Source organism: Phyllobates terribilis, unplaced genomic scaffold (genome assembly GCF_046119375.1).
Source record: "Phyllobates terribilis strain yellow unplaced genomic scaffold, ASM4611937v1 Scaffold_42__1_contigs__length_11168841, whole genome shotgun sequence".
Taxonomy (NCBI): Eukaryota; Metazoa; Chordata; class Amphibia; order Anura; family Dendrobatidae; genus Phyllobates; species Phyllobates terribilis.
Genome location: NW_027362802.1, coordinates 7474234 through 7546322, shown reverse-complemented (window position 1 = coordinate 7546322; position 72089 = coordinate 7474234).

Below are 72089 nucleotides of genomic sequence, written 5' to 3'. Positions count from 1 at the left end.
GGTAAAATTGAAAAAAGTTGAAAAAAAATTTTTTTTGGACTTAGTCATTTTTCTGGCGTTTATCAGACTTTCAGATAGGGGAAATGTCAGTGAGCGTTCCGATTTCAATTCCAGAGCGATTCGCCCAATGAGTCCTTGATATTTATTCGTTTTCAGACAATATTTTGGATTTTTGAAAATGTCACTTTTTTGTGAAAATATCCACTAAATGAGGGAATAATATCTGTGAGGGTACCCCAGGAAATTTGCAAATGTGTGTGGGAAGATTATATATCCCACGAGGTAAAATTGAAAAAAGTTGAAAAAATTTTTATTTTGGAATTAGTCATTTTTCCGGCGTTTATCAGATTTTCAGATAGGGCAAATGTCAGTCAGCGTTCCGATTTCAGTTCCAGAGCGATTCGCCCAATGAGTCCTTGATATTTAGTCGTTTTCAGACAATATTTTGGATTTTTGAAAATTTCACTTTTTTGTGAAAATATCCACTAAATGAGGGAATAATATGTGTGAGGGTACCCCAGGAGAGTTCCAAATGTGTGTGGGTAGAATATATATCTCACGGGGCTAAAATTGAAAAAAGTTGAAAAAAATATTTTTTTTGGACTTAGTCATTTTTCCGGCATTTATCAGACTTTCAGATAGGGTAAATGTCAGTGAGCGTTCAGATTTCAGTTCCAGAGCGATTCGCCCAATGAGTCCTTGATATTTAGTCGTTTTAAGCCAATTTTATGGATTTTTGAAAATTTCACTTTTTTGTGAAAATATCCACTAATTGAGGGAATAATATGTGTGAGGGTACGCAAGGAGAGTTCCAAATGTGTGTGGGTAGAATATATATCCCACGAGGTAAAATTGAAAAAAGTTGAACAAATGGTTTTTTTTGGACTTAGTCATTTTTCTGGCGTTTATCAGACTTTCAGATAGGGGAAATGTCAGTGAGCGTTCCGATTTCAGTTCCAGAGCGATTCGCAAAATGAGTCCTTGATATTTAGTCGTTTTCAGCCAATTTTTTGGATTTTTGAAAATTTCACTTTTTTGTGAAAATATCCACTAAATGAGGGAATAATATGTGTGAGGGTACCCCAGGAGAGTTCCAAATGTGTGTGGGTAAAATATATATCCCACGGGGGTAAAATTGAAAAAAGTTGAACACATTTTTTTTTTTGGACTTAGTAATTTTTCCGGCGTTTATCAGACTTTCAGATAGGGAAAATGTCAGTGAGCATTCCGATTTCAGTTCCAGAGTGATTCGCCCAATAAGTCCTTGATATTTAGTCGTTTTCAGCCAATATTTTGGATTTTTGAAAATTTCACTTTTTTGTGAAAATATCCACTAAATGAGAGAATAATATGTGCGAGGGTACCCCAGGAGAGTTCCAAATGTGTGTGGGTAGAATATATATCCCATTGGGGTAAAATTGAAAAAAGTTGAAAAAAATTTTTTTTTGGACTTAGTCATTTTTCCAGCGTTTATCAGACTTTCAGATAGGGGAAATGTCAGTGAGCGTTCCGATTTCAGTTCCAGAGCGATACGCCCAATGAGTCCTTGATATTTAGTCATTTTCAGCCAATATTTTGGAATTTTGAAAATTTCACTTTTTTGTGAAAATATCCACTAAATGAGAGAATGTGTGAGGGTACCCCAGGAGAGTTCCAAATGTGTGTGGGTAGAATATATATCGCACGGGGGTAAAATTGAAAAAAGTTGAACAAATTTTTTTTTTTGGACTTAGTAATTTTTCCGGCGTTTATCAGACTTTCAGATAGGGAAAATGTCAGTGAGCGTTCCGATTTCAGTTCCAGAGCGATTCGCCCAATGAGTCCTTGATATTTAGTCGTTTTCAGCCAATATTTTGGATTTTTGAAAATTTCACTTTTTTGTGAAAATATCCACTAAATGAGGGAATAATATGTGTGAGGGTACCCCAGGAGAGTTCCAATTGTGTGTGGGTAGAATATTTATCCCACGGGGGTAAAATTGAAAAAAGTTGAAAAAATATTTTTTTTGGACTTAGTCATTTTTCTGGCGTTTATCACACTTTCAGATAGGGGAAATGTCAGTGAGCGTTCCGATTTCAATTCCAGAGCGATTCGCCCAATGAGTCCTTGATATTTAGTCGTTTTCAGTCAATATTTTTGATTTTTGAAAATTTCACTTTTTTGTGAAAATATCCACTAAATGAGGGAATAATATGTGTGAGGGTACCACAGGAGAGTTCCAAATGTGTGTGGGTAGAATATATATCCCATTGGGGTAAAATAGAAAAAAGTTGAAAAAAAATTTTTTTTGGACTTAGTCATTTTTCCGGCGTTTATCAGACTTTCAGATAGGGGAAATGTCAGTGAGCGTTTCGATTTCAGTTCCACAGCGATTCGCCCAATGAGTCCTTGATATTTAGTAGTTTTCAGCCAATTTTCTGGATTTTTGAAAATTTCACTTTTTTTGTGAAAATATCCACTAAATGACGGAATAATATGTGTGAGGGTACCCCAGTAGAGTTCCAAATGTGTGTGGGTAGAATATATATCCCACGGGGGTAAAATTGAAAAAAGTTGAAAAAAATATTTTTTTTGGACTTAGTCATTTTTCCGGCATTTATCAGTCTTTCAGATAGGGCAAATGTCAGTCAGCGTTCCGATTTCAGTTCCAGAGCTATTCGCCTAATGAGTCCTTGATATTTAGTCGTTTTCAGCCAATTTTCTGGATATTTGAAAATTTCACTTTTTTGTGAAAATATCCACTAAATGAGGGAATAATATGTGTGAGGGTACCCCAGGAGAGTTCCAAATGTGTGTGGGTAGAATATATATCCCACGGGGGTAAAATTGAAAAAAGTTGAACAAATTTATTTTTTTGGACTTAGTAATTTTTCCGGCGTTTATCACACTTTCAGATAGGGTAAATGTCAGTGAGCGTTCCGATTTCAATTCCAGAGCGATTCGCCCAATGAGTCCTTGATATTTAGTCGTTTTCAGTCAATATTTTGGATTTTTGAAAATTTCACTTTTTTGTGAAAATATCCACTAAATGAGGGAATAATATGTGTGAGGGTACCCCAGGAGAGTTCCAAATGTGTGTGGGTAGAATATATATCCCATTGGGGTAAAATAGAAAAAAGTTGAAAAAAATTTTTTTTTGGACTTAGTCATTTTTCCGGCGTTTATCAGACTTTCAGATAGGGGAAATGTCAGTGAGCGTTTCGATTTCAGTTCCACAGCGATTCGCCCAATGAGTCCTTGATATTTAGTAGTTTTCAGCCAATTTTCTGGATTTTTGAAAATTTCACTTTTTTTGTGAAAATATCCACTAAATGACGGAATAATATGTGTGAGGGTACCCCAGTAGAGTTCCAATTGTGTGTGGGTAGAATATTTATCCCACGGGGGTAAAATTGAAAAAAGTTGAAAAAAAATTTTTTTTGGACTTAGTCATTTTTCTGGCGTTTATCAGACTTTCAGATAGGGGAAATGTCAGTGAGCGTTCCGATTTCAATTCCAGAGCGATTCGCCCAATGAGTCCTTGATATTTATTCGTTTTCAGACAATATTTTGGATTTTTGAAAATGTCACTTTTTTGTGAAAATATCCACTAAATGAGGGAATAATATGTGTGAGGGTACCCCAGGAAATTTGCAAATGTGTGTGGGAAGATTATATATCCCACGAGGTAAAATTGAAAAAAGTTGAAAAAATTTTTATTTTGGAATTAGTCATTTTTCCGGCGTTTATCAGATTTTCAGATAGGGCAAATGTCAGTCAGCGTTCCGATTACAGTTCCAGAGCGATTCGCCCAATGAGTCCTTGATATTTAGTCGTTTTCAGACAATATTTTGGATTTTTGAAAATTTCACTTTTTTGTGAAAATATCCACTAAATGAGGGAATAATATGTGTGAGGGTACCCCAGGAGAGTTCCAAATGTGTGTGGGTAGAATATATATCTCACGGGGCTAAAATTGAAAAAAGTTGAAAAAAATATTTTTTTTGGACTTAGTCATTTTTCCGGCATTTATCAGACTTTCAGATAGGGTAAATGTCAGTGAGCGTTCAGATTTCAGTTCCAGAGCGATTCGCCCAATGAGTCCTTGATATTTAGTCGTTTTAAGCCAATTTTATGGATTTTTGAAAATTTCACTTTTTTGTGAAAATATCCACTAATTGAGGGAATAATATGTGTGAGGGTACGCAAGGAGAGTTCCAAATGTGTGTGGGTAGAATATATATCCCACGAGGTAAAATTGAAAAAAGTTGAACAAATGTTTTTTTTTGGACTTAGTCATTTTTCTGGCGTTTATCAGACTTTCAGATAGGGGAAATGTCAGTGAGCGTTCCGATTTCAGTTCCAGAGCGATTCGCAAAATGAGTCCTTGATATTTAGTCGTTTTCAGCCAATTTTTTGGATTTTTGAAAATTTCACTTTTTTGTGAAAATATCCACTAAATGAGGGAATAATATGTGTGAGGGTACCCCAGGAGAGTCCCAAATCTGTGTGGGTAAAATATATATCCCACGGGGGTAAAATTGAAAAAAATTGAACAATTTTTTTTTTTTGGACTTAGTCATTTTTCCGGCGTTTATCAGACTTTCAGATAGGGCAAATGTCAGTGAGCGTTCCGATTTCAGTTCCAGAGCGATTCGTCCAATGAGTCCTTGATATTTAGTCGTTTTCAGCCAATATTTTGGATTTTTGAAAATTTCACTTTTTTGTGAAAATATCCACTAAATGAGGGAATAATATGTGTGAGGGTACCCCAGGAGAGTTCCAAATGTGTGTGGGTAGAATATATATCCCATGGGGGTAAAATTGAAAAAAGTTGAAAAAAACTTTTTTTTGGACTTAGTCATTTTTCCGGCGTTTATCAGACTTTCAGATAGGGCAAATGTCAGTGAGCATTCCGATTTCAGTTCCAGAGCGATTCGTCCAATGAGTCCTTGATATTTAGTCGTTTTCAGCCAATATTTTGGATTTTTCAAAATTTCACTTTTTTGTGAAAATATCCACTAAATGAGGGAATAATATGTGTGAGGGTACCCCAGGAGAGTTCCAAATGTGTGTGGGTAAAATATATATCCCATGGGGGTAAAATTGAAAAAAGTTGAACACATTTTTTTTTTGGACTTAGTAATTTTTCCGGCGTTTATCAGACTTTCAGATAGGGAAAATGTCAGTGAGCATTCCGATTTCAGTTCCAGAGTGATTCGCCCAATAAGTCCTTGATATTTAGTCGTTTTCAGCCAATATTTTGGATTTTTGAAAATTTCACTTTTTTGTGAAAATATCCACTAAATGAGGGAATAATATGTGCGAGGGTACCCCAGGAGAGTTCCAAATGTGTGTGGGTAGAATATATATCCCATTGGGGTAAAATTGAAAAAAGTTGAAAAAAATTTTTTTTTGGACTTAGTCATTTTTCCGGCGTTTATCAGACTTTCAGATAGGGGAAATGTCAGTGAGCGTTCCGATTTTAGTTCCAGAGCGATTCGCCCAATGAGTCCTTGATATTTAGTCATTTTCAGCCAATATTTTGGAATTTTGAAAATTTCACTTTTTTGTGAAAATATCCACTAAATGAGAGAATGTGTGAGGGTACCCCAGGAGAGTTCCAAATGTGTGTGGGTAGAATATATATCGCACGGGGGTAAAATTGAAAAAAGTTGAACAAATTTTTTTTTTTGGACTTAGTAATTTTTCCGGCGTTTATCAGACTTTCAGATAGGGAAAATGTCAGTGAGCGTTCTGATTTCAGTTCCAGAGCGATTCGCCCAATGAGTCCTTGATATTTAGTCGTTTTCAGCCAATATTTTGGATTTTTGAAAATTTCCCTTTTTTGTGAAAATATCCACTAAATGAGGGAATAATATGTGTGAGGGTACCCCAGGAGAGTTCCAATTGTGTGTGGGTAGAATATTTATCCCACGGGGGTAAAATTGAAAAAAGTTGAACAAATTTATTTTTTTGGACTTAGTAATTTTTCCGGCGTTTATCACACTTTCAGATAGGGTAAATGTCAGTGAGCGTTCCGATTTCAATTCCAGAGCGATTCGCCCAATGAGTCCTTGATATTTAGTCGTTTTCAGTCAATATTTTGGATTTTTGAAAATTTCACTTTTTTGTGAAAATATCCACTAAATGAGGGAATAATATGTGTGAGGGTACCCCAGGAGAGTTCCAAATGTGTGTGGGTAGAATATATATCCCATTGGGGTAAAATAGAAAAAAGTTGAAAAAAATTTTTTTTTGGACTTAGTCATTTTTCCGGCGTTTATCAGACTTTCAGATAGGGGAAATGTCAGTGAGCGTTTCGATTTCAGTTCCACAGCGATTCGCCCAATGAGTCCTTGATATTTAGTAGTTTTCAGCCAATTTTCTGGATTTTTGAAAATTTCACTTTTTTTGTGAAAATATCCACTAAATGACGGAATAATATGTGTGAGGGTACCCCAGTAGAGTTCCAATTGTGTGTGGGTAGAATATTTATCCCACGGGGGTAAAATTGAAAAAAGTTGAAAAAAAATTTTTTTTGGACTTAGTCATTTTTCTGGCGTTTATCAGACTTTCAGATAGGGGAAATGTCAGTGAGCGTTCCGATTTCAATTCCAGAGCGATTCGCCCAATGAGTCCTTGATATTTATTCGTTTTCAGACAATATTTTGGATTTTTGAAAATGTCACTTTTTTGTGAAAATATCCACTAAATGAGGGAATAATATGTGTGAGGGTACCCCAGGAAATTTGCAAATGTGTGTGGGAAGATTATATATCCCACGAGGTAAAATTGAAAAAAGTTGAAAAAATTTTTATTTTGGAATTAGTCATTTTTCCGGCGTTTATCAGATTTTCAGATAGGGCAAATGTCAGTCAGCGTTCCGATTACAGTTCCAGAGCGATTCGCCCAATGAGTCCTTGATATTTAGTCGTTTTCAGACAATATTTTGGATTTTTGAAAATTTCACTTTTTTGTGAAAATATCCACTAAATGAGGGAATAATATGTGTGAGGGTACCCCAGGAGAGTTCCAAATGTGTGTGGGTAGAATATATATCTCACGGGGCTAAAATTGAAAAAAGTTGAAAAAAATATTTTTTTTGGACTTAGTCATTTTTCCGGCATTTATCAGACTTTCAGATAGGGTAAATGTCAGTGAGCGTTCAGATTTCAGTTCCAGAGCGATTCGCCCAATGAGTCCTTGATATTTAGTCGTTTTAAGCCAATTTTATGGATTTTTGAAAATTTCACTTTTTTGTGAAAATATCCACTAATTGAGGGAATAATATGTGTGAGGGTATGCAAGGAGAGTTCCAAATGTGTGTGGGTAGAATATATATCCCACGAGGTAAAATTGAAAAAAGTTGAACAAATGTTTTTTTTTGGACTTAGTCATTTTTCTGGCGTTTATCAGACTTTCAGATAGGGGAAATGTCAGTGAGCGTTCCGATTTCAGTTCCAGAGCGATTCGCAAAATGAGTCCTTGATATTTAGTCGTTTTCAGCCAATTTTTTGGATTTTTGAAAATTTCACTTTTTTGTGAAAATATCCACTAAATGAGGGAATAATATGTGTGAGGGTACCCCAGGAGAGTCCCAAATCTGTGTGGGTAAAATATATATCCCACGGGGGTAAAATTGAAAAAAATTGAACAATTTTTTTTTTTTGGACTTAGTCATTTTTCCGGCGTTTATCAGACTTTCAGATAGGGCAAATGTCAGTGAGCGTTCCGATTTCAGTTCCAGAGCGATTCGTCCAATGAGTCCTTGATATTTAGTCGTTTTCAGCCAATATTTTGGATTTTTGAAAATTTCACTTTTTTGTGAAAATATCCACTAAATGAGGGAATAATATGTGTGAGGGTACCCCAGGAGAGTTCCAAATGTGTGTGGGTAGAATATATATCCCATGGGGGTAAAATTGAAAAAAGTTGAAAAAAACTTTTTTTTGGACTTAGTCATTTTTCCGGCGTTTATCAGACTTTCAGATAGGGCAAATGTCAGTGAGCATTCCGATTTCAGTTCCAGAGCGATTCGTCCAATGAGTCCTTGATATTTAGTCGTTTTCAGCCAATATTTTGGATTTTTCAAAATTTCACTTTTTTGTGAAAATATCCACTAAATGAGGGAATAATATGTGTGAGGGTACCCCAGGAGAGTTCCAAATGTGTGTGGGTAAAATATATATCCCATGGGGGTAAAATTGAAAAAAGTTGAACACATTTTTTTTTTGGACTTAGTAATTTTTCCGGCGTTTATCAGACTTTCAGATAGGGAAAATGTCAGTGAGCATTCCGATTTCAGTTCCAGAGTGATTCGCCCAATAAGTCCTTGATATTTAGTCGTTTTCAGCCAATATTTTGGATTTTTGAAAATTTCACTTTTTTGTGAAAATATCCACTAAATGAGGGAATAATATGTGCGAGGGTACCCCAGGAGAGTTCCAAATGTGTGTGGGTAGAATATATATCCCATTGGGGTAAAATTGAAAAAAGTTGAAAAAAATTTTTTTTTGGACTTAGTCATTTTTCCGGCGTTTATCAGACTTTCAGATAGGGGAAATGTCAGTGAGCGTTCCGATTTTAGTTCCAGAGCGATTCGCCCAATGAGTCCTTGATATTTAGTCATTTTCAGCCAATATTTTGGAATTTTGAAAATTTCACTTTTTTGTGAAAATATCCACTAAATGAGAGAATGTGTGAGGGTACCCCAGGAGAGTTCCAAATGTGTGTGGGTAGAATATATATCGCACGGGGGTAAAATTGAAAAAAGTTGAACAAATTTTTTTTTTTGGACTTAGTAATTTTTCCGGCGTTTATCAGACTTTCAGATAGGGAAAATGTCAGTGAGCGTTCTGATTTCAGTTCCAGAGCGATTCGCCCAATGAGTCCTTGATATTTAGTCGTTTTCAGCCAATATTTTGGATTTTTGAAAATTTCCCTTTTTTGTGAAAATATCCACTAAATGAGGGAATAATATGTGTGAGGGTACCCCAGGAGAGTTCCAATTGTGTGTGGGTAGAATATTTATCCCACGGGGGTAAAATTGAAAAAAGTTGAAAAAATATTTTTTTTGGACTTAGTCATTTTTCTGGCATTTATCACACTTTCAGATAGGGGAAATGTCAGTGAGCGTTCCGATTTCAATTCCAGAGCGATTCGCCCAATGAGTCCTTGATATTTAGTCGTTTTCAGTCAATATTTTTGATTTTTGAAAATTTCACTTTTTTGTGAAAATATCCACTAAATGAGGGAATAATATGTGTGAGGGTACCACAGGAGAGTTCCAAATGTGTGTGGGTAGAATATATATCCCATTGGGGTAAAATAGAAAAAAGTTGAAAAAAAATTTTTTTTGGACTTAGTCATTTTTCCGGCGTTTATCAGACTTTCAGATAGGGGAAATGTCAGTGAGCGTTTCGATTTCAGTTCCACAGCGATTCGCCCAATGAGTCTTTGATATTTAGTAGTTTTCAGCCAATTTTCTGGATTTTTGAAAATTTCACTTTTTTTGTGAAAATATCCACTAAATGACGGAATAATATGTGTGAGGGTACCTCAGTAGAGTACCAAATGTGTGTGGGTAGAATATATATCCCACGGGGGTAAAATTGAAAAAAGTTGAAAAAAATATTTTTTTTGGACTTAGTCATTTTTCCGGCATTTATCAGTCTTTCACATAGGGCAAATGTCAGTCAGCGTTCCGATTTCAGTTCCAGAGCTATTCGCCTAATGAGTCCTTGATATTTAGTCGTTTTCAGCCAATTTTCTGGATATTTGAAAATTTCACTTTTTTGTGAAAATATCCACTAAATGAGGGAATAATATGTGTGAGGGTACCCCAGGAGAGTTCCAAATGTGTGTGGGTAGAATATATATCCCACGGGGGTAAAATTGAAAAAAGTTGAACAAAATTTTTTTTTGACTTAGTCATTTTTCCAGCGTTTATCAGACTTTCAGATAGGGCAAATGTCAGTGAGCGTTCCGTTTTCAGTTCCAGAGCGATTCTCAGAATGAGTCCTTGATATTTATTCGTTTTCAGACAATATTTTGGATTTTTGAAAATGTCACTTTTTTGTGAAAATATCCACTAAATGAGGGAATAATATGTGTGAGGGTACCCCAGGAAATTTGCAAATGTGTGTGGGAAGAATATATATCCCACGGGGGTACAATTGAAAAAAGTTGGAAACATTTTTTTTTTGGAATTAGTTATTTTTCCGGCGCTTATCATACTTTCAGATAGGGGAAATGTCAGTGAGCGTTTCGATTTCAGTTCCAGAGCATTTTCCCAATGAGTCCTTGATATTTAGTCATTTTCAGAAAATAATTTGGATTTTTGAAAATTTCACTTTTTTGTGAAAATATCCACTAAATGAGGGAATAATATGTGTGAGGGTACCCCAGGAGAGTTCCAAATGTGTGTGGGAAGAATATATATCCCACGGGGGTACAATTGAAAAAGGTTGAAAATTTATTTTTTTTTGACTTAGTCATTTTTCCGGCGCTTATCATACTTTCAGAAAGGGGAAATGTCAGTCAGCGTTCCGATTTCAGTTCCAGAGCTATTCGCCTAATGAGTCCTTGATATTTAGTCGTTTTCAGCCAATTTTCTGGATATTTGAAAATTTCACTTTTTTGTGAAAATATCCACTAAATGAGGGAATAATATGTGTGAGGGTACCCCAGGAGAGTTCCAAATGTGTGTGGGTAGAATATATATCCCACGGGGGTAAAATTGAAAAAAGTTGAACAAATTTATTTTTTTGGACTTAGTCATTTTTCCGGCGTTTATCAGACTTTCAGATAGGGGAAATGTCAGTGAGCGTTTCGATTTCAGTTCCACAGCGATTCGCCCAATGAGTCCTTGATATTTAGTAGTTTTCAGCCAATTTTCTGGATTTTTGAAAATTTCACTTTTTTTGTGAAAATATCCACTAAATGACGGAATAATATGTGTGAGGGTACCCCAGTAGAGTTCCAATTGTGTGTGGGTAGAATATTTATCCCACGGGGGTAAAATTGAAAAAAGTTGAAAAAAAATTTTTTTTGGACTTAGTCATTTTTCTGGCGTTTATCAGACTTTCAGATAGGGGAAATGTCAGTGAGCGTTCCGATTTCAATTCCAGAGCGATTCGCCCAATGAGTCCTTGATATTTATTCGTTTTCAGACAATATTTTGGATTTTTGAAAATGTCACTTTTTTGTGAAAATATCCACTAAATGAGGGAATAATATGTGTGAGGGTACCCCAGGAAATTTGCAAATGTGTGTGGGAAGATTATATATCCCACGAGGTAAAATTGAAAAAAGTTGAAAAAATTTTTATTTTGGAATTAGTCATTTTTCCGGCGTTTATCAGATTTTCAGATAGGGCAAATGTCAGTCAGCGTTCCGATTTCAGTTCCAGAGCGATTCGCCCAATGAGTCCTTGATATTTAGTCGTTTTAAGCCAATTTTATGGATTTTTGAAAATTTCACTTTTTTGTGAAAATATCCACTAATTGAGGGAATAATATGTGTGAGGGTACGCAAGGAGAGTTCCAAATGTGTGTGGGTAGAATATATATCCCACGAGGTAAAATTGAAAAAAGTTGAACAAATGTTTTTTTTTGGACTTAGTCATTTTTCTGGCGTTTATCAGACTTTCAGATAGGGGAAATGTCAGTGAGCGTTCCGATTTCAGTTCCAGAGCGATTCGCAAAATGAGTCCTTGATATTTAGTCGTTTTCAGCCAATTTTTTGGATTTTTGAAAATTTCACTTTTTTGTGAAAATATCCACTAAATGAGGGAATAATATGTGTGAGGGTACCCCAGGAGAGTCCCAAATCTGTGTGGGTAAAATATATATCCCACGGGGGTAAAATTGAAAAAAATTGAACAATTTTTTTTTTTTGGACTTAGTCATTTTTCCGGCGTTTATCAGACTTTCAGATAGGGCAAATGTCAGTGAGCGTTCCGATTTCAGTTCCAGAGCGATTCGTCCAATGAGTCCTTGATATTTAGTCGTTTTCAGCCAATATTTTGGATTTTTGAAAATTTCACTTTTTTGTGAAAATATCCACTAAATGAGGGAATAATATGTGTGAGGGTACCCCAGGAGAGTTCCAAATGTGTGTGGGTAGAATATATATCCCATGGGGGTAAAATTGAAAAAAGTTGAAAAAAACTTTTTTTTGGACTTAGTCATTTTTCCGGCGTTTATCAGACTTTCAGATAGGGCAAATGTCAGTGAGCATTCCGATTTCAGTTCCAGAGCGATTCGTCCAATGAGTCCTTGATATTTAGTCGTTTTCAGCCAATATTTTGGATTTTTCAAAATTTCACTTTTTTTGTGAAAATATCCACTAAATGAGGGAATAATATGTGTGAGGGTACCCCAGGAAATTTGCAAATGTGTGTGGGAAGATTATATATCCCACGAGGTAAAATTGAAAAAAGTTGAAAAAATTTTTATTTTGGAATTAGTCATTTTTCCGGCGTTTATCAGATTTTCAGATAGGGCAAATGTCAGTCAGCGTTCCGATTTCAGTTCCAGAGCGATTCGCCCAATGAGTCCTTGATATTTAGTCGTTTTCAGACAATATTTTGGATTTTTGAAAATTTCACTTTTTTGTGAAAATATCCACTAAATGAGGGAATAATATGTGTGAGGGTACCCCAGGAGAGTTCCAAATGTGTGTGGGTAGAATATATATCTCACGGGGCTAAAATTGAAAAAAGTTGAAAAAAATATTTTTTTTGGACTTAGTCATTTTTCCGGCATTTATCAGACTTTCAGATAGGGTAAATGTCAGTGAGCGTTCAGATTTCAGTTCCAGAGCGATTCGCCCAATGAGTCCTTGATATTTAGTCGTTTTAAGCCAATTTTATGGATTTTTGAAAATTTCACTTTTTTGTGAAAATATCCACTAATTGAGGGAATAATATGTGTGAGGGTACGCAAGGAGAGTTCCAAATGTGTGTGGGTAGAATATATATCCCACGAGGTAAAATTGAAAAAAGTTGAACACATTTTTTTTTTTGACTTAGTAATTTTTCCGGCGTTTATCAGACTTTCAGATAGGGAAAATGTCAGTGAGCATTCCGATTTCAGTTCCAGAGTGATTCGCCCAATAAGTCCTTGATATTTAGTCGTTTTCAGCCAATATTTTGGATTTTTGAAAATGTCACTTTTTTGTGAATATATCCACTAAATGAGGGAATAATATGTGCGAGGGTACCCCAGGAGAGTTCCAAATGTGTGTGGGTAGAATATATATCCCATTGGGGTAAAATTGAAAAAAGTTGAAAAAAATTTTTTTTTGGACTTAGTCATTTTTCCGGCGTTTATCAGACTTTCAGATAGGGGAAATGTCAGTGAGCGTTCCGATTTCAGTTCCAGAGCGATTCGCCCAATGAGTCCTTGATATTTAGTCATTTTCAGCCAATATTTTTGAATTTTGAAAATTTCACTTTTTTGTGAAAATATCCACTAAATGAGAGAATGTGTGAGGGTACCCCAGGAGAGTTCCAAATGTGTGTGGGTAGAATATATATCGCACGGGGGTAAAATTGAAAAAAGTTGAACAAATTTTTTTTTTTGGACTTAGTAATTTTTCCGGCGTTTATCAGACTTTCAGATAGGGAAAATGTCAGTGAGCGTTCCGATTTCAGTTCCAGAGCGATTCGCCCAATGAGTCCTTGATATTTAGTCGTTTTCAGCCAATATTTTGGATTTTTGAAAATTTCACTTTTTTGTGAAAATATCCACTAAATGAGGGAATAATATGTGTGAGGGTACCCCAGGAGAGATCCAATTGTGTGTGGGTAGAATATTTATCCCACGGGGGTAAAATTGAAAAAAGTTGAAAAAATATTTTTTTTGGACTTAGTCATTTTTCTGGCGTTTATCACACTTTCAGATAGGGGAAATGTCAGTGAGCGTTCCGATTTCAATTCCAGAGCGATTCGCCCAATGAGTCCTTGATATTTAGTCGTTTTCAGTCAATATTTTTGATTTTTGAAAATTTCACTTTTTTGTGAAAATATCCACTAAATGAGGGAATAATATGTGTGAGGGTACCACAGGAGAGTTCCAAATGTGTGTGGGTAGAATATATATCCCATTGGGGTAAAATAGAAAAAAGTTGAAAAAAAATTTTTTTTGGACTTAGTCATTTTTCCGGCGTTTATCAGACTTTCAGATAGGGGAAATGTCAGTGAGCGTTTCGATTTCAGTTCCACAGCGATTCGCCCTATGAGTCCTTGATATTTAGTAGTTTTCAGCCAATTTTCTGGATTTTTGAAAATTTCACTTTTTTTGTGAAAATATCCACTAAATGACGGAATAATATGTGTGAGGGTACCCCAGTAGAGTTCCAAATGTGTGTGGGTAGAATATATATCCCACGGGGGTAAAATTGAAAAAAGTTGAAAAAAATATTTTTTTTGGACTTAGTCATTTTTCCGGCATTTATCAGTCTTTCAGATAGGGCAAATGTCAGTCAGCGTTCCGATTTCAGTTCCAGAGCTATTCGCCTAATGAGTCCTTGATATTTAGTCGTTTTCAGCCAATTTTCTGGATATTTGAAAATTTCACTTTTTTGTGAAAATATCCACTAAATGAGGGAATAATATGTGTGAGGGTACCCCAGGAGAGTTCCAAATGTGTGTGGGTAGAATATATATCCCACGGGGGTAAAATTGAAAAAAGTTGAACAAAATTTTTTTTTGACTTAGTCATTTTTCCAGCATTTATCAGACTTTCAGATAGGGCAAATGTCAGTGAGCGTTCCGTTTTCAGTTCCAGAGCGATTCTCAGAATGAGTCCTTGATATTTATTCGTTTTCAGACAATATTTTGGATTTTTGAAAATGTCACTTTTTTGTGAAAATATCCACTAAATGAGGGAATAATATGTGTGAGGGTACCCCAGGAAATTTGCAAATGTGTGTGGGAAGAATATATATCCCACGGGGGTACAATTGAAAAAAGTTGGAAACATTTTTTTTTGGAATTAGTTATTTTTCCGGCGCTTATCATACTTTCAGATAGGGGAAATGTCAGTGAGCGTTTCGATTTCAGTTCCAGAGCATTTTCCCAATGAGTCCTTGATATTTAGTCATTTTCAGAAAATAATTTGGATTTTTGAAAATTTCACTTTTTTGTGAAAATATCCACTAAATGAGGGAATAATATGTGTGAGGGTACCCCAGGAGAGTTCCAAATGTGTGTGGGAAGAATATATATCCCACGGGGGTACAATTGAAAAAGGTTGAAAAATTTTTTTTTTTTGACTTAGTCATTTTTCCGGCGCTTATCATACTTTCAGAAAGGGGAAATGTCAGTGAGCGTTCCGATTTCAGTTCCAGAGCGATTCGCCCAATGAGTGCTTGATATTTAGTAGTTTTCAGCCAATTTTCTGGATTTTTGAAAATTTCACTTTTTTGTGAAAATATCCACTAAATGACGGAATAATATGTGTGAGGGTACCCCAGGAGAGTTCCAAATCTGTGTGGGTAGAATATATATCTCACGGGGCTAAAATTGAAAAAAGTTGAAAAAAATATTTTTTTTGGACTTAGTCATTTTTCCGGCATTTATCAGTCTTTCAGATAGGGCAAATGTCAGTCAGCGTTCCGATATCAGTTCCAGAGCGATTCGCCCAATGAGTCCTTGATATTTAGTCGTTTTCAGCCAATTTTCTGGATTTTTGAAAATTTCACTTTTTTGTGAAAATATGCACTAATTGAGGGAATAATATGTGTGAGGGTACACCAGGAGAGTTGCAAATGTGTGTGGGAAGAATATATATCCCACGGGGGTACAATTGAAAAAAGTTGCAAAAATTTTTTTTTTGGACTTAGTCATTTTTCCGGCGTTTATAAGACATTCAGATAGGGGAAATGTCAGTGAGCGTTCCGTTTTCAGTTCCAGAGCGATTCTCCCAATGAGTCCTTGATATTTAGTCGTTTTCAGACAATATTTTGGATTTTTGAAAATTTCACTTTTTTGTGAAAATATCCACTAAATGAGGGAATAATATGTGTGAGGGTACCCCAGGAGAGTTCCAAATGTGTGTGGGTAGAATATATATCTCACGGGGCTAAAATTGAAAAAAGTTGAAAAAAATATTTTTTTTGGACTTAGTCATTTTTCCGGCATTTATCAGACTTTCAGATAGGGCAAATGTCAGTGAGCTTTCCGATTTCAGTTCCAGAGCGATTCGCCCAATGAGTCCTTGATATTTAGTCGTTTTCAGCCAATTTTCTGGATTTTTGAAAATTTCACTTTTTTGTGAAAATATGCACTAATTGAGGGAATAATATGTGTGAGGGTACCCCAGGAGAGTTACAAATGTGTGTGGGTAGAATATATATCCCACAGGGGTACAATTGAAAAAAGTTGAAAAATATTTTTTTTTGGACTTAGTCATTTTTCTGGCCTTTATCAGACTTTCAGATAGGGGAAATGTCAGTGAGCGTTCCAATTTCAGTTCCAGAGCGATTTGCCCAATGAGTCCTTGATAGTTAGTAGTTTTCAGCCAATATTTTCGAGTTTTGAAAATGTTACTTTTTAGTGAAAATATCCACTAAATGAGGGAATAATATGTGTGAGGGTACCCCAGGAGAGTTCCAAATGTGTGTGGGTAGAATATATATCCCACGGGGGTAAAATTGAAAAAAGTTGAACAAATGTTTTTTTCTGGACTTAGTCATTTTTCCGGCGTTTATCAGACTTTCAGATAGGGGAAATGTGAGTGAGCGTTCCGATTTCAGTACCAGAGCGATTCGCCCAATGAGTCCTTGATATTTTGTCGTTTTCAGCCAATTTTCTGGATTTTTGAAAATTTCACTTTTTTGTGAAAATATCCACTAAATAAGGGAATAATATGTGTGAGGGTACCCCAGGAGAGTTCCAAATGTGTGTGGGTAGAATATATATACCACGGGGGTAAAATTGAAAAAAGTTGAACAAATTTTTTTTTTGGACTTAGTCATTTTTCCGGCATTTATCAGACTTTCAGATAAGGCAAATGTCAGTGAGCTTTCCGATTTCAGTTCCAGAGCGATTCGCCCAATGCGTCCATGATATTTAGTTCTTTTCAGCCAATTTTCTGGATTTTTGAAAATTTCACTTTTTTGTGAAAATATGCACTAATTGAGGGAATAATATGTGTGAGGGTACCCAAGGAGAGTTCCAAATCTGTGTGGGTAGAATATATATCCCACGGGGTTAAAATTGAAAAAAGTTGAAAAAATTTTTTGGGGGGACTTAGTCATTTTTCCGGCATTTATCAGACTTTCAGATAAGGCAAATGTCAGTGAGCTTTCCGATTTCAGTTCCAGAGCGATTCGCCCAATGAGTCCTTGATATTTAGTTCTTTTCAGCCAATTTTCTGGATTTTTGAAAATTTCACTTTTTTGTGAAAATATGCACTAATTGAGGGAATAATATGTGTGAGGGTACCCCAGGAGAGTTCCAATTGTGTGTGGGTAGAATATTTATCCCACGGGAGTAAAATTGAAAAAAGTTGAAAAAATATTTTTTTTTGACTTAGTCATTTTTCTGGCGTTTATCACACTTTCAGATAGGGGAAATGTCAGTGAGCGTTCCGATTTCAATTCCAGAGCGATTCGCCCAATGAGTCCTTGATATTTAGTCGTTTTCAGTCAATATTTTTGATTTTTGAAAATTTCACTTTTTTGTGAAAATATCCACTAAATGAGGGAATAATATGTGTGAGGGTACCACAGGAGAGTTCCAAATGTGTGTGGGTAGAATATATATCCCATTGGGGTAAAATAGAAAAAAGTTGAAAAAAAATTTTTTTTGGACTTAGTCATTTTTCCGGCGTTTATCAGACTTTCAGATAGGGGAAATGTCAGTGAGCGTTTCGATTTCAGTTCCAGAGCGATTCGCCCAATGAGTCCTTGATATTTAGCTCTTTTCAGCCAATTTTCTGGATTTTTGAAAATTTCACTTTTTTGTGAAAATATGCACTAATTGAGGGAAAAATATGTGTGAGGGTACCCCAGGAGAGTTCCAAATGTGAGTGGGTAGAATATATATCCTTCGGGGGTAAAATTGAAAAAAGTTGAACGAATGTTTTTTTTTGGACTTGGTCATTTTTCTGGCATTTATCAGACTTTCAGATAGGGGAAATGTCAGTGAGCGTTCCGATTTCAGTTCCAGAGCGATTTGCCCAATGAGTAGTGTTGAGCGATACCTTCCGATATCAGGAAATATCGTATCAGATTGGATCGGGCCGATACCCAAAAAGTATCGGATATCGCCGATTCCGATACCGGAAACCAATGCAAGTCAATGGGACACAAATATCGGAATGAAAATAAACCCTTTCTTTCCTTGTAGGTTAATTCTACATGAAGTAAAACAACTAAGAATAATGTAGAATGACATGAAAAGCCGGCAATTCATCAGCGGCATACACCGGTACCCGACAATTTACAACAGAAAGAATAGAGCTTCACACATAGATTAGATAGATAGAAACATGTCAGTCACATATATAAGAAGTACAGTGACAGTGTTGCTTACTGTACTTGTCATTTAGTGTAAAGGATTTATAAAAAAAAATATTAGTGTTTTCGTGCACCGTCTCTTTAAAAAAGCCGGCCGGCAATTCAGCAGCGGTACCCGACAATTTATAACAGACAGAATAGAGCTTCACACATAGATTAGATAGATAGAAACATGTCAGTCACATATATAAGAAGTACAGTGACAGTGTTGCTTACAGAACTTGTCATTTAGTGTAAAGGATTTATTAAAAAAAATATTAGTGTTTTCGTGCACCGTCTCTTTAAAAAAGCCGGCCGGCAATTCAGCAGCGGTACCCGACAATTTATAACAGACAGAATAGAGCTTCACACATAGATTAGATAGATAGAAACATGTCAGTCACATATATAAGAAGTACAGTGACAGTGTTGCTTACAGAACTTGTCATTTAGTGTAAAGGATTTATTAAAAAAAATATTAGTGTTTTCATGCACCGTCTCTTTAAAAAAGCCGGCCGGCAATTCAGCATCTGTACCCGACAATTTATAACAGACAGAATAGAGCTTCACACATAGATTAGATAGATAGAAACATGTCAGTCACATATATATGAAGTACAGTGATAGTGTTGCTTACTGTACTTGTCATTTAGTGTAAAGGATTTATTTAAAAAAATAATAGTGTTTTCATGCACCGTCTCTTTAAGAAAGCCGGCCGGCAATTCAGCATCTGTACCCGACAATTTAGAATAGAAGGAATAGAGAATCACACATAGATTAGATAGATAGAAACATGTCAGTCACATATATATGAAGTACAGTGACAGTGTTGATTACTGTACTTGTCATTTAGTGTTAAAATAAAGGATTTATTTAAAAAAAAATTGGTGTGGGGTTCCCCTTAATTTTAGGCTCTAGCGGAGGTTAAGCAGACAGCTGGGGCAAATGTTTGAAGCCTGGGAAGGGGGTAATACCCACGGAGCTTCCCAGGCTACTAATATCAGCCCCCAGCTGAATACCTAGCCTTTACTAGCTATTAAAATGGGGGAACCCCCCCAAAAAAATGACGTGGGGTCCCCCCTAATTTAATAGCTAGCACAGGCTAGGCAGACAGCTGGGGACTGATATTAATAGCCCAGGAAGGGTGCCATGAATATTGGCCCCCTCCCAGGCTAGAAACACCAGCCGTCAGCCGCCCCAGAAATGGCGCATCCATAGGATGCGCCAATTCTGGCACTTAGCCTCGCTCTTCCACGCTGCCCTGGTGCGGTGGCAGGGGGTAATGGGGTTGGGGTTGATGTCAGCTTATAATGCCAGCTGACATCAAGCCCAGGTTAGTAATGGAGAGGCGTCTATAAGACACCCCCATTACTAACCCCATAGTCAAAGTTAAAAGAAAACACAAACACCCAGAGTAAAGTCCTTTAATTGAAATAAAGACACAATTCTTTATTGTTCTAAATTAAACCATACTTACCATCACACCCATTCCAGCTGAAGCCAACGATCTCCTGCAATAAAAGAAAAATAATAAAGCAACCTCATCCTTACCTTTCGATGGTTCCCAGGACAGCTCCAGCTCTGCTACATCGAGATGACAGGCTGGACCGCAGCAGAACGCTGCCATCCATCCTGTCATCCCGCAGACACTGAGAAGCGCAGGCATGCTTGCGCTCCTCAGTGTCTCTCTGTGACGTCATCCAGATGAGCCGAGTTCATGTCCAATGAACTCAGCTCACCTCATGCACGTCACTGACAGCGTGGGAAAATTCTCCTGCACTCAGCGCTTCAGCGTGAGAATTCTCCCACGCTGTCAGTGACATACATGAGGTGAGGTCATGTCCAATGAACTCAGCTCACCTCATGCACGTCACTGACAGCGTGGGAAAATTCTCACGCTGAAGTGCTGAGTGCAGGAGAATTTTCCCACGCTGTCAGTGACGTGCATGAGGTGAGCTGAGTTCATTGGACATGACCTCGGCTCATCTGGATGCCGTCACAGAGAGACACTGAGGAGTGGAAGTATGCCTGCGCTTCTCAGTGTCTGCGGGATGACAGGATGGATGGCAGCGTTCTGCTGCGGTCCAGCCTGTCATCTCGATGTAGCAGAGCTGAAGCTGTCGTGGGAGCCATGGAAAGGTAAGGATGAGGTTGCTTTATTATTTTACTTTTATTGCAGGAGATCGTTGGCTTCAGCTGGAATGGGCGTGGTGGTAAGTATGGTTTAATTTAGAACAATAAAGAATTGTGTGTTTATTTCAATTAAAGGACTTTTTTCTGGGTGTTGTGTTTTTTTAAATACTTTACTAGAAATTCATGGTGGTCATGTCTAATATTGGCGTGACCCCATGAATTTTGGGCTTAGGGCCAGCTGATAATGCCAAGCTGGCCTTAACCCCTTTATTACCCAGTGAGCCACCGCACCAGGGCCCTGGATGAGTTGGGTACAGCGCCAGAAGATGGCGCTTCTATGAACGCGCCATTTTCTGGGGCGGCTGCGGACTGCAATTTGCAGCGGGGGTGGCCCAGAAAGCTTGGGTCTCCCTGCGCTGCGGATTCCAGCCCCCAGCTGCCTAGTTGTATCTGGCTGGGCACAAAAATAGGGCGAAGCCCCACGCATTTTTTTTTTTAATTATTTCATGAAATTCATGGAATAATTAAGAAAAAAAGGGCTTCCCTATATTGTTGTGTCCAACCAGGTACAAATAGGCAGCTGGTGGTTGGGGGCAGCCCGTTCCTGCCTGCTGTACCTGGCTGGACACAAATATAGGGCGAAGCCCCACATAATTTTTTTTTAATTATTTCATGAATTTCCTGAAATAATTAAAAAAAAATTGACGTGGGGCTTCACACTATATTTGTGTCCAGCCAGGTACAGCAGGCAGGAACGGGCTGCCCCCAACCACCAGCTGCCTATTTGTACCTGGCCAGACTCAACAATATAGGGAAACCCTTTTTTTCTTAATTATTCCATGAATTTCATGAAATAATTAAAAAAAAAAAAACGTGGAGCTTCTCCGTATTTTTGTGTCCAGCCAGGTACAACTAGGCAGCTGGGGGATGGAATCTGCAGCGCAGGGAGGCCCAAGCTTTCTGCCCCCCCCCCCCGCTGAAAATTGCAGTCCGCGGCCGCCCCGGAAAATGGCGCGTTCATAGAAGCTGGATGCTGTACCTGGCTGGCATACAAAAATATGGCGAAGCCCACGTCAAAAGTTTTGGGAAAAATTTATTAAAAAATAAATAATAATTTAGGGACTGCATCTTTATTAAGTCCTCAAATGTCATTTAGTGTTAAAATAAAGGATTTATTTAAAAAAAAAATGGCGTGGGATCCCCCATAATTTTAGTCTCTAGCGGAGGTTAAGCAGACGGCTGGGGCAGATGTTTGAAGCCTGGGAAGGGGGTAAAACCCACGGAGCTTCCCAGGCTACTAATATCAGCCCCCAGCTGAATACCTAGCCTTTACTAGCTATTAAAATGGGGGACCCCCCCAAAAAAAATGATGTGGGGTCCCCCCTATTTTAATAGCTAGCAAAGGCTAGGCAGACAGCTGGGGGCTGATATTAATAGCTCAGGAAGGGTGCCATGAATATTGGCCCCCTCCCAGGCTAGAAACACCAGCCGTCAGCCGCCCCAGAAATGGCGCATCCATAGGATGCGCCAATTCTGGCACTTAGCCTCGCTCTTCCACGCTGCCCTGGTGCGGTGGCAGGGGGTAATAGTGGTGGGGTTCATGTCAGCGCCAGCTGCCATGAAGCCCAGGTTAGTAATGATGGCCGTCTATATGACACCCCCATTACTAACCTACAAAGTGTTAAAAAGAAAAAAAACACTACACCCAGAAAAAAATAATTTATTTGAAATAAAACACCATTTTATTTAATTCTTAGTTTACTAAAAAAAAAATAGTTACCTGTCCACGTTCCTGCGCTGATCTCCCATGCACAGCTGTCACATCTGGAGATGGTGACAGCTGTGCATGGCTGCTGTAAGCTCACGCTGCCGGGAACACGTCCGCTCCCGGCAGCGGGAGCCACTGACTGAGGTCACCGGAGTGCATTCAGGCAGCGCAGCTCCGGAGACCTCCTTTACGGCAGTGCTGTACCGTGGGAATTTCTCACGATACAGCAGTGCCGTAAAGGAGCTAACCGGAGCAGCGCTGCCTGAACTCCGGTGAACCCTTACGGCCCCGTCATTCTAGCGGCGGCAGCGGTTCAGAGCGGTCACATTCTATGTGGCTGCTCTGAACTGGAGATCTTCGTGGGACACTCGTGGACTGCTACGGAGGGGTAAGGATAAGGTTGTGGTTTATTATTTTATATTTTATTACAGGAGATCGATGGCTTCGGGGAATTAGGTGTCTTGGTGAGTATAGGTGTAGTTTTTTATTTTTTACTTTATTTTAGGTGGCGATCGGCGGGGACAGGTAATGTATGAACTAATTTCTTTTAGGTAACCACTGGCCACCAATGACATGTATTTAAAATTTATTGGGGCACAGTAGGGCAATTTATATAGCAGGATCAGGCTGATGGGAACTACTCCTCCCATCGAGCTGATCCTGCTGGCACGAGTGGACGGAGGACAGACATAGGCCGATGGGAGTAGTAGTGTCACATCGGCCTATGTCTGCCTGCACGCACACACCCGCACACATCGCACACACACCCCGCACACACACCCGCACACACACACCCCGCACACACACACACACCGCACACACACACACACCCCGCACACACACACACACCCCGCACACACACCCCGCACACACTAATCATGACGGGTTTGGGAGGAGTGGCTGATCTGTGCGGCCGTGGGAAAGTTCATGTGAGTTCATGCAGTCAAGCATGAACTCACATGAACCCTCTGAGGGCACCGCGGCGACTTCAAATGAACAGCTGATCGGCATCACCTGATACCTCAGCTGTTCATTTGAAATAACCGGCGGGAAAGCGCAGCACAGAACGGGAAAGCCGGCGGTGAAGTCTTTTCACTGCCGGCTTCCCCGCCCGGGTCCTTCACTCCTTGGTGCTGCGCTCCCCGCCCGGTCCTAATTTACGATTGGGATTGGAGGTGGCGAGGGGAGCGGAGGATCGGGGTGGGAGGCTGCGGGGAAGCAGTATGGGGCTGCGTGATTGTTTAAAAGCCGGCGGCTTTTTACCGCGCGCCGGCTTTTAAACAATCAGGAGAATTCTCCCACGCTGGGATGGCATTCTGATGACAAGCTGGATCGCAGCTGAGCGCTGCCATCCAGCTTGTCATCCTTCACAGACACTGCAGAGCGCAGGCATTATGGGAACTTCCGATTCCGGTATTCGATATTATAAAAGTATCGGAATTAAGTATCGGAATTCCGATACAGTGAATATCGGCCGATACCCGATATTTCAGTATCGGAATGCTCAACACTACCAATGAGTCCTTGATATTTAGTCGTTTTCAGACAATTTTCTGGATTTTTGAAAATTTCACTTTTTTGTGAAAATACCCACTAAATGAGGGAATAATATGTGTGAGGGTACCCCAGGAGAGTTCCAAATGTGTGTGGGTAGAATATATATCCCACGGGGGTAAAATTGAAAAAAGTTGAAAATATTTTTTTTTTTGGACTTAGTCATTTTTCCGGCATTTATCAGACTTTCAGATAGGGGAAATGTCATTGAGCATTCCAATTTCAGTTCCAGAGCGATTCGCCCAATGAGTCCTTGATATTTAGTCGTTTTCAGACAATTTTCTGGATTTTTGAAAATTTCACTTTTTTGTGAAAATATCCACTAAATGAGGGAATAATATGTGTGAGGGTACCCCAGGAGAGTTCCAAATGTGTGTGGGTAGAATATATATCCCACGGGGTAAAATTGAAAAAAGTTGAACAAATTAATTTTTTTGGACTTAGTCATTTTTCTGGCGTTTATCAGACTTTCAGATAGGGGAAATGTCAGTGAGCGTTCCAATTTCAGTTCCAGAGCGATTCGACCAATGAGTCCTTGATATTTAGTCGTTATCAGACAATTTTCTGGATTTTTGAAAATTTCACTTTTTTGTGATAATATCCACTAAATGAGGGAATAATATGTGTGAGGGTACCCCAGGAGAGTTCCAAATGTGTGTGGTTAGAATATATATCTCACGGGGGTAAAATTGAAAAAAGTGGAAAAAATTTTTTTTTTTGGACTTAGTCATTTTTCCGGCATTTATCAGACTTTCAGATAGGGCAAATTTCAGTGAGCTTTCCGATTTCAGTTCCAGAGCGATTCGCCCAATGAGTCCTTGATATTTAGTCGTTTTCAGCCAATTTTCTGGATTTTTGAAAATTTCACTTTTTTGTGAAAATATGCACTAATTGAGGGAATAATATGTGTGAGGGTACCCCAGGAGAGTTACAAATGTGTGTGGGTAGAATATATATCCCACAGGGGTACAATTGAAAAAAGTTGAAAAATATTTTTTTTTGGACTTAGTCATTTTTCTGGCCTTGATCAGACTTTCAGATAGGGGAAATGTCAGTGAGCGTTCCAATTTCAGTTCCAGAGCGATTTGCCCAATGAGTCCTTGATAGTTAGTAGTTTTCAGCCAATATTTTCGAGTTTTGAAAATGTTACTTTTTAGTGAAAATATCCACTAAATGAGGGAATAATATGTGTGAGGGTACCCCAGGAGAGTTCCAAATGTGTGTGGGTAGAATATATATCCCACGGGGGTAAAATTGAAAAAAGTTGAACAAATGTTTTTTTTTGGACTTAGTCATTTTTCCGGCATTTATCAGACTTTCAGATAGGGCAAATTTCAGTGAGCTTTCCGATTTCAGTTCCAGAGCGATTCGCCCAATGAGTCCTTGATATTTAGTCGTTTTCAGCCAATTTTCTGGATTTTTGAAAATTTCACTTTTTTGTGAAAATATGCACTAATTGAGGGAATAATATGTGTGAGGGTACCCCAGGAGAGTTACAAATGTGTGTGGGTAGAATATATATCCCACAGGGGTACAATTGAAAAAAGTTGAAAAATATTTTTTTTTGGACTTAGTCATTTTTCTGGCCTTGATCAGACTTTCAGATAGGGGAAATGTCAGTGAGCGTTCCAATTTCAGTTCCAGAGCGATTTGCCCAATGAGTCCTTGATAGTTAGTAGTTTTCAGCCAATATTTTCGAGTTTTGAAAATGTTACTTTTTAGTGAAAATATCCACTAAATGAGGGAATAATATGTGTGAGGGTACCCCAGGAGAGTTCCAAATGTGTGTGGGTAGAATATATATCCCACGGGGGTAAAATTGAAAAAAGTTGAACAAATGTTTTTTTTTGGACTTAGTCATTTTTCCGGCGTTTATCAGACTTTCGGATAGGGGAAATGTGAGTGAGCGTTCCGATTTCAGTACCAGAGCGATTCGCCCAATGAGTCCTTGATATTTTGTCGTTTTCAGCCAATTTTCTGGATTTTTGAAAATTTCACTTTTTTGTGAAAATATCCACTAAATGAGGGAATAATATGTGTGAGGGTACCCCAGGAGAGTTCCAAATGTGTGTGGGTAGAATATATATACCACGGGGGTAAAATTGAAAAAAGTTGAACAAATTTTTTTTTTTGGACTTAGTCATTTTTCCGGCATTTATCAGACTTTCAGATAAGGCAAATGTCAGTGAGCTTTCCGATTTCAGTTCCAGAGCGATTCGCCCAATGAGTCCATGATATTTAGTTCTTTTCAGCCAATTTTCTGGATTTTTGAAAATTTCACTTTTTTGTGAAAATATGCACTAATTGAGGGAATAATATGTGTGAGGGTACCCCAGGAGAGTTCCAAATCTGTGTGGGTAGAATATATATCCCACGGGGTTAAAATTGAAAAAAGTTGAAAAAATTTTTTGGGGGGACTTAGTCATTTTTCCGGCATTTATCAGACTTTCAGATAAGGCAAATGTCAGTGAGCTTTCCGATTTCAGTTCCAGAGCGATTCGCCCAATGAGTCCTTGATATTTAGCTCTTTTCAGCCAATTTTCTGGATTTTTGAAAATTTCACTTTTTTGTGAAAATATGCACTAATTGAGGGAAAAATATGTGTGAGGGTACCCCAGGAGAGTTCCAAATGTGAGTGGGTAGAATATATATCCTTCGGGGGTAAAATTGAAAAAAGTTGAACGAATGTTTTTTTTTGGACTTGGTCATTTTTCTGGCATTTATCAGACTTTCAGATAGGGGAAATGTCAGTGAGCGTTCCGATTTCAGTTCCAGAGCGATTTGCCCAATGAGTCCTTGATATTTAGTCGTTTTCAGACAATTTTCTGGATTTTTGAAAATTTCACTTTTTTGTGAAAATACCCACTAAATGAGGGAATAATATGTGTGAGGGTACCCCAGGAGAGTTCCAAATGTGTGTGGGTAGAATATATATCCCACGGGGGTAAAATTGAAAAAAGTTGAAAATATTTTTTTTTTGGACTTAGTCATTTTTCCGGCATTTATCAGACTTTCAGATAGGGGAAATGTCATTGAGCATTCCAATTTCAGTTCCAGAGCGATTCGCCCAATGAGTCCTTGATATTTAGTCGTTTTCAGACAATTTTCTGGATTTTTGAAAATTTCACTTTTTTGTGAAAATATCCACTAAATGAGGGAATAATATGTGTGAGGGTACCCCAGGAGAGTTCCAAATGTGTGTGGGTAGAATATATATCCCACGGGGTAAAATTGAAAAAAGTTGAACAAATTATTTTTTTTGGACTTAGTCATTTTTCTGGCGTTTATCAGACTTTCAGATAGGGGAAATGTCAGTGAGCGTTCCAATTTCAGTTCCAGAGCGATTCGACCAATGAGTCCTTGATATTTAGTCGTTATCAGACAATTTTCTGGATTTTTGAAAATTTCACTTTTTTGTGATAATATCCACTAAATGAGGGAATAATATGTGTGAGGGTACCCCAGGAGAGTTCCAAATGTGTGTGGTTAGAATATATATCCCACGGGGGTAAAATTGAAAAAAGTGGAAAAAATTTTTTTTTTGGACTTCGTCATTTTTACAGCGTTTATCAGACTTTCAAATAGGGGAAATGTCAGTGAGCGTTCCGATTTCAGTTCCAGAGCGATTCGCCCAAGGAGTCCTTGATATTTAGTCGTTTTAAGCCATTTTGCTGGATTTTTGAAAATTTCAGTTTTTTGTGAAAATATCCACTAAATGAGGGAATAATATGTGTGAGGGTACCCCAGGAGAGTTCCAAATCTGTGTGGGTAGAATATATATCCCACGGGGGTAAAATTGAAAAAAGTTGAAAACTATTTTTTTTTGGACTTAGTCATTTTTCCGGCGTTTATCAGACTTTCAGATAGGGGAAATGTGAGTGAGCATTCCGATTTCAGTACCAGAGCGATTCGCCCAATGAGTCCTTGATATTTAGTCGTTTTCAGCCAATTTTCTGGATTTTTGAAAATTTCACTTTTTTGTGAAAATATTCACTAAATGAGGGAATAATATGTGTGAGGGTACCCCAGGAGAGTTCCAAATGTGTGTGGGTTGAATATATATCCCACAGGGGTAAAATTGAAAAAAGTTGAAAAAATTTTTTTTTTGGACTTAGTCATTTTTACAGCGTTTATCAGACTTTCAGATAGGGGAAATGTCAGTGAGCATTCCGTTTTCAGTTCCAGAGCGATTCTCCCAATGAGTCCTTGAAATTTAGTAGTTTTCAGCCAATTTTCTGGATTTTTGAAAATTTCACTTTTTTGTGAAAATATGCACTAATTGAGGGAATAATATGTGTGAGGGTACCCCAGGAGAGTTCCAAATCTGTGTGGGTAGAATATATATTCCACGGGGTTAAAATTGAAAAAAGTTGAAAAAAATTTTTTGGGGGACTTAGTCATTTTTCCGGCGTTTATCAGACTTTCATATAGGGGAAATGTCAGTGAGCGTTCCAATTTCAGTTCCAGAGCGTTTCGCCCAATGATTCCTTGATATTTAGTCGTTTTCAGACAATTTTCTGGATTTTTGAAAATTTCACTTTTTTGTGAAAATATCCACTAAATGAGGGAATAATATGTGTGAGGGTACCCCAGGAGAGTTCCAAATGTGTGTGGGTAGAATATATATCCCTCGGGGGTAAAATTGAAAAAAGTTGAACAAACGGTTTTTTTTGGACTTAGTCATTTTTCTGGCGTTTATTAGACTTTCAGATAGGGGAAGTGTCAGTGAGCGTTAGATTTCAGTTCTAGAGTGATTCTCCCAATGAGTCCTTGATATTTAGTCGTTTTCAGACAATATTTTGGATTTTTGAAAATTTCACTTTTTTGTGAAAATATCCACTAATTGAGGGAATAATATGTGTGAGAGTACCCCAGGAGAGTTCCAAATGTGTGTGGGTAGAATATATATCCCACAGGGGTACAATTGAAAAAAGTTGAAAAATATTTTTTTTTGGACTTAGTCATTTTTCTGGCCTTGATCAGACTTTCAGATAGGGGAAATGTCAGTGAGCGTTCCAATTTCAGTTCCAGAGCGATTTGCCCAATGAGTCCTTGATAGTTAGTAGTTTTCAGCCAATATTTTCGAGTTTTGAAAATGTTACTTTTTAGTGAAAATATCCACTAAATGAGGGAATAATATGTGTGAGGGTACCCCAGGAGAGTTCCAAATGTGTGTGGGTAGAATATATATCCCACGGGGGTAAAATTGAAAAAAGTTGAACAAATGTTTTTTTTTGGACTTAGTCATTTTTCCGGCGTTTATCAGACTTTCGGATAGGGGAAATGTGAGTGAGCGTTCCGATTTCAGTACCAGAGCGATTCGCCCAATGAGTCCTTGATATTTTGTCGTTTTCAGCCAATTTTCTGGATTTTTGAAAATTTCACTTTTTTGTGAAAATATCCACTAAATGAGGGAATAATATGTGTGAGGGTACCCCAGGAGAGTTCCAAATGTGTGTGGGTAGAATATATATACCACGGGGGTAAAATTGAAAAAAGTTGAACAAATTTTTTTTTTTGGACTTAGTCATTTTTCCGGCATTTATCAGACTTTCAGATAAGGCAAATGTCAGTGAGCTTTCCGATTTCAGCTCCAGAGCGATTCGCCCAATGAGTCCATGATATTTAGTTCTTTTCAGCCAATTTTCTGGATTTTTGAAAATTTCACTTTTTTGTGAAAATATGCACTAATTGAGGGAATAATATGTGTGAGGGTACCCCAGGAGAGTTCCAAATCTGTGTGGGTAGAATATATATCCCACGGGGTTAAAATTGAAAAAAGTTGAAAAAATTTTTTGGGGGGACTTAGTCATTTTTCCGGCATTTATCAGACTTTCAGATAAGGCAAATGTCAGTGAGCTTTCCGATTTCAGTTCCAGAGCGATTCGCCCAATGAGTCCTTGATATTTAGCTCTTTTCAGCCAATTTTCTGGATTTTTGAAAATTTCACTTTTTTGTGAAAATATGCACTAATTGAGGGAAAAATATGTGTGAGGGTACCCCAGGAGAGTTCCAAATGTGAGTGGGTAGAATATATATCCTTCGGGGGTAAAATTGAAAAAAGTTGAACGAATGTTTTTTTTTGGACTTGGTCATTTTTCTGGCATTTATCAGACTTTCAGATAGGGGAAATGTCAGTGAGCGTTCCGATTTCAGTTCCAGAGCGATTTGCCCAATGAGTCCTTGATATTTAGTCGTTTTCAGACAATTTTCTGGATTTTTGAAAATTTCACTTTTTTGTGAAAATACCCACTAAATGAGGGAATAATATGTGTGAGGGTACCCCAGGAGAGTTCCAAATGTGTGTGGGTAGAATATATATCCCACGGGGGTAAAATTGAAAAAAGTTGAAAATATTTTTTTTTTGGACTTAGTCATTTTTCCGGCATTTATCAGACTTTCAGATAGGGGAAATGTCATTGAGCATTCCAATTTCAGTTCCAGAGCGATTCGCCCAATGAGTCCTTGATATTTAGTCGTTTTCAGACAATTTTCTGGATTTTTGAAAATTTCACTTTTTTGTGAAAATATCCACTAAATGAGGGAATAATATGTGTGAGGGTACCCCAGGAGAGTTCCAAATGTGTGTGGGTAGAATATATATCCCACGGGGTAAAATTGAAAAAAGTTGAACAAATTATTTTTTTTGGACTTAGTCATTTTTCTGGCGTTTATCAGACTTTCAGATAGGGGAAATGTCAGTGAGCGTTCCAATTTCAGTTCCAGAGCGATTCGACCAATGAGTCCTTGATATTTAGTCGTTATCAGACAATTTTCTGGATTTTTGAAAATTTCACTTTTTTGTGATAATATCCACTAAATGAGGGAATAATATGTGTGAGGGTACCCCAGGAGAGTTCCAAATGTGTGTGGTTAGAATATATATCCCACGGGGGTAAAATTGAAAAAAGTGGAAAAAATTTTTTTTTTGGACTTAGTCATTTTTACAGCGTTTATCAGACTTTCAAATAGGGGAAATGTCAGTGAGCGTTCCGATTTCAGTTCCAGAGCGATTCGCCCAAGGAGTCCTTGATATTTAGTCGTTTTAAGCCATTTTGCTGGATTTTTGAAAATTTCAGTTTTTTGTGAAAATATCCACTAAATGAGGGAATAATATGTGTGAGGGTACCCCAGGAGAGTTCCAAATCTGTGTGGGTAGAATATATATCCCACGGGGGTAAAATTGAAAAAAGTTGAAAACTATTTTTTTTTGGACTTAGTCATTTTTCCGGCGTTTATCAGACTTTCAGATAGGGGAAATGTGAGTGAGCATTCCGATTTCAGTACCAGAGCGATTCGCCCAATGAGTCCTTGATATTTAGTCGTTTTCAGCCAATTTTCTGGATTTTTGAAAATTTCACTTTTTTGTGAAAATATTCACTAAATGAGGGAATAATATGTGTGAGGGTACCCCAGGAGAGTTCCAAATGTGTGTGGGTTGAATATATATCCCACAGGGGTAAAATTGAAAAAAGTTGAAAAAATTTTTTTTTTGGACTTAGTCATTTTTACAGCGTTTATCAGACTTTCAGATAGGGGAAATGTCAGTGAGCATTCCGTTTTCAGTTCCAGAGCGATTCTCCCAATGAGTCCTTGAAATTTAGTAGTTTTCAGCCAATTTTCTGGATTTTTGAAAATTTCACTTTTTTGTGAAAATATGCACTAATTGAGGGAATAATATGTGTGAGGGTACCCCAGGAGAGTTCCAAATCTGTGTGGGTAGAATATATATTCCACGGGGTTAAAATTGAAAAAAGTTGAAAAAAATTTTTTGGGGGACTTAGTCATTTTTCCGGCGTTTATCAGACTTTCATATAGGGGAAATGTCAGTGAGCGTTCCAATTTCAGTTCCAGAGCGTTTCGCCCAATGATTCCTTGATATTTAGTCGTTTTCAGACAATTTTCTGGATTTTTGAAAATTTCACTTTTTTGTGAAAATATCCACTAAATGAGGGAATAATATGTGTGAGGGTACCCCAGGAGAGTTCCAAATGTGTGTGGGTAGAATATATATCCCTCGGGGGTAAAATTGAAAAAAGTTGAACAAACGGTTTTTTTTGGACTTAGTCATTTTTCTGGCGTTTATTAGACTTTCAGATAGGGGAAGTGTCAGTGAGCGTTAGATTTCAGTTCTAGAGCGATTCTCCCAATGAGTCCTTGATATTTAGTCGTTTTCAGACAATATTTTGGATTTTTGAAAATTTCACTTTTTTGTGAAAATATCCACTAATTGAGGGAATAATATGTGTGAGAGTACCCCAGGAGAGTTCCAAATGTGTGTGGGTAGAATATATATCCCACGGGGGTAAAATTGAAAAAAAGTTGAAAATATTTTTTTTTTGGGCTTAGTCATTTTTCCGGCATTTATCAGACTTTCAGATAGGGGAAATGTCATTGAGCGTTCCAATTTCAGTTCCAGAGCGATTCGCCCAATGAGTCCTTGATATTTAGTCGTTTTCAGACAATTTTCTAGATTTTTGAAAATTTCACTTTTTTGTGAAAATATCCACTAAATGAGGGAATAATATGTGTGAGGGTACCCCAGGAGAGTTCCAAATGTATGTGGGTAGAATACATATACCACGGGGGTAAAATTGAAAAAAGTTGAACAAATTATTTTTTTTGGACTTAGTCATTTTTCTGGCGTTTATCAGACTTTCAGATAGGGGAAATGTCAGTGAGCGTTCCAATTTCAGTTCCAGAGCGATTCGACCAATGAGTCCTTGATATTTAGTCGTTATCAGACAATTTTCTGGATTTTTGAAAATTTCACTTTTTTGTGATAATATCCACTAAATGAGGGAATAATATGTGTGAGGGTACCCCAGGAGAGTTCCAAATGTGTGTGGTTAGAATATATATCCCACGGGGGTAAAATTGAAAAAAGTGGAAAAAATTTTTTTTTTGGACTTAGTCATTTTTACAGCGTTTATCAGACTTTCAGATAGGGGAAATGTCAGTGAGCATTCCGATTTCAGTTCCAGAGCGATTCGCCCAAGGAGTCCTTGATATTTAGTCGTTTTAAGCCATTTTGCTGGATTTTTGAAAATTTCAGTTTTTTGTGAAAATATCCACTAAATGAGGGAATAATATGTGTGAGGGTACCCCAGGAGAGTTCCAAATCTGTGTGGGTAGAATATATATCCCACGGGGGTAAAATTGAAAAAAGTTGAAAACTATTTTTTTTTGGACTTAGTCATTTTTCCGGCGTTTATCAGACTTTCAGATAGGGGAAATGTGAGTGAGCATTCCGATTTCAGTACCAGAGCGATTCGCCCAATGAGTCCTTGATATTTAGTCGTTTTCAGCCAATTTTCTGGATTTTTGAAAATTTCACTTTTTTGTGAAAATATTCACTAAATGAGGGAATAATATGTGTGAGGGTACCCCAGGAGAGTTCCAAATGTGTGTGGGTTGAATATATATCCCACAGGGGTAAAATTGAAAAAAGTTGAAAAAATTTTTTTTTTGGACTTAGTCATTTTTACAGCGTTTATCAGACTTTCAGATAGGGGAAATGTCAGTGAGCATTCCGTTTTCAGTTCCAGAGCGATTCTCCCAATGAGTCCTTGAAATTTAGTAGTTTTCAGCCAATTTTCTGGATTTTTGAAAATTTCACTTTTTTGTGAAAATATGCACTAATTGAGGGAATAATATGTGTGAGGGTACCCCAGGAGAGTTCCAAATCTGTGTGGGTAGAATATATATTCCACGGGGTTAAAATTGAAAAAAGTTGAAAAAAATTTTTTGGGGGACTTAGTCATTTTTCCGGCGTTTATCAGACTTTCATATAGGGGAAATGTCAGTGAGCGTTCCAATTTCAGTTCCAGAGCGTTTCGCCCAATGATTCCTTGATATTTAGTCGTTTTCAGACAATTTTCTGGATTTTTGAAAATTTCACTTTTTTGTGAAAATATCCACTAAATGAGGGAATAATATGTGTGAGGGTACCCCAGGAGAGTTCCAAATGTGTGTGGGTAGAATATATATCCCTCGGGGGTAAAATTGAAAAAAGTTGAACAAACGGTTTTTTTTGGACTTAGTCATTTTTCTGGCGTTTATTAGACTTTCAGATAGGGGAAGTGTCAGTGAGCGTTAGATTTCAGTTCTAGAGCGATTCTCCCAATGAGTCCTTGATATTTAGTCGTTTTCAGACAATATTTTGGATTTTTGAAAATTTCACTTTTTTGTGAAAATATCCACTAATTGAGGGAATAATATGTGTGAGAGTACCCCAGGAGAGTTCCAAATGTGTGTGGGTAGAATATATATCCCACGGGGGTAAAATTGAAAAAAAGTTGAAAATATTTTTTTTTTGGGCTTAGTCATTTTTCCGGCATTTATCAGACTTTCAGATAGGGGAAATGTCATTGAGCGTTCCAATTTCAGTTCCAGAGCGATTCGCCCAATGAGTCCTTGATATTTAGTCGTTTTCAGACAATTTTCTAGATTTTTGAAAATTTCACTTTTTTGTGAAAATATCCACTAAATGAGGGAATAATATGTGTGAGGGTACCCCAGGAGAGTTCCAAATGTGTGTGGGTAGAATATATATCCCACGGGGGTAAAATTGAAAAAAGTGGAAAAAAATTTTTTTTTGGACTTAGTCATTTTTACAGCGTTTATCAGACTTTCAGATAGGGGAAATGTCAGTGAGCGTTCCGATTTCAGTTCCAGAGCGATTCGCCCAATGAGTCCTTGATATTTAGTCATTTTCAGCCAATTTTCTGGATTTTTGAAAATTTCACTTTTTTGTGAAAATATCCACTAAATGAGGGAATAATATGTGTGAGGGTACCCCAGGAGAGTTCCAAATGTATGTGGGTAGAATACATATACCACGGGGGTAAAATTGAAAAAAGTTGAACAAATTTTTTTTTTTGGACTTAGTCATTTTTCTGGCTATTTATCAGACTTTCAGATAAGGCAAATGTCAGTGAGCTTTCAGATTTCAGTTCCAGAGCGATTCGCCCAATGAGTCCTTGATATTTAGTCGTTTTCAGCCAATTTTCTGGATTTTTGAAAATTTCACTTTTTTGTGAAAATATCCACGAAATGAGTCAATAATATGTGTGAGGGTACCCCAGGAGAGTTCCAAATGTGTGTGGGTAGAATATATATCACACAGGGGTACAATTGAAAAAAGTTGAAAAATATTTTTTTTTTGACTTAGTCATTTTTCTGGCCTTTATCAGACTTTCAGATAGGGGAAATGTCAGTGAGCATTCCGATGTCAGTTCCAGAGCGATTTGCCCAATGAGTCCTTGATAGTTAGTAGTTTTGAGCCAATATTTTAGATTTTTGAAAATGTCACTTTTTTGTGAAAATATCCACGAAATGAGTCAATAATATGTGTGAGGGTACCCCAGGAGAGTTCCAAATGTGTGTGGGTAGAATATATATCACACGGGGGTAATATTGAAAAAAGTTTAACAAATTTTTTTTTTGGACTTAGTCATTTTTCCAGCGTTTATCAGACTTTCAGATAGGGCAATTGTCAGTGAGCGTTCCGATTTCAGTTCCAGAGCGATTCGCCCAATGAGTCCATGATATTTAGTCAATTTCAGCCAATTTTCTGGATTTTTGAAAACTTCAGTTTTTCGTGAAAATATCCACTAAATGAGGGAATAATATGTGTGAGGGTACCCCAGGAGAGTTCCAAATGTGTGTGGGTAGAATATATATACCACCGGGGGTAAAATTGAAAAAAGTTGAACAATTTTTTTTTTTGGACTTAGTCATTTTTCCGGCATTCATCAGACTTTCAGATATGGCAAATGTCAGTGAGCATTCCGATTTCAGTTCCAGAGCGATTCGCCCAATGAGTCCTTGATATTTAGTTGTTTTCAGACAATTTTCTGGACTTTAGAAATTTTCACTTTTTTGTGAAAATATCAACTAAATGAGGGAATAATATGTGTGAGGGTACCCCAGGAGAGTTCCAAATGTGTGTGGGTAGAATATATATCCCACAGGGGTACAATTGAAAAAAGTTGAAAAATATTTTTTTTTGGACTTAGACATTTTTCCGGCCTTTATCAGACTTTCAGATAGGGGAAATGTCAGTGAGCGTTCCGATTTCAGTTCCAGAGCGATTTTGCCCAATGAGTGCTTGATAGTTAATAGTTTTCAGCCAATATTTTAGATTTTTGAAAATTTCACTTTTTTGTGAAAATATCCACTCAATGAGTGAATAATATGTGTGAGGGTACCCCAGGAGAGTTCCAAATGTGTGTGGGTAGAATATATATCACACGGGGGTAATATGGAAAAAAGTTTAACAAATTTTTTTTTTGGACATAGTTATTTTTCCAGCGTTTATGAGATTTTCAGATAGGGGAAATGTCAGTGAGCGTTCCAATTTCAGTTCCAGAGCGATTCACCCAATGATTCCTTGATATTTAGTCGTTTTCAGACAATTTTCTGGATTTTTGAAAATTTCACTTTTTTGTGAAAATATCCACTAAAAGAGGGAATAATATGTGTGAGGGTATCTCAGGAGAGTTCCAAATGTGTTTGGGAAGAATATATATACCAGGGGGGTAAAATTGAAAAAAGTTGAAAAAAATTTTTTTTTGGACTTAGTCATTTTTCCAGCGTTTATCAGACTTTCAGATAGGGCAATTGTCAGAGAGCGTTCCGATTTCAGTTCCAGAGCGATTCGCCCAATGAGTCCTTGATATTTAGTCGTTTTCAGACAATTTTCTGGATTTTTGAAAATTTCACTTTTTTGTGAAAATATCCACTAAATGAGGGAATAATATGTGTGAGGGTACCCCAGGAGAGTTCCATTTGTGTGTGGGTAGAATATATATACCACGGGGGTAAAATTGAAAAAAGTTGAAAACAATTTTTTTTTGGACTTAGTCATTTTTCCGGCGTTTATCAGACTTTCAGATCGGGGAATTGTCAGTGAGCATTCCGATTTCAGTTCCAGAGCGATTCGCCCAATGAGTCCTTGATATTTAGTCGTTTTCAGCCATTTTGCTGGATTTTTGAAAATGTCAGTTTTTTTGTGAAAATATCCACTAAATGAGGGAATAATATGTGTGAGGGTACCCGAGGAGATTTCCAAATCTGTGTGGGTAGAATATATATCCCACGGGGGTAAAATTGAAAAAAGTTTAAAAAAAATTTTTTTTTTGGACTTAGTCATTTTTCCAGCGTTTATCAGACTTTCAGATAGGGCAATTGTCAGTGAGCGTTCCGATTTCAGTTCCAGAGCGATTCGCCCAATGAGTCCTTGATATTTAGTCGTTTTCAGCCAAGTTTCTGGATTTTTGAAAATTTCAGTATTTTGTAAAAATATCCACTAAATGAGGGAATAATATGTGTGAGGGTACCCCAGGAGAGTTCCAAATGTGTGTGGGTAGAATATATATCCCATGGGGTAAAATTGAAAAAAGTTGAACAAATTATTTTTTTTGGACTTAGTCATTTTTCCGGCGTTTATCAGACTTTCATATAGGGGAAATGTCAGTGAGCGTTCCAATTTCAGTTCCAGAGCGTTTCGCCCAATGAGTCCTTGATATTTAGTCGATTTCAGCCAATATTTTGGAATTTTGAAATTTTCACTTTTTTTATGAAAATATCCACTAAATGAGGGAATAATATCTGTGAGGGTACCCCAGGAGAGTTCCAAATGTGTGTGGGTAGAATATATATACCACGGGGGTAAAATTGAAAAAAGTTGAACAAATTTTTTTTTTTGGACTTAGTCATTTTTTCGGCATTTATCAGACTTTCAGATAGGGCAAATGTAAGTGAGCTTTCCGATTTCAGTTCCAGAGCAATTCGCCCAATGAGTCCTTGATATTTAGTCGTTTTCAGACAATTTTCGGGATTTTAGAAAATTTCACTTTTTGTGAAAATATCCACTAAATGAGGGAATAATATGTGTGAGGGTACCCCAGGAGAGTTCCAAATGTGTGTACGTATAATATATATCCCACAGGGGTACAATTGAAAAAAGTTGAAAAATATTTTTTTTTGGACTTCGTCATTTTTCTGGCCTTTATCAGACTTTCAGATAGGGCAATTGTCAGTGAGCGTTCCGATTTCAGTTCCAGAGCAATTCGCCCAATGAGTCCATGATATTTAGTCAATTTCAGCCAATTTTCTGGATTTTTGAAAACTTCAGTTTTTCGTGAAAATATCCACTAACTGAGGGAATAATATGTGTGAGGGTACCCCAGGAGAGTTCCAAATGTGTGTGTGTAGAATATATATCCCACGGGGGTAAAATTGAAAAAAGTTGAAAAAAAATTTTTTTTGGACATAGTCATTTTTCCGGCGTTTATCAGACTTTCAGATAGGGGAAATGTCAGTGAGCGTTCCGATTTCAGTTCCAGAGCGATTCGCCCAATGAGTCCTTGATATTTAGTCGTTTTCAGACAATTTTCTTGATGTTTGAAAATTTAACTTTTTTTGTGAAAATATCCACTAAATGAGGGAATAATATGTGTGATGGTACTCCAGGAGAGTTCCAAATGTGTGTGGGTAGAATATATATCCCACGGGGTAAAATTGAAAAAAGTTGAACAAATTTTTTTTTTGGACTTAGTCATTTTTCCGGCGTTTAGCAGACTTTCAGATAGGGGAAATGTCAGTGAGCATTCCGATTTCAGTTCCAGAGCGATTCGCCCAATGAGTCCTTGATATTTAGTTGTTTTCAGACAATTTTCTGGATTTTAGAAAATTTCACTTTTTTGTGAAAATATCCACAAAATGAGTGAATAATATGTGTGAGGGTACCCCAGGAGAGTTCCAAATGTGTTTGGGTAGAATATATATCACACGGGGGTAATATTGAAAAAACTTTAACAAATTTTTTTTTTGGACTTAGTAATTTTTCCGACGTTTATCAGACTTTCAGATAGGGGAAATGTCAGTGAGCGTTCCGATTTAAGTTTCAGAGCGATTCGCCCAATGAGTCCTTGATATTTAGTTGTTTTCAGACAATTTTCTGGATTTTAGAAAATTTCACATTTTTGTGAAAATATCCACTAAATGAGGGAATAATATGTGTGAGGGTACCCCAGGAGAGTACCAAATGTGTGTGGGTAGAATATATATCCCACAGGGGTACAACTGAAAAAAGTTGAAAAATATTTTTTTTTGGACTTAGTCATTTTTCTGGCCTTTATCAGACTTTCAGATAGGGGAAATGTCAGTGAGCATTCCGATTTCAGTTCCAGAGCGATTTGCCCAATGAGTCCTTGATAGTAGTTTTCAGCCAACATTTTAGATTTTTGAAAATTTCACTTTTTTGTGAAAATATGCACTAAATGAGGGAATAATATGTGTGAGGGTACCCCAGGAGAGTTCCAAATGTGTGTGGGTAGAATATATATCCCACAAGGGGAAAATTTAAAAAAGTTAAAAAAATTTTTTTTTGGACTGTCATTTTTCCAGCGTTTATCAGACTTTCAGATAGGGGAAATGTCAGTGAGTGCTCCGATTTGAGTTCCATAGCGATTCTACCAATGAGTTCTTGATATTTAGTCGTTTTCAGCCAATTTTCTGGATTTTTGAAGATTTCACTTTTTTGTGAAAATATCCACTAAATGAGGGAATAATATGTGTGAGGGTACCCCAGGAGAGTTCCAAATGTGTGTGGGTAGAATATATATACCACGTTGGTATGGTAAAATTGAAAAAAGTTGAAAACAATTTTTTTTTGGACTTAGTCATTTTTCCGGCGTTAATCAGACTTTCAGAAACGGGAAATGTCAGTGAGCGTTCCGATTTCAGTTCCAGTGCAATTCGCCCAATGAGTCGTTGATATTTATTCGTTTTCAACCAATTTTCTGGATTTTTGAAAATTTCAGTTTTTCTTGAAAATATCCACTAAATGAGGGAATAATATGTGTGAGGGTACCCCAGGAGAGTTCCAAATGTGTTTGGGTAGAATATATATCACACGGGGGTAATATTGAAAAAACTTTAACAAATTTTTTTTTTGGACTTAGTAATTTTTCCGACGTTTATCAGACTTTCAGATAGGGGAAATGTCAGTGAGCGTTCCGATTTCAGTTCCAGAGCGATTCGCCCAATGAGTCCTTGATATTTAGTTGTTTTCAGACAATTTTCTGGATTTTAGAAAATTTCACATTTTTGTGAAAATATCCACTAAATGAGGGAATAATATGTGTGAGGGTACCCCAGGAGAGTACCAAATGTGTGTGGGTAGAATATATATCCCACAGGGGTACAACTGAAAAAAGCTGAAAAATATTTTTTTTTGGACTTAGTCATTTTTCTGGCCTTTATCAGACTTTCAGATAGGGGAAATGTCAGTGAGCATTCCGATTTCAGTTCCAGAGCGATTTGCCCAATGAGTCCTTGATAGTAGTTTTCAGCCAACATTTTAGATTTTTGAAAATTTCACTTTTTTGTGAAAATATGCACTAAATGAGGGAATAATATGTGTGAGGGTACCCCAGGAGAGTTCCAAATGTGTGTGGGTAGAATATATATCCCACAAGGGGAAAATTTAAAAAAGTTGAAAAAATTTTTTTTTGGACTGTCATTTTTCCAGCGTTTATCAGACTTTCAGATAGGGGAAATGTCAGTGAGTGCTCCGATTTGAGTTCCATAGCGATTCTACCAATGAGTTCTTGATATTTAGTCGTTTTCAGCCAATTTTCTGGATTTTTGAAGATTTCACTTTTTTGTGAAAATATCCACTAAATGAGGGAATAATATGTGTGAGGGTACCCCAGGAGAGTTCCAAATGTGTGTGGGTAGAATATATATACCACGTTGGTATGGTAAAATTGAAAAAAGTTGAAAACAATTTTTTTTTGAACTTAGTCATTTTTCCGGCGTTAATCAGACTTTCAGAAACGGGAAATGTCAGTGAGCGTTCCGATTTCAGTTCCAGTGCAATTCGCCCAATGAGTCGTTGATATTTATTCGTTTTCAACCAATTTTCTGGATTTTTGAAAATTTCAGTTTTTCTTGAAAATATCCACTAAATGAGGGAATAATATGTGTGAGGGTACCCCAGGAGAGTTCCAAATGCGTGTGGGTAGAATATATATCCCACGAGGTAAAATTGAAAAAAGTTGAACAAATTATTTTTTTTGGACTTAGTCATTTTTCTGGCATTTATCAGACTTTCAGATAGGGGAAATGTCAGTGAGCATTCCGATTTCAGTTCCAGAGCGATTCGCCCAATGAGTCCTTGATATTTAGTCGTTTTCAGCCAATTTTCTGGATTTTTGAAAATTTCACTTTTTTGTGAAAATATCCCTAAATGAGGGAATAATATATGTGAGGGTACCCCAGGAGAGCTCCAAATGTGTGTGGGCAGAATATATATCCCACAGGGGTACAATTGAAAAAAGTTGAAAAAAATTTTTTTTTGGAATTAGTCATTTTTCCGGCGTTTATCAGACTTTCAGATAGGAGAAATATCAGTGAGCGTTCCGATTTCAGTTCCAGAGCGATTCGCCCAATGAGTCCTTGATATTTATTCGTTTTCAGCCAATTCTCTGGATTTTTGAAAATTTTACTTTTTTGTGAAAATATCCACTAAATGAGGGAATAATATGTGTGAGGGTACCCCAGGAGAGTTCCAAATGTGTGAGGGTAGAATATATATCAAACGGGGGTAAAATTGAAAAAAGTTGAAAACATTTTTTTTTTGGACTTAGTCATTTTTCCGGCATTTATCAGACTTTCAGATAAGGCAAATGTCAGTGAGCGTTCCTATTTCAGTTCCAGAGCGATTCGTCCAATGAGTCCTTGATATTTAGTCGTTTTCAGCCAATTTTCTGGATTTTTGAAAATTTCAGTTTTTTGTGAAAATATCCGCTAAATGAGGGAATAATATGTGTGAGGCTACCCCAGGAGAGTTCTAGATCTGTGTGGGTAGAATATATATCCCACGGGGGTAAAATTGAAAAAAGTTGAACAAATTTTTTTTTTGGACTTAGTCATTTTTCCGGCGTTTATCAGACTTTCAGATAGAGCAAATTTCAGTGAGCATTCCGATTTCAGTTCCAGAGCGATTCGCCCAATGAGTGCTTGATATTTAGTCGTTTTCAGCCAATTTTCTGGATTTTTAAAAATTTCAGTTTTTCTTGAAAATATCCACTAAATGAGGGAATAATATGTGTGAGGGTACCCCAGGAGAGTTTCAAATGTGTGTGGGTAGAATATATATCCCACGGGGTAAAATTGAAAAAAGTTGAAAAAAATTTTTTTTTGGACTTAGTCATTTTTACGGCATTTATCAGATATTCAGATAGGGGAAATATCAGTGAGCGTTCCCATTTCAGTTGCAGAGCGATTCGCTCAATGAGTCTTTGATAATTAGTCGTTTTCAGCCAATATTTTGGATTTTTGAAAATTTTACTTTTTTGGGAAAATATCCACTAAATGAGGGAATAATATGTGTGATGGTACCCCAGGAGAGTTCCAAATGTGTGTGGATAGAATATATATCCCACGGGGGTAAAATTGAAAAAAGTTGAAAAAAAAATTTTTTTGGACTTAGTCATTTTTCCGGCGTTTATCAGACTTTCAGATAGGGGAAATGTCAGTGAGCGTTCCGAATTCAGTTCCAGAGCGATTCGCCCAATGAGTCCTTGATATTTAGTCAATTTCAGCCACTTTTCTGGATTTTGGAAAATTTCACTTTTTTGTGAAAATATCCACTAAATGAGGGAATAATATGTGTGAGGGTACCCCAGGAGAGTTCCAGATCTGTGTGGGTAGAATATATATCCCATGGGGGTAAAATTGAAAAAAGTTGAAAACATTTTTTTTTTGGACTTAGTCATTTTTCCGGCGTTAATCAGACTTTCAGATAAGGGAAATATCAGTGAGAGTTCCGATTTCAGTTCCAGAGCGATTTGCCCAATGAGTCCTTGATATTTATTCGTTTTCAGCCAATTCTCTGGATTTTTGAAAATTTCACTTTCTTGTGAAAATATCCACTAAATTTGGGAATAATATGTGTGAGGGTACCCCAGGAGAGTTCCAAATGTGTGTAGGTAGAATATATATCCCACAGGGTAAAATTGAAAAAAGTTGAAAAAAAAATTTTTTTGGACTTAGTCATTTTTCCGGCGTTTATCAGACTTTCAGATAGGGGAAATGTCAGTGAGCGTTCCGAATTCAGTTCCAGAGCGATTCGCCCAATGAGTCCTTGATATTTAGTCAATTTCAGCCACTTTTCTGGATTTTGGAAAATTTAACTTTTTTGTGAAAATATCCGCTAAATGAGGGAATAATATGTGTGAGGGTACCCCAGGAGAGTTCCAGATCTGTGTGGGTAGAATATATATCCCACGGGGGTAAAATTGAAAAAAGTTGAACAAATTTTTTTTTTGGACTTAGTCATTTTTCCGGCGTTTATCAGACTTTCAGATAGGGCAAATGTCAGTGAGCATTCCGATTTCAGTTCCAGAGCGATTCACCCAATGAGTCCTTGATATTTAGTCGTTTTCAGCCAATTTTCTGGATTTTTGAAAATTTCAGTTTTTCTTGAAAATATCCACTAAATGAGGGAATAATATGTGTGAGGGTACCCCAGGAGAGTTCCAAATGTGTGTGGGTAGAATATATATCCCACGGGGTAAAATTGAAAAAAGTTGAACAAATAATTTTTTTTGGACTTAGTCATTTTTCTGGCATTTATCAGACTTTCAGATAGGGGACATGTCAGGGAGCGTTCCGATTTCAGTTCCAGAGAGATTCATCCAATGAGTCCTTGATATTTAGTCGTTTTCAGCCAATTTTCTGGATTTTTGAAAATTTCACTTTTTTCTGAAAAGATCCCTAAATGAGGGAATAATATATGTGAGGGTACCCCAGGAGAGCTCCAAATGTGTGTGGGTAAAATATATATCCCACGGGGGTACAATTGAAAAAAGTTGAATACATTTTTTTTTTGGAATTAGTCATTTTTCCGGCGTTTATCAGACTTTCAGATAGGAGAAATATCAGTGAGCGTTCCGATTTCAGTTCCAGAGCGATTCGCCCAATGAGTCCTTGATATTTAGTCGTTTTCAGCCAATATTTTGGATTTTTGAAAATTTCACTTTTTTGTGAAAATATCCACTAAATGAGGGAATAATATGTGTGAGGGTACCCCAGGAGAGTTCCATATGTGTGTGGGTAGAATATATATCCCACGGGGGTAAAATTTAAAAAAGTTGAATAAGTTTTTTTTTGGACTTAGTCATTTTTACGGCGTTTATCAGACTTTCAGATAGGGGAAATGTCAGTGAGCGTTCCGAATTCAGTTCCAGAGCGATTCGCCCAATGAGTCCTTGATATTTAATCAATTTCAGCCAATTATCTGGATTTTGAAAAATTTCACTTTTTTGTGAAAATATCAACTAAATGAGGGAATAATATGTGTGAGGGTACCCCAGGAGAGTTCCAAATGTGTGTGGGTAGAATATATATCCCACGGGGCTAAAATTGAATAAAGTTGAACAAATTTTTTTTTTGGACTTAGTCATTTTTCCGGCATTTATCAGATATTCAGATAGGGGTAATATCAGTGAGCGTTCCGATTTCAGTTCCAGAGTGATTCGCCCAATGAGTCCTTGATATTTAGTCGTTTTCAGACAATTTTCTGGATTTTTGAAAATTTTCGTTTTTCGTGAAAATATCCACTAAATGAGGGAATAATATGTGTGAGGGTACGCCAGGAGAGTTCCAAATGTGTGTGGGTAGAATATATATCCCACGGGGATAAAATTGAAAAAAGTTTAAAAAAATTTTTTTTTGGACTTAGTCATTTTTCCGGCGTTTATCAGACTTTCAGATAGGGCAAATGTCAGTGAGCGTTCCGATTTCCGTTCCAGAGCGATTCGCCCAATGAGTCCTTGATATTTAGTCGTTTTCAGCCAATTTTCTGGATTTTTGAAAATTTCAGTTTTTTGTGAAAATATCCGCTAAATGAGGGAATAATATGTGTGAGGGTACCCCAGGAGAGTTCCAGATCTGTGTGGGTAGAATATATATCCCATGTGGGTAAAATTGAAAAAAGTTGAAAACATTTTTTTTTTGGACTTAGTCATTTTTCCGGCGTTAATCAGACTTTCAGATAGGGGAAATGTTAGTGAGCGTTCCGATTTCAGTTCCAGAGCGATTCGCCCAATGAGTCCTTGATATTTATTCGTTTTCAGCCAATTTTCAGGATTTTTGAAAATTTCACTTTTTTGTGAAAATATCCACTAAATGAGGGAATAATATGTGTGAGGGTACCCCAGGAGAGTTCCAGATCTGTGTGGGTAGAATATATATCCCATGGGGGTAAAATTGAAAAAAGTTGAAAAAAAAATTTTTTTGGACTTAGTCATTTTTCCGGCGTTTATCAGACTTTCAGAAAGGGGAAATGTCAGTGAGTGTTCCGAATTCAGTTCCAGAGCGATTCGCCCAATGATTCCTTAATATTTAGTCAACTTCAGCCACTTTTCTGGATTTTTGAAAATTTCACTTTTTTGTGAAAATATCCACTAAATGAGGGAATAATATGTGTGAGGATACCCCAGGAGAGTTCCAAATGTGTGTGGGTAGAATATATATCCCACGGGGGTAAATTTGAAAAAAGTTGAAACATTTTTTTTCTGGACTTAGTCATTTTTCCAGCGTTAATCAGACTTTCAGATAGGGGAAATGTGAGTGAGCGTTCCGATTTCAGTTCCAGAGCGATTCGCCCAATGAGTCCTTGATATTTAGTCGTTTTCAGCCAATAATTTGGATTTTTGAAAATTTCACTTTTTTGTGAAAATATCCACTAAATGAGGGAATAATATGTGTGAGGGTACCCCAGCAGAATTCCAAATGTGTGTGGGTAGAATATATATCCCACGGGGGTAAAATTGAATAAAGTTGAACAAATTTTTTTTTTGAACTTAGTCATTTTTCTGGCGTTTATCAGACTTTCAGATAGGGGAAATGTCAGTGAGCGTTCCGATTTCAGTTCCAGAGCGATTCGCCCAATGAGTCCTTGATATTTAGTCGTTTTCAGCCAATATTTTGGATTTTTGAAAATTTCACTTTTTTGTGAAAATATCCACTAAATGAGGGAATAATTTGTGTGAGGTTACCCCAGGAGAGTTCCAAATGTGTGTTGGTAGAATATATATCCCACGGGGGTGTTACTCACAAAGTCTGTGAATTTCCCCTCATTATTAATGGTATTCACGAAGAGAATTTCGATTTGGTAGTATTAAATAATTTGCCTTCTCCAGTAGTGTTGGGGTTACCCTGGTTAAAATTGCACAATCCTGTACTGGATTGGTCTACCAATGAAATTAAGTCCTGGAGCCCTAAGTGTTATGACAAGTGTTGTAACGGATGCATTGTTGCTGTGGATAAAGGGGAATTACCTGTACCTATTCAGGATTTTTGGAAAGTTTTTTCTGAGAAAGAATCGCAAATTTTGCCTCCCCATAGAGACTATGACTGTACCATTGAATTTGTCCCTGGAGCGACTCTTCCTAAAAGTCGTTTATTTAATCTTACTATTCCTGAGAGAAAGGCTTTGGAGGAATGCATACAGACAAGCTTGGCCGACGGTCACATTAGGCCTTCCAAGTCTCCTGTGGCTGTTGGATTTTTTTTTCTTAAAAAAAAGGACGGCGGTTTACGTCCTTGTCTGGACTTTCGTGAGATTAATAAAATTACTGTACGCAATCCTTACCCACTGCCATTGATTCCGGATTTGTTTAAACAGTTAGTGGGGGCCAAGTGGTTCTCTAAAATTGATCTCCGGGGGGCATACAATTTGTTGCACATGAAGGAGGGTGATGAATGGAAGACTGCTTTTAACACTCCTGTGGGTCATTTTGAGAACCTAGTTATGCCTTTTGGTCTTACCAATGCACCAGCATTTTTTCATAATCTTATTAATGACATCCTTAGACCTTTGATCGGCAAAAATGTGGTTGTGTATTTGGATGACATTTTGATTTATTCGCCGGATCTGGAGTCTCATTGGCGGAGCGTACGTGAGGTTTTACAGTTATTAATGGACAATTTGCTTTTTGCTAAGCTGGAGAAATTTGAGTTCGCTGTACAGAGAATTCGTTTTTTGGGTTACATTATCTCCAGTGAAGGTTTTGAGATGGATCCGGTTAAAGTTCAAGCTGTGCAGGAATGGCCTAGGCCTATTGGTTTGAAATCGATACAGAGGTTTTTGGATTTCACCAATTATTACAGAAAGTTCATAAAAAATGTTTCTATTATTGTCAAACCACTGACCGATCTCACCAGGAAAGGTGCTAATGCGGTTCAGTGGACTTCTGAGGCCACTGAAGCTTTTGTGTTTCCAAAGGAGAGGTTCACCTCTGCTCCCATCCTTATGCAGCCTGATGTGACTAAGCCGTTTTTGGTTGAGGTTGATGCTTCTTCTGTGGGGGTCGGTGCGGTGTTGTCTCAGGAAAACAAGGATGGAGTACATCCCTGTGCCTTTTTTTAAAATTTTTTTTCTGAGACTGAACTTAAATACGATATTGGTAATCGGGAATTGCTGGCTATTAAACTCGCATTTGAACACTGGGGCATCCCGGGAGGGTTTGAAATGTGTGGGTAAAATATATATCCCACGGGTGGGAAATTAAAAAAAAAGTTTAAAAAAATAATTTTTTTTGTACTTAGAAAATTTTCTGGCTTGTGTCAGACTTCCAGAGAGGGCGAAATGTCAGTGAGCATGTCCGATTTCAGTTCCAGAGCGATTCGTCCGATGACTCCTTGAAACTTAATTGTGTTTAGCCAATTTTCTGATTTTTTTTAAAATTTCACTTTTTTGTGAAAATATCCGCTAAATGAGGGCATACTATGTTAGAGGGCATCCCAGGAGAGTTCCAAATGTGTGGGTAAAATATATATCTCACGGGGGGGAAATTGAAAAAAAGTTGAAAAAAAAAATTATTTGCACTTAGAAAATTTTCCAGCTTGTGTCAGACTTCCAGAGAGGGGTAAATGTCATTGAGAGCGTCCAATTTCACTTCCAGAGCGATTTGTCCGATGAGTCCTTGATACTTAATCGTTTTGGCCAATTTTCTGACTTTTTTGAAAATTTCACTTTTTTGTGAAAATATCCGCTAAATGAGGGAATACTATGTTAGAGGGCTTCCCAGGAGGGTTCCAACTGTGTGGGTAAAATATATATCCCACAGGGGGAAATTGAAAAAAAGTTTAAAAGAAATTTTTTTTTGAACTTAGAAAATTTTCCAGCTTGTGTCAGACTTCCAGAGAGGGGGAAATGTCAGTGAGCGCGTCCGATTTCAGTTCCAAAGCGATTTGTCCGATGAGTTCTTGATACTTAATAGTTTTTGCCAATTTTCTGACTTCTTTGAAAATTTCACTTTTTTGTGAAAATATCCGCTAAATGAGGGAATACTATGTTAGAGGGCATCCTGGGAGGGTTTGAAATGTGTGGGTAAAATATATATCCCACGGGTGGGAAATTGAAAAAAAGTTGAAAAAATAATTTTTTTGGGACTAAGAAAATTTTCCAGCTTGTGTCAATCTTCCAGAGAGGGGGAAATGTCAGTGAATGCATCTGATTTCAGTTCCAGAGTGATTCGTCCGATAAGTCCTTGATACGTAGTCGTTTTTTGCCAATTTTCTGACTTTTTGAAAATTTCAGTTTTTTGTGAAAATATCCACTAAATGAGGGAACACTATGTCAGAGGGCATCCCGGGAGGGTTTGAAGTGTGTGGGTAAAATATATATCCCACAGTGGGAAATTGAAAAAAAGTTGAAAAAATAATTTTTTTGGGACTTAGAAAATTGTATGGCTTGTGTCAGACTTCCAGAGAGTGGAAAATGTCAGTGAGCGCATCCGATTTCAGTTCCAGAGCGATTCGTCTGATGAGTCCTTGATACTTAGTTTTTTTTTGCCAATGTTCTGACTTTTTTGAAAATTTCACTTTTTCGTGAAAATATCCGCTAAATGAGGGAATACTATGTTAGAGGGCATCCCCGGAGGGTTTGAAATGTGTGGGTTAAATATATATCCCACGGGTGAGAAATTGAAAAAAAGTTTAAAAAAATAATTTTTTTTGGACTTAGAAAATTTTCTGGCTTTTGTCAGACTTCCAGAGAGGGCGAAATGTCAGTGAGCATGTCCGATTTCAGTTCCAGAGCGATTCGTCCGATGACTCCTTGAAACTTAATTGTGTTTAGCCAATTTTCTGACTTTTTTTAAAATTTCACTTTTTTGTGAAAATATCCGCTAAATGAGGGAATACTATGTTAGAGGGCATCCCAGGAGGGTTCCAAATGTGTGGGTAAAATATATATCCCACGGGGGGAAAATTGAAAAAAGTTGAAAAAAAAAATTATTTGCACTTAGAAAATTTTCCAGCTTGTGTCAGACTTCCAGAGAGGGGGAAATGTCAGTGAGCGCGTCCGATTTCAGTTCCAAAGCGATTTGTCCGATGAGTCCTTGATACTTAATCGTTTTTGCCAATTTTCTAACTTTTTTGAAAATTTCACTTTTTTGTGAAAATATCTGCTAAATGAGGGAATACTATGTTAGAGGGCATCCTGGGAGGATTTGAAATGTGTGGGTAAAATATATATCCCACGGGTGAGAAATTGAAAAAAAGTTGAAAAAATAATTTTTTTGGGACTAAGAAAATTTTCCAGCTTGTGTCAATCTTCCAGAGAGGGGGAAATGTCAGTGAGCGCATCTGATTTCAGTTCCAGAGTGATTCGTCCGATGAATCCGTGATACGTAGTCGTTTTTTGCCAATTTTCTGACTTTTTTGAAAATTTCACTTTTTTGTGAAAATATCCGCTAAATGAGGGAATACTATGTTAGAGGGCATCCTGGGAGGATTTGAAATGTGTGGGTAAAATATATATCCCACGGGTGGGAAATTGAAAAAAAGTTGAAAAAATTATTTTTTTGGGACTAAGAAAATTTTCCAGCTTGTGTCAATCTTCCAGAGAGGGGGAAATGTCAGTGAGCGCATCTGATTTCAGTTCCAGAGTGATTCGTCCGATGAATCCTTGATACGTAGTCGTTTTTTGCCAATTTTCTGACTTTTTTGAAAATTTCAGTTTTTTGTGAAAATATCCACTAAATGAGGGAATACTATGCCAGAGGGCATCCCGGGAGGGTTTGAAATGTGTGGGTAAAATATATATCCCACGGGGGGAAATTGAAAAAAAGTTGAAAAAATAATTTTTTTTGGACTAAGAAAATTTTCCGGCTTGTGTCAGACTTTCAGAGAGGGAGAAATGTTAATGAGTGCATCCGATTTCAGTTCCAGAGCGATTCGTTCGATGAGTCCGTCATACTTAGTCGTTTTTTGCCAATTTTCTGACTTTTTTGAAAATTTCACTTTTTTGTGAAAATATCCGCTAAATGAGGGAAAACTATGTTAGAGGGCATCCCAGGAGGGTTCCAAATGTTTGGGTAAAATATATATCCCACGGCGGGAAATTAAAAAAAAGTTGAAAAAATTTTTTTTTTTAAACTTAGAAAATTTTCCAGCTTGTGTCAAACTTCAAGACAGGGGGAAATGTCAGTGAGCTCATCCAATTTCAGTTCCAGAGCGAATCGTCCGATGAGTCCTTGATACGTAGTCGTTTTTTGCCAATTTTCTGATTTTTTTGAAAATTTCACTTTTTTGTGAAAATATCCGCTAAATGAGGGAATACTATGTCAGAGGGCATCCCGGGAGGGTTTGAAATGTGTGGGTAAAATATATATCCCACGGGGGGGAAATTGAAAAAAAAGTTGAAAAAAAAAATTTTTGGACTTAGAAAATTTTTCAGCTTGTGTCAGACTTATAGAGAGGGGGAAATGTCAGTGAACGCGTCCGATTTTAGTTCCAGAGCGATTCATCCGATGAGCCCTTGTTACTTAGTCGTTTTTTGCCAATTTTCTGACTTTTTTGAAAATTTCACTTTTTTGTGAAAATACCTGCTAAATGAGGGAATACTATGTTATAGAGAATCCCAGGAGAGTACCAAATGTGTGGGTAAAATATATATCCAAACCGGGGAAATTTAAAAAAGTTGAAAAAAAAATTTTTTTTGAACTTAGAAAATTTTCCAGCTTGTGTCTGACTTCCAGAGAGGGGGAAATGTCAGTGAGCTCATCCGATTTCAGTTCCAGAGCGATTCGTCCGATGAGTCCTTTATACTTAGTCGTTTTTTGCCAATTTTCTGACTTTTTTGAAAATTTCACTTTTTTGTGAAAATATCCGCTAAATGAGGGAATACTATGTCAGAGGGCATCTCGGGAGGGTTTGAAATATGTGGGTAAAACATATATCCCACGTCGTGAAATTGAAAAAAAGTTGAAAAAAATTTTTTGGGGAACTTACAAAATTTTCCAGCTTGTGTCAGACTTCAAGAGAGGGGGAAATGTCAGTGAGCTCATCCAATTTCAGTTCCAGAGCGATTCATCCGATGAGTCCTTGATACTTAGTCGTTCTTTGCCAATTTTCTGACTTTTTTGAAAATTTCACTTTTTTGTGAAAATATCTGCTAAATGAGGGAATACTATGTTAGAGGGCATCCCAGGAGGGTTCCAAATGTGTGGGTAAAATATATATCCAAACCGGGGAAATTGAAAAAAGTTGAAAAAAAATTTTTTTTTGAACTTAGAAAATTTTTCAGCTTGTGTCAGACTTCCAGAGAGGGTGGAATGTCAGTGAGCGCATCCGATTTCAGTTCCAGAGTAGAGATGAGCGGTGTTCAACTAGAACTGTTCGCCAATCTCAAATTCGAGCTGTTTTGGGCGGTGTTCGAGTTGTTCGACGAACCCGAACGATTTGCAAAAAATTCGGCTCTTCGAGGTTATGTTCGATAACTGTTCGTGCACCAAAAGCTTGTCCTGCATGTCTGGCGCTATTTAGAGCACCAATCATGCAGGGATTGTCTGCCACTCACTGTAATGCCACAGCCATGGTGGTTGTGGCATTACAGTGATTGCCCAAATCGATCGGAACAGTGCTCACAGTGAAACATGAAAAGCCGGCAATTCAGCAGCGGCATACACCGGTACCCGACAATTTAGAACCGAAAGAATAGAGCTTCACACATAGATTAGATAGATAGAAATATGTCAGTCACATATATATGAAGTACATTGACATTGTTGGTTACTGTACTTGTCATTTAGTGTAAAGGATTTATCAAAAAAAATAATAGTGTTTTCATGCACCGTCTCTTTAAAAAAGCCGGCCGGCAATTCAGCAGCGGTACCCGACAATTTGGAATAGAAAGAATAGAGAATCACACATAGATTAGATAGATAGAAACATGTCAGTCACATATATATGAAGTACAGTGACAGTGTTGCTTACTGTACTTGTCATTTAGTGTAAAGGATTTATTAAAAAAAATAATAGTGTTTTCATGCACCGTCTCTTTAAAAAAGCCGGCCGGCATTTCAGCATCTGTACCCGACAATTTAGAATAGAAGGAATAGAGCATCACACATAGATTAGATAGATAGAAACATGTCAGTCACATATATAAGAATTACAGTGATAGTGTTGATTACTGTACTTGTCATTTAGTGTTAAAATAAAGGAATTATTTAAAAAAAAATTGGCGTGGGGTTCCCCATAATTTTAGGCTCTAGCGGAGGTTAAGCAGACAGCTGGGGCAGATGTTTGAAGCCTGGGAAGGGGGTAATACCCACGGAGCTTCCCAGGCTACTAATATCAGCCCCCAGCGGAATACCTAGCCTTTACTAGCTATTAAAATGGGGGACCCCCCCAAAAAAATGATGCGGGGTCTCCCCTATTTTAATAGCTAGCAAAGGCTAGGCAGACAGCTGGGGGCTGATATTAATAGCCCAGGAAGGGTGCCATGAATATTGGCCCCCTCCCAGGCTAGAAACACTAGCCGTCAGCCGCCCCAGAAATGGCGCATCCATAGGATGCGCCAATTCTGGCACTTAGCCTCGCTCTTCCCACTGCCCTGTAGCGGTGGCAGTGGGGTAATATGGCTGGGGTTGATGTCAGCTTATAATGCCAGCTGACATCAAGCCCAGGTTAGTAATGGAGAGGCGTCTATAAGACACCCCCATTACTAACCCCATAGTCAAAGTTAAAAGAAAACACAAACACCCAGAATAAAGTCCTTTAATTGAAATAAAGACACAATCCTTTATTGTTCTAAATTAAACCATACTTACCACTAGAGATGAGCGTTGTTCTACTCGAACTGTTCGCCAATCTCAAATTCGAGCTGTTTTGGGCGGTGTTCGAGCCGGTCGGCGAACACGAACAATGTGAGAAAAATTCGGCTGTTCGAGGTTATGTTCGATAACTGTTCGTGCACCAAAATCATAACTGGATTTTTTCTCAGTAATGATGAAAATTAATGTTAATACGCAGTTTGAGTGTACAGCGGGGCGGGGGGAGGGGCAGGGGATGGATCTCTGCAGGAACAATGAAGATCTCAATTTTTTTTTCTCTTTCCCGCATTTGCAGTGGGGAGGTGCAATCTGTCAGCCTATCAGCAGCGCACACACGGAGCGAAGTGCTTTTTTTCACACAAGCAAGGGCATGTGTGATTGGCAATGTATGTCACATGTCCTTGCCCTATAAGACCAAGCCATTTTCCCCGTCGCCACCATTTTCTCACTGCTGCAGCTGCGTGTTAGACGGCACCGCTGTTGCTGTGTGCGCTATACCTTGTTAATTTCAAGCCAATTTTCGCACAAATATACAGATAGCTTGGGAGTAGGGAATAGTTGTGATTGCAGTCCTTTTAAGGACTAGGTTACAGCACTTCCTACGACTGTTATCAGGCAGGTCTGTGCTCTTAAATAGATAGATTGTGGGAGTAAAGACTAATTGTAATTGGAGTCCTTTTCAGGACTAGGTTACATCAGTTCCTATCAGTTTTTGCCAGGCAGGTCTGTGCCAGTGCTGTGCAAGTTTTTTTCACAGCATTTGGCTGAATCTAGCAAAGCTAATCCTTTTTGGCCTATTGCAGAGTGTGTTAGTCAGTGGAGTAGCCTATCTGTGTTGCAAGATATACCACCTGTGTATAGAATACCAATTTTTTTACTGCACCTAGTGAAGTAAAATCTTTTGGGCATAGCATCATTCTATTAGTCCATCTATACTGACCTCCATCAGGTTGCAAACTGAATATAATTTTTTTCTGCATCTAGCTCTGAAAAAATATTTGGGCTTCTAGCAGTGTGTGGGACTTGGTCTATTAGTCCATCTATACTGACCTCCATCAGGTTGCAAATTAAAAATAATTTTTTTCTTCATTTAGCTCTGAAAAAATATTTGGGCTTCTAGCAGTGTGTGGGACTTGTTCTATTAGTCCTTCTATACTGACCTCCAGCAGGTTGCAAATTGAATATAATTTTTTTCTGCATCTAGCTCTGAAAAAATATTTGGGCTTCTAGCGGTGTGTGGGACTTGGTCTATTAGTCCATCTATACTGACGTCCATCAGGTTGCAAATTAAAAATAATTTTTTTCTGCATCTAGCTCTGAAAAAATATTTGGGCTTCTAGCAGTGTGTGGGACTTGGTCTATTAGTCCATCTATACTGACCTCCATCAGGTTGCAAATTAAAAATAATTTTTTTCTTCATTTATCTCTGAAAAAATATTTGGGCTTCTAGCAGCGTGTGGGACTTGTTCTATTAGTCCATCTATACTGACCTCCATCAGGTTGCAAATTAAAAATAATTTTTTTCTGCATCTAGCTCTGAAAAAATATTTGGGCTTCTAGCGGTGTGTGGGACTTGGTCTATTAGTCCATCTATACTGACCTCCATCAGGTTGCAAATTAAAAATAATTTTTTTCTGCATCTAGCTCTGAAAAAATATTTGGGCTTCTAGCAGTGTGTGGGACTTGGTCTATTAGTCCATCTATACTGACCTCCATCAGGTTGCAAATTGAATAAAAAAATTTTCTGCATCTAGCTCTGAAAAAATATTTGGGCTTCTAGCGGTGTGTGGGACTTGGTCTATTAGTCCATCTATACTGACCTCCATCAGGTTGCAAATTGAATAAAAAAAATTTCTGCATCTAGCTCTGAAAAAATATTTGGGCTTCTAGCGGTGTGTGGGACTTGGTCTATTAGTCCATCTATACTGACCTCCATCAGGTTGCAAATTGAATAAAAAAATTTTCTGCATCTAGCTCTGAAAAAATATTTGGGCTTCTAGCGGTGTGTGGGACTTGGTCTATTAGTCCATCTATACTGACCTCCATCAGGTTGCAAATTAAAAATAATTTTTTTCTGCATCTAGCTCTGAAAAAATATTTAGGCTTCTAGCAGTGTGTGGGACTTGGTCTATTAGTCCATCTATACTGACCTCCATCAGGTTGCAAATTAAAAATAATTTTTTTCTTCATTTATCTCTGAAAAAATATTTGGGCTTCTAGCAGCGTGTGGGACTTGTTCTATTAGTCCATCTATACTGACCTCCATCAGGTTGCAAATTAAAAATATTTTTTTTCTGCATCTAGCTCTGAAAAAATATTTGGGCTTCTAGCAGTGTGTGGGTCTTGGTCTATTAGTCCATCTATACTGACCTCCATCAGGTTGCAAATTGAATAAAAACATTTTCTCCATCTAGCTCTGAAAAAATATTTGGGCTTCTAGCGGTGTGTGGGACTTGGTCTATTAGTCCATCTATACTGACCTCCATCAGGTTGCAAATTGAATAAAAAAATTTTCTGCATCTAGCTCTGAAAAAATATTTGGGCTTCTAGCGGTGTGTGGGACTTGGTCTATTAGTCCATCTATACTGACCTCCATCAGGTTGCAAATTAAAAATAATTTTTTTCTGCATCTAGCTCTGAAAAAATATTTGGGCTTCTATCAGTGTGTGGGACTTGGTCTATTAGTCCATCTATACTGACCTCCATCAGGTTGCAAATTGAATAAAAAAATTTTCTGCATCTAGCTCTGAAAAAATATTTGGGCTTCTAGCGGTGTGTGGGACTTGGTCTATTAGTCCATCTATACTGACCTCCATCAGGTTGCAAATTGAATAAAAACATTTTCTCCATCTAGCTCTGAAAAAATATTTGGGCTTCTAGCGGTGTGTGGGACTTGGTCTATTAGTCCATCTATACTGACCTCCATCAGGTTGCAAATTGAATAAAAAAATTTTCTGCATCTAGCTCTGAAAAAATATTTGGGCTTCTAGCGGTGTGTGGGACTTGGTCTATTAGTCCATCTATACTGACCTCCATCAGGTTGCAAATTAAAAAAAATTTTTTTCTGCATCTAGCTCTGAAAAAATATTTGGGCTTCTAGCAGTGTGTGGGACTTGTTCTATTAGTCCTTCCATACTGACGTCCAGCAGGTTGCAAATTGAATATAATTTTTTTCTGCATCTAGCTCTGAAAAAATATTTGGGCTTCTAGCGGTGTGTGGGACTTGGTCTATTAGTCCATCTATACTGACCTCCATCAGGTTGCAAATTAAAAATAATTTTTTTCTGCATCTAGCTCTGAAAAAATATTTGGGCTTCTAGCAGTGTGTGGGACTTGGTCTATTAGTCCATCTATACTGACCTCCATCAGGTTGCAAATTAAAAATAATTTTTTTCTGCATCTAGCTCTGAAAAAATATTTGGGCTTCTAGCAGTGTGTGGGACTTGGTCTATTAGTCCATCTATACTGACCTCCATCAGGTTGCAAATTAAAAATAATTTTTTTCTGCATCTAGCTCTGAAAAAATATTTGGGCTTCTAGCGGTGTGTGGGACTTGGTCTATTAGTCCATCTATACTGACCTCCATCAGGTTGCAAATTGAATAAAAAAATTTTCTGCATCTAGCTCTGAAAAAATATTTGGGCTTCTAGCGGTGTGTGGGACTTGGTCTATTAGTCCATCTATACTGACCTCCATCAGGTTGCAAATTAAAAATAATTTTTTTCTGCATCTAGCTCTGAAAAAATATTTGGGCTTCTATCAGTGTGTGGGACTTGGTCTATTAGTCCATCTATACTGACCTCCATCAGGTTGCAAATTGAATAAAAAAATTTTCTGCATCTAGCTCTGAAAAAATATTTGGGCTTCTAGCGGTGTGTGGGACTTGGTCTATTAGTCCATCTATACTGACCTCCATCAGGTTGCAAATTGAATAAAAACATTTTCTCCATCTAGCTCTGAAAAAATATTTGGGCTTCTAGCGGTGTGTGGGACTTGGTCTATTAGTCCATCTATACTGACCTCCATCAGGTTGCAAATTGAATAAAAAAATTTTCTGCATCTAGCTCTGAAAAAATATTTGGGCTTCTAGCGGTGTGTGGGACTTGGTCTATTAGTCCATCTATACTGACCTCCATCAGGTTGCAAATTAAAAAAAATTTTTTTCTGCATCTAGCTCTGAAAAAATATTTGGGCTTCTAGCAGTGTGTGGGACTTGTTCTATTAGTCCTTCCATACTGACGTCCAGCAGGTTGCAAATTGAATATAATTTTTTTCTGCATCTAGCTCTGAAAAAATATTTGGGCTTCTAGCGGTGTGTGGGACTTGGTCTATTAGTCCATCTATACTGACCTCCATCAGGTTGCAAATTAAAAATAATTTTTTTCTGCATCTAGCTCTGAAAAAATATTTGGGCTTCTAGCAGTGTGTGGGACTTGGTCTATTAGTCCATCTATACTGACCTCCATCAGGTTGCAAATTAAAAATAATTTTTTTCTGCATCTAGCTCTGAAAAAATATTTGGGCTTCTAGCAGTGTGTGGGACTTGGTCTATTAGTCCATCTATACTGACCTCCATCAGGTTGCAAATTAAAAATAATTTTTTTCTGCATCTAACCCAGCCAATAGTTTTGGCCTAATACCACAGTTTGGCCACTCAGCTCTGCTCGGTTACCATCCATTGTTTTTTTGTGCAAACAACTCCAGAGTTGTGAATTAGTTAACCACCAAAATGAGTGGAAAAAGGCCTGCTGCTGGTGGAAAGGTGAATAGGCGTGTTGGGAAGGGGAAAAAAGGTTGTGTCCGTGGGGTAGGTGCAGAAGAAAGACCATCTTCCAGCCAAACTAAAATGTCTACTTCTTTTAGCGGACAATGTGATAAGATCCCTTTCTTACGGCCACGCCAATCGCTACAAATTCCAGATGAGGCACAAAAACAGCAGGTGCTTCAACGGATATCAAGTGCTCCTTTAAGTGGGCTCTCCTCCACATCAACTTCAACATCACAAATACTCCAGTCCTCAAAGGTGTCACCCAAATCGCACTTGCTTCCTCACAGCTCCCAAATCTCCAGCTGCCCGTCTGAGTATGAGGTAGAACAGATGGTTGAGTCTGCAGAGCTGTTTACTCATACTATAGCCTGGGAATCAGAGGTCGACTCCAGCGCTTCTGTGAATCCAGACGAGGAAATGATCTGCACTGATGCCCAGAATCTTTATGAGTCGGATCCAGGACCAGACGCAGAAGGTTCTGACCATAATGTAGACCCTCATTCCCAAACTGTAACTCCTGTTGGTGGAGACAATGAGGAAGACGATGATAAGACTCAAATACCTGATTGGAGCGACAACTTTAGTTTTTTGTCAGGGCAGGAACAGGTTGGCTCTGAGGACGACGGGTGTGATAACGCACAGGGTGATGATGATGAGGTCGGAGATCCCACTTACTGTCAACCCACAGTCAGCCAAGAGATGAGGTCAGCAGAGGAGGTGGAGGAAGATGCTAGTGACGACGAGGTCAGGTTGCGCCTTCCTGGACAGAGACGTAGTACTGGAAGCACGTCAACAACTGCATCCTCAAACACAACTCTGCCTCTCACCACAAGTCGTGGTGGCTCTTCAGGTCGCATGGGTGCTAAGCCTTGCATAGCCTGGGCATTTTTTCAGATCGATAAAGATGACCCAACTCGTGTTATCTGTAACATTTGTCAGCAAAAGCTAAGTAGAGGCCAAAAAATACATAGTTTGAGTACTTCATGCATGAACCGGCACATGGACATGAAGCATAAGTTGCAGTGGGAAGCTCAGTGTGCTACAATGCGGCCTAGCCGGCCGGGCCAACCACCGTCTGCCATATCTTGTGCATTCGCGGCCTCTTCATCCTCTGTGACTGGGGGGACAGCAGTCACACCTGTTTTGGGGCGCAGACCTGCCACCTCTTTACCCGCAACAGCCAGCGTGATTGGCAGGTCATCATTTTCTTTGGAGGTGGGAACACCAGCTGGTCTTGAGCGCTGTCCGACATCGATAGCACCACCTTTGGATCAAGGCAACCTAACATGTCCGCCTGCATCTTCCTCACAGACCGGCAGTTTGCCGGGGACACCCTTATCAACCCCGTCTAAGCACAATAGCCAGCCCTCGGTCCCTCAGATGTGGACAAGTAAAAGACCATTTCCTCCTAGCCATGAGAAAGCTAAGAGGTTGAATTTCACCATCTGCAAGCTCTTGGCTACAGAAATGCTGCCTTTCCGCCTGGTGGACACAGAGGATTTTCGAGACCTTATGTCCGTCGCAGTGCCCCAGTACCAGATGCCCAGTCGGCACTACTTCTCAAAGAAAGGTGTGCCTGCGCTCCACCAGCATGTCGCACACAACATCACCGCTTCTTTGAGAAACTCTCTGTGTGACAGGGTGCATTTCACCACAGACACTTGGACGAGTAGGCATGGACAGGGGTGTTACATGTCGCTGACTGGGCACTGGGTAACTATGGTGACAGCAGGACAAGGGGCTGCTGTCCAAGTCTTGCCGTCCCCACGAGTTGTGCGTCAATCCTCTTTATGTCATTTTTCCTCCACTGCTTCTGCCTCCTCAACCTCCTCTCGGTCTTCCACCTGCACCCAAAGCCTGTCTGGTCATGCCACAAGCTTTCTAACTGCGCAGAAGGGATCCTGCACACCTCCTTACTATGCTGGCAGTAGGGCTCAACGTCATCAGGCGGTTTTTACATTGAAATGTCTGGGAAATGTGAGTCACACAGCTGAGGAGTTGTGGTCAGCTCTGGAGAACCAATTTCATGAATGGTTGTCTCCACTGGACCTGAAACCAGGGAAGGCCGTGTGCGACAATGCTGCAAACCTGGGTGCGGCCCTTCGCCGGGGCAATGTCACACACGTGCCTTGTATGGCTCACGTGTTGAACCTGGTTGTCCAGCAATTTTTAGCCCACTATCCCAGACTAGATGGCCTTCTGCAGAGGGCACGGTCGCTGTGTGCTCACTTCCGCCGTTCGCATCCCGCAGCTCAGCGACTTACATCTCTACAGAAGTCGTTGGGCCTGCCACTTCACCGGCTAAAATGCGATGTGCCTACCCGGTGGAATTCAACTCTGCACATGTTGCAGCGACTGTGGCAGCACCGACAAGCCCTGGTGCAATACGTTCTGACGTATAGCCTGGGCCAACGAGATTCAGAGGTGGGGCAAATCACGCTGGAGGAGTGGTCTCAGATCAGGGACCTATGCACCCTTCTGCACAGTTTTGAAATGGCGACGAAGATGTTTAGTGCTGACAATGCCATTATCAGCATGACTATTCCGGTGATTTACATGCTGGAGCACATGTTAAACAGAATTCGGAGTCAGGTGGTGGCACAAGAGGAGGTGGAGGAAGTAGAGGAGGAGGAGTTGTATGCGGAAGGGCTAACATCTGCAAGGTCCAGACGGTCGGCAGCACCAGGGCGGCAGGCATGTGAGGGTGGGGGAGATGATTTTACCAGGGCGCATGGTAGCAGCCAAACTAGTGAGGAAGGTGCAGGAGCCCAGGAAGAAGTGGAGGACGAACTGATGGAAGACTCATCAGATGAGGGAGACCTTGATCACATTTCTGTTGTGCGAGGTTGGGGGGAGAGGACAGAGGAAGGAAGCATGATTGTTACCTCGCCACCAACACAACAGGGACTTGGTGCTCCTGGATGCGCAACACACATGAGTGCCTTCTTGCTGCACTACCTGCAACATGACCCTCGAATTGTGAGAATTAGAAATAATCCTGACTACTGGGTTGCCACACTGTTAGATCCCCGGTACAAAAGTAAATTTGCAGAAATTATTCCTGCCATAGAAAGGGATGCACGCATGCAGGAGTATCAGCAGAGACTGTTGCAGAATCTTACATGTGCTTTTCCACAAAATACCAGTGGTGCACGTAGTGAATCTCACAGCTCCAACTTGCCAACCGTGGGACCGTCAAGTGTTCAGCACTCAAACCGTAACAGAACCACAGTATCTGCTGGTAACATCAATTTTGCGGAATCATTTCACCACTTTTTTAGCCCATCCTTTGCAAGGCCACAGGAGACAAGAAGTCTGACACATAGTCAACGCCTAGAGACGATGGTACAGGAGTATCTCCAAGTAAACATTGAAGCCACGACTGTGTCACTGGACCCTTGCTCTTTTTGGGCTTCCAATCTGGATAAATGGCCGGAGCTAGCCACTTACGCCTTGGAGATCTTGTCATGCCCCGCAGCCAGCGTTCTGTCTGAACGTGTGTTCAGCGCTGCTGGTGGTGTGCTGACAGATAAGCGCACGCGGCTCTCCACTGATAATGTAGACAGACTCACGTTCATAAAGATGAACAAATCATGGATCCGAAACGACTTTTCTACCCCTGTGTCATCCTGGGGAGAGTAAAAGCTTGATGATTGGTTAAAATCACCCTACCAACCGTTTTAAGCTTTCAAATTACTAATCATGTTTATCTGTATCTTGACTGGAAAATAATTTGGGCTTTGTAGCAGTGTGCAGCACTGATCCTATTAGGCCATCTATAATAAGCTTCACCAGATTTAAAATTAAAAATAATTTTTAGCTGCATCTAGCCCGGAAAATAATTTTGGGGCTCCGAGATGCGCAAGACACATAAGTGCCTTCTTGCTGCACTACCTGCAGCATGACCCTCATATTGTCAGAATTCGAAGTAATCATGACTACTGGGTTGCCACACTCTTAGATCCCCCAAACTTTTCGATCAACCTTTTCATTTTAATAAAGACCAAAAAAATGGTCATTTTTGAAATTATAAGCATTAGCAGGTTGTTAGAAACTGAAATCAAACAGTTTTCAACTCAAAACTTTATTCTAGGTGATGTTCCATTTTCACATAGGACCCCTTGTTCGAAAGGAGCTTCTGAACTCTCTCGTCCATTGAATTTGTCAGGTTTTGGATGGTTTCTGCTTCAATTGTTTTGCATGAGGACAGAATACCCTCCCAGAGCTGTTGCTTAGATGTGAACTGCCTCCCGCCATCATAGACACTCCTTTTAATGATGCTCCAAAGGTTCTGAATGGGGTAGAGGTCAGGGGAGCATGGGGGTCACACCATAAGTTTGTCCCCTTTTATGCCCATATCAGCCAGAGATGCAGATGTTTTATGTGCAGCATGAGATGGTGCATTATCATGCAGAAAAATGATCTTGCTGTGAAATACACGGTTCTTCTTCTTGAACCATGGCAGGAAGTGCTGTTTGAGAAAATCCACATACATTATGGAGTTCATCTTTAGCGCCTTCAGGGATCCTAAAGGGGCCGACAATCTCTCTCCCCATGATTCCAGCCCAAAACATTACTCCACCTCCTCCTTGTTGGCGCTGTAGCCGTGTTTGCATGGGGTGTCCATCAACCAGCCATCCTCCACTCCATTCATCTGGACCATCGAGCGCTGCACGGCACTCATCCGTGAACAAAACAGTTTTGAAATCAGTCTTCATGTAATGTTTGGCCCACTGGAGCCGTTTCTGCTTGTGTGAAGTGGATAGAGGAGGTCGACAGGATGGCGTATGCACAGCTGCAAACCTCTGAAGGACCCTGCATCTTGTTGTTCGGGGGACGTTGGAGGCACAAGCAGCTTCAAAAACTTGTCTGCTGCTATGACAAGGCTTTTTTGCCGCTACTCTTTCAACCTGACGTAATTGCCTGTAGGAAAGAGTCCTCAATTTGCCCTTATCAGCACGCACACGTGTGTACTGTGAATCAGCTACATACTTCTTGATTGCCAAGACACTTCATCCTGATCATCGCACAATGTTGATTGTAGTCATGCCTTGACCTATACACTCCACAATTTGTTGCTTCTCAGCAGCCGACACATCCTTTTTCTTTCCCATTTTGGCAGAAAATGTAGGCTGCTTAATAATGTGAGAGAGCCTTCTTAAGTAGTCTTGCCTTTCATTGGACACACCTGCCAAACTAATTAGCACAGGTGTCTGCAATTGCTTACAGTGATATAAAGAGCCCTGACACACATCACCATCAATGAGTTTAACTGACAAACAAACAAATTCTTCCCTTATCACTCCTAAACACTTTTTGCATAATAATTTGGAACGTGGTGAATCTTACAGTTCTAACTTGCCAACCGTGGTCTGTATGGAATTGTTCAATAAAGGGCCCAAAATTAAGATAACATAGATGGGAGAGGTCTCTATGAATAGGAATTCCTAAGTATTTGATACCCTGTGAGGGCCAGGCAAAGGGAAAGTTGGACTGGATGGAATCCTATATGGATTTAGGGAGGGAGACATCGAGGGCCTCAGACTTCGCTGCATTGATTTTAAAATTTTACCATGTAACAAAGTGATCTATTTCAGCCATAACAGCAGGGATGGATATATGTGATTGAGTGATATATACTAGGACATCATCAGCAAATAGAGAGCACTTGTACTCGGTGCCTCCCACCTCAATCCACCTAATATTGGGGTTATGGCGAATTGATGAGAGCAGGTGCTCCGTCACTAGGATGTATAAGAGAGGGGACAGAGGACATCCCTGCCTTGTCCCATTGGTGATTGTGAAAGGTGATGAAAATGTTCTGACGCACCCCCTGGGCCTTGGGACACCCGGAGCCGGACCCTTTTTGGTGGATGCTGGTGGTTGTAGTCTTCGTGGCGGCGATCCGGTTCCGTGGCTCAGGGCGGTCAAACCAGTGGCGGAACTATTTATGTGGTTTTGATGTTTAAATGTCCGACTACGCCACCCGTGGATTGCGGTCAGAGTGAACCGCCGCTACAGGGCAGACCGCTAAGGCTGGTGTTGTGGGTGCAGCAGAGCGTAGCATAACTCCCCACGGGAGGAGTATAGCCTCAGGGCAGTGTATGCGGAGGATGGGGGTGATGGTGCAGGGCAGCAGCAGTAACGACACGGAGTCAGTGATGCTGTTCAGGGCCTTTACTCACAGTTCTTATTATCCAGACCACGTCTGCAGGTAACGGCTGCCCACGTCGTACTGTGCTCACCAGGTGAGGGGCTCAGACAACTCCCAGATAACTTTGGAGCGCTTCACAGGACCCCCTTTGTGTGTCCTTTGTCTGGCCTTTCTTACCAACACTTCTGTCCGGCTGCCTCGGGCCTCCTCTTGGTAAACTTGGCGCCAGTTTCCCTGACCCTATGTGGTGCCTTCCTAGCGGGTGGAGCAAGGGGCTGCGCCACATAAAATGTCAGAGCCTCCGGTTTCTAGCTGAGGGTCGTTTCCTGCCTCCACTAGTTCGGGGACCGGTCTCCCCCTTTGGCCTGACCCCTCCACGCAGGTGGATTCGGGCGTGCGGTGGCGACTCGCCCGTCCGCACCCCTGGGATCCCTTCATTCCTCGTTCCTGGAGCCTTCTCCGCTCCTCTTCCTTCCTTCTCCCTCTTGCAGGCCTGGGCCTCTGTTACTAGGCCCGCCTCCGGAGCAGAGCTCATGCAGAGCCCCTGCTCCCTGCCACTTCTGCTCAGACTTCTCTGCACTGAACTAAGATGGTGCCCACCTTTTATACTCCCTTCTCAATGCACCCAGGAACTGCTTCCTCCCTGCTCCTGCACTGCAGGGTTCCCCTTCCTCAGTGTTCCCTCCCCCCACTCCAGCCAGGGACAGGGACTGTCGTGCCCATCTCAGGGGCATATTGGTCGCCCTGCCCCACGGCAATGTGGTGTAATGCATGCAGGTGTCGGGTCCTGATCCACACTCCATCCTTATCTGAGAGTGAGATATCACACCTCTGGGTGAGGTGCAATACGTCTGTAGCAACCGAGCCCTCGGTGCTACAGTTCCATTTATCTTCAGCCTAGGTGACGTATTGTGATACAGGGCTGTGATTTTGGCTATAAAAGGGTCCCCTAGACCCCTACCCCAAGCTTTTTAAGAGAATCATATATGGCGTGCCAGGAGACTCTATGGAATGCTTACTCAGCATCCAACGAGAGTATCTACTTACAAATTTTTAACTGCATCTAGCCCAGGAAATACTTTGTGCCTAGTAGCAGTGTCTGCTAGTCAGCGGATTATCCCGGCTGTTAAGCAAGCTACACCACCTGTAGTTTGGACACTTAATTTTTTCAAAGGAAATGCTTCGGGACCACGGGATACTTAGTGAAGAGCATCAGGAGGCACCCCAAGGCATAGGGGCTGGGACTGGCACTAGGATGCCTTGCGGTGGACAGCCGAGCTCGATCCTTATAAAAGCTTTTTAACTGCAGCAGCTTTAGTGGACGCTACTGGAGCTGGAATTACGCGGCTGCTGGCATGAGACTTGCCTATATCTGTGTCTCCCCCTCCTTTTACTCCTCCACCTCTTTTATTTTCGCATGACTATATGTACTTGTCACTTTTCCATGTGTTAGTTATGTCTTCTGAGCAGTTTGTCAGCTTTTGGACACCTTTGAAGGTGTTTTCTATGTGTTTCTATGTGTTTTTGTTTGCCTGCCATTGGTTTTAACGGTGTTCGAAGGTGTTCGACGAACAGTTCGACGAACAGTTCGGCGAACACACGGGTGTTCGACGAACCGAACCGAACTCGAACACTACGGGGGTGGCTCAACACTACTCATTGGGCGAACCGCTCTGGAACTGAAATCGGAACGCTCACTGACATTTCTCCTATCTGAAAAAGTGATAAACGCCGGAAAAATGACTAAGTCAAAAAAAAAAATGTTTTCAACTTTTGGGCGCCAAATTTAAATATCGGCCGCAACCAATCACCAATCTTGGCTCCACATTTAAACAACGTTGTGCTGATTGGTCGCGGCCGATATTTAAATGTGGCGCCCAAATCGGTGATTGGTCGCGGTCTTGGCGCGCGACCAATCACTGATCTTGCCGCCAAAGTTAAACACTACCGTGCTGATTCGTCGCGGATGCTGCCCGCGACCAATCACCGATTTGTGCGCCAAATTTAAATATCAGCCTCATGCACGTCACTGACAGCGTGGGAAAATTCTCCTGCACTCAGCGCTTCAGCGTGAGAATTCTCCCACGCTGTCAGTGACGTACATGAGGTGAGCTGAGTTCATTGGACTTCAGCTCACCTCATGCACGTCACTGACAGCGTGGGAAAATTCTCACACTGAAGCGCTGAGTGCAGGAGAATTCTCCCACGCTGTCAGTGACGTGCATGAGGTGAGCTGAGTTCATTGGACATGACCTCGGCTCATCTGGATGCCGTAACAGAGAGACACTGAGGAGCGCAAGCATGCCTGCGCATCTCAGTGTCTGCGGGATAACAGGCTGGATGGCAGCGTTCTGCTGCGGTCCAGCCTGTCATCTCAATGTAGCAGAGCTGAAGCTGTCCTGGGAACCATGGAAAGGTAAGGATGAGGCTGCTTTATTATTTTACTTTTATTGCAGGAGATCGTTGGCTTCAGCTGGAATGGGCGTGGTGGTAAGTATGGTTTAATTTAGAACAATAAAGGATTGTGTCTTTATTTCAATTAAAGGACTTTATTCTGGGTGTTTGTGTTTTCTTTTAACTTTGACTATGGGGTTAGTAATGGGGGTGTCTTATAGACGCCTCTCCATTACTAACTTGGGCTTGATGTCAGCTGGCATTATAAGCTGACATCAACCCCAGCCCTATTACCCCACTGCCACCGCTACAGGGCAGTGGGAAGAGCGAGGCTAAGTGCCAGAATTGGCGCATCCTATGGATGCGCCATTTCTGGGGCGGCTGACGGCTGGTGTTTCTAGCCTGGGAGGGGGCCAATATTCATGGTACCCTTCCTGGGCTATTAATATCAGCCCCCAGCTGTTTGCCTAGCCTTTGCTAGGTATTAAAATAGGGGGGACCCCAGGTCATTTTTTTGGGGGGGTCCCTCATTTTAATAGCTAGTAAAGGCTAGGTATTCAGCTGGGGGCTGATATTAGTAGCCTGGGAAGCTCCATGAGTATTACCCCCTTCCCAGGCTTCAAACATCTGCCCCAGCTGTCTGCTTAACCTCCGCTAGAGCCTAAAATTACGGGGACCCCCACGCCAATTTTTTTTTAATAAATCCTTTATTTTAACACTAAATGACAAGTACAGTAATCAACACTATCACTGTACTTCATATATATGTGACTGACATGTTTCTATTTATCTAATCTATGTATGATTCTCTATTCCTTCTATTCTAAATTGTCGGGTACAGATGCTGAATTGCCGGCCGGCTTTTTTAAAGAGACGGTGCATGAAAACACTATTATTTTTTTAAATAAATCCTTTACACTAAATGACAAGTACAGTAACCAACACTGTCACTGTACTTATTATATATGTGATTGGCATGTTTATATCTATCTATGTGTGATGCTCTATTCTTTCTGTTATAAATTGTCAGGTACCGCTGCTGAATTGCCGGCCGGCTTTTTTAAAGAGATGGTGCATGAAAACGCTATTATTTTTTAAAATAAATCCTTTACACTAAATGACAAGTACAGTAAGCAACACTGTCACTGTGCTTCTTATATGTGTGACTGACATGTTTCTATCTATCTAATCTATGTGTGAGGCTCTATTCCTTCTTGTCTAAATTGTCGGGTACCGGTGTATGCCGCTGCTGAATTGCCGGCCGGCTTTTTTAAAGAGAGCGTCTTCTGAGCAGTTTGTCAGCTTTTGGACACCTTTGATGGTGTTTTCTATGTGTTTCTATGTGTTTTTGTTTGCCTGCCATTGGTTTTAACGGTGTTCGACGGTGCTCTAAGGTGTTCGACGAACAGTTCGACGAACAGTTCCTCGAACATCCCGGTGTTCGACGAACCGAACCGAACCCGAACACTACGGGGGTGGCTCAACACTATTCCAGAGAGATTAGTCCGATGAGTCCATGATACTTAGTCGTTTTTTTGCCAATTTTCTGACTTTTTTGAAAATTTCACTTTTTTGTGAAAATATCCGCTAAATGAGGGAATACTTTGTTAGAGTGAATCCCAGGAGAGTTCCAAATGTGTGGGTAAAATTTATATCCCACGGGGGGAAATTGAAAAAAAGTTGAAAAAAATTTTTTTTTTGAACTTAGATAGTTTTCCAGCTTGTGTCTGACTTCCAGAGAGGGGGAATATCAGTGAGCTCATCCAATTTCAGTTCCAGAGCGATTCGTCCGATTAGTCCTTTATACTTAGTCGTTTTTTGCCAATTTTCTGTCTTTTTTGAAAATTTCACTTTTTTGTGAAAATATCCGCTAAATGAGGGAATACTATGTTAGAGGGCATCCCAAGAGGGTTCCAAATGTGTGGGTAAATATACATCCCACGTGGGGGAATTGAAAAAAAGTTGAAAAAATAATTTTTTTTGGACTTAGAAAATTTTCTGGCTTGTGTCAGACTTCCAGAGAGGGGGAAATGTCAGTGAGCGTGTCCGATTTCAGTTCCAGAGCGATTCGTCCATTGAGTCCTTGGTACTTAGTTGTTTTTTGCCAATTTTCTGACTTTTTTGAAAATTTCACTTTTTTGTGAAAATATCCGCTAAATGAGGGAATACTATGTTAGGGGGCATCCCTGGAGGGTTCCAAATGTGTGGGTAAAATATATACGTATCCCACGGGGGGAAATTGCAAAAAAGTTGAAAAAAATTTTTTTTTTAAACTTAGTAAATTTTCTGGCTTGTGTCAGACTTCCAGAGAGGGGGAAATGTCAGTGAGCGCGTCCAATTTCACTTCCAGAGTGATTCGTCCGATGAGTCCTTGTTACTAGAGATGAGCTTTGTTCGACTCGAACTGTTCGCCAATCTCAAATTCGAGCTGTTTTGGGCGGTGTTGGAGCCGTTCGGCGAACACGAACGATTTGAGAAAAATTCGGCTGTTCGAGGTTATGTTCGATAACTGTTCGTGCACCAAAATCATAACTGGATTTTTTCTCAGTAATGTTGAAAATCAATGTTAATACGCAGTTTGAGTGTACAGCGGGGTGGGGGGAGGGGCAGGGGATGGATCTCTGCAGGAATAATGAAGATCTCCATTTTTTTTCTCTTTCCCGCATTTACAGTGGGGAGGTGCAATCTGTCAGCCTATCAGCAGGGCACACACGGAGCGAAGTGCTTTTTTTCACACAAGCAAGGGCATGTGTCATTGGCAGTGTATGTCACATGTCCTTGCCCTATAAGACCAAGCCATTTTCCCCGTCGCCACCATTTTCTCACTGCTGCAGCTGCGTGTTAGACGGCACCGCTGTTGCTGTGTGCGCTATACCTTGTTAATTTCAAGCCAATTTTCGCACAAATCTACAGATAGCTTGGGAGTAGGGAATAGTTGTGATTGCAGTCCTTTTAAGGACTAGGTTACAGCATTTCCTACGACTTTTATCAGGCAGGTCTGTGCTGTTAAATAGATAGATTGTGGGAGTAAAGACTAATTGTAATTGCAGTCCTTTTCAGGACTAGGTTACATCAGTTCCTATCAGTTTTTGCCAGGCAGGTCTGTGCCAGTGCTGTGCAAGTTTTTTTCACAGCATTTGGCTGAATCTAGCAAAGCTAATCCTTTTTGGCCTATTGCAGAGTGTGTTAGTCATTGGAGTAGCCTATCTGTGTTGCAAGATATACCACCTGTGTATAGAATAACAATTTTTTTACTGCACCTAGTGAAGTAAAATCTTTTGGGCATAGCATCATTCTATTAGTCCATCTATACTGACCTCCATCAGGTTGCAAATTGAATATAATTTTTTTCTGCATCTAGCTCTGAAAAAATATTTGGGCTTCTAGCAGTGTGTGGGACTTGTTCTATTAGTCCATCTATACTGACCTCCATCCGGTTGCAAACAGAATATAATTTTTTTCTGCATCTAGCTCTGAAAAAATATTTGGCCTTCTAGCAGTGTGTGGGACTTGTTCTATTAGTCCATCTATACTGACCTCCATCACGATGCAAATACAAAATAATTTTTTGTCTGCATCTAGCTCTGAAAAAATATTTGGCCTTCTAGCAGTGTGTGGGACTTTCTCTATTAGTCCATCTATACTGACCTCCATCAGGTTGCAAATTAAAAATAATTTTTATCTACATCTAGCTCTGAAAAAATTTTTGGCCTTCTAGCAGTGTGTGGGACTTGTTCTATTAGTCCATCTATACTGACCTCCATCACGATGCAAATTCAAAATAATTTTTTGTCTGCATCTAGCTCTGAAAAAATATTTGGCCTTCTAGCAGTGTGTGGGACTTTCTCTATTAGTCCATCTATACTGACCTCCATCAGGTTGCAAATTAAAAAAAATTTTTATCTGCATCTAGCTCTGAAAAAATATTTGGCCTTCCAGCAGTGTGTGGGACTTTCTCTATTAGTCCATCTATACTGACCTCCATCAGGTTGCAAATTAAAAACAATTTTTTGTCTGCATCTAGCTCTGAAAAAAATATTTGGCCTTCTAGCAGTGTGTGGGACTTTCTCTATTAGTCCATCTATACTGACCTCCATCAGGTTGCAAATTAAAAATAATTTTTTGTCTGCATCTAGCTCTGAAAAAATATTTGGCCTTCTAGCAGTGTGTGGGCCTTTCTCTATTAGTCCATCTATACTGACCTCCATCAGGTTGCAAACTGAATATATATTTTTTTCTGCATCTACCTCTGAAAAAATATTTGGGCTTCTAGCTGTGTGTGGGACTTGTTCTATTAGTCCATCTATACTGACCTCCATCAGGTTGCAAACTGAATATAATTTTTTTCTGCATCTACCACTGAAACAATATTTGGCCTTCTAGCAGTGTGTGGGACTTGTTCTATTAGTCCATCTATACTGACCTGCATCAGGTTGCAAATTAAAAATAATTTATATCTGCATCTAGCTCTGAAAAAATATTTCGCCTTCTAGCAGCGTGTGGGACTTTCTCTATTAGTCCATCTATACTGACCTCCATCAGGTTGCAAATTCAAAATTAATTTTTGTCTGCATCTAGCTCTGAAAAAATATTTGGCCTTCTAGCAGTGTGTGGGACTTTCTCTATTAGTCCATCTATACTGACCTCCATCAGGCTGCAAATTAAAAATAATTTTTATCTGCATCTACCTCTGAAAAAATATTTGGTCTTCTAGCTGTGTGTGGGACTTGTTCTATTAGTCCATCTATACTGACCTCCATCAGGTTGCAAACTGAATATAATTTTTTTCTGCATCTATCTCTGAAAAAATATTTGGCCTTCTAGCAGTGTGTGGGACTTTCTCTATTAGTCCATCTATACTGACCTCCATCAGGCTGCAAATTAAAAATAATCTTTATCTGCATCTACCTCTGAAAAAATATTTGGTCTTCTAGCTGTGTGTGGGACTTGTTCTATTAGTCCATCTATACTGACCTCCATCAGGTTGCAAACTGAATATAATTTTTTTCTGCATCTATCTCTGAAAAAATATTTGGCCTTCTAGCAGTGTGTGGGACTTTCTCTATTAGTCCATCTATACTGACCTCCATCAGGTTGCAAATTAAAAATAATTTATATCTGCATCAAGCTCTGAAAAAATATTTGGCCTTCTAGCAGTGTGTGGGACTTTCTCTATTAGTCCATCTATACTGACCTCCATCAGGTTGCAAATTGAAAATAATTTATATCTGCATCTAGCTCTGAAAAAATATTTGGCCTTCTAGCAGTGTGTGGGACTTTCTCTATTAGTCCATCTATACTGACCTCCATCAGGTTGCAAATTAAAAATAATTTTTTGTCTGCATCTAGCTCTGAAAAAATATTGGGCTTCTAGCTGTGTGTGGGACTTGTTCTATTAATCCATCTATACAGACCTCCATCAGGTTGCAAACTGAATATAATTTTTTTCTGCATCTACCTCTGAAAAAATATTTGGGCTTCTAGCTGTGTGTGGGACTTGTTCTATTAGTCCATCTATACTGACCTCCATCAGGTTGCAAACTGAATATAATTTTTTTCTGCATCAAGCTCTGAAAAAATATTTGGCCTTCTAGCAGTGTGTGGGACTTGTTCTATTAGTCCACCTATACTGACCTCCATCAGGCTGCAAATTCAAAATAATTTTTTGCCTGCATCTAGCTCTGA